Source organism: Maylandia zebra, linkage group LG7 (assembly GCF_041146795.1).
Source record: "Maylandia zebra isolate NMK-2024a linkage group LG7, Mzebra_GT3a, whole genome shotgun sequence".
NCBI classification, from domain to species: domain Eukaryota; kingdom Metazoa; phylum Chordata; class Actinopteri; order Cichliformes; family Cichlidae; genus Maylandia; species Maylandia zebra.
In genome coordinates this window covers 32,513,448-32,585,536 of record NC_135173.1, presented here as the reverse complement: position 1 = coordinate 32,585,536, position 72,089 = coordinate 32,513,448, and the positions used below count along the sequence as shown (strand labels likewise).

Genomic DNA, 72,089 nt, shown 5'->3' with positions numbered 1-72,089 from the left:
TATAAGCTCTGGCGGATTTGGTTCTATGGTAGGTCTTAAAGGGTTAACTAAACAATGGTTATTTTTTATATCAGGACCATATGTTACAAAACTGGCACCATCTGGTCATCAGAAACATCTTAAATTATCAGCCATAAGAAAGGCGTAGGTTTAAGGAACTTGAGCACTCTTTTCACTTTTTAGATCATATACAGTCATCTTCTACATAGAGTCAATAGTGTAAAACAGTGTGACTGCAAAGTTCTTGTAATAAATGAAGACAATGAATGAAAATAAGGATCCAAATCAGATCTATAAATCCCCAATCAACTATTTTAAGAAAGGTGGTCTGAGACTTTTAAAAAGCTCATCAGAATCTTCTGATTGTAATAGCAGTTAAAATTAAACGGCCTGACAACATTTTATAAATTAAAGAGATCTGCAGGAAGAGTGGCTGGAAATCAATCAATCGAAAATAACACTCTTTTCACACACGTACTTCAGCCCTGAACTTTTCTAGAACGTATCCAACAGAGGTGCATGTGATATTATGAAGTCTTTAACTGATAAAGTGCAAGTGAAGTCAGATTTTGGAGAGGTGTGAAAAGAAAAAAAATAAAATGTTGCTGCATTTGTTCTTTGTTAGTAGGTGCCAAGTCTGCTGTGTATTCATTTGAAGAAAACTATCTCTAATGTTTTGACCTTATTGTATTATAATTGTTCAAAGTATATGTATAAAAAACAAAACCTGCCTCAGTTTTACAAGTTAGCCCAAAGTAATGCATTTAAAACAGTCAGAAATTTTTTACTTTTCAAAATATGATTCAAACACATAAACATGACAATAAAAGACTCATGAATCATTCATTCGTATACTGTGCTATATGATGAATGTAAAAATGTGTTGTTGAGTGTTTTTTTTGTTGTACTACACAAGAAAAAATTCCAGAGGAAAACAGCATGTTGGGATTCCACAGGGACAGAAGATGAACAAAGTCCCATCTGCAGAAACTCTGCAGGTGGTTCCCTGCTGTCAGTATGAGCAGAATAGCTTCTCCAGATGGGGCGAGGACTTCCTGTTTTATATCAACACATACCTTCTGAAAAAAGACGCAAACACAGAGTTGGATATGAATAAAACACAAACTGGAGATGGTGACTGTAAATAAATAGGTTGCCTTTGTTGTCACTGTGATGTCTGTAACACAGTAAAACAAACTCAGATCATGTGAGGCCATTGATAATAGAAACTCATGGGTCAGGTTTCCTACAGCTGTATCTCTTTCATATGAGATTATATCTGACATTATATAGAAAGGCAACACCTACAGAAACCATATAAAGAAGAGAGTGATATTATACCCCTTATGTCAAACTGAGTGATTTATGGCCCCCCTAATTGATTTATGACCCCTAATAAATTATTCATGAGCTCCGGAAGTAGGAAGTAATTAAGTAATAAAAATATGATACTCATAAAATTATGATATTCATAAAAATATGATATTCATAAAAATATGATATTCATAAAAATATAATTGATTATTTAGAAAGTTTCTTATATATCAAAATAGCATTCTTTTATTTCTTTAAGCAATTAAATTATTTTTTTTTTTTTTATGCTCAAAAAACGCCATCTCGTGGCGGGGCAGTGTGTGTGTGTGCGCGCGCCCGCGCGCGCCCGAGGCTGTGTGTCTGGGCGCGCGGGGGCGCGCCCGTGTCTCCGGACCGTGCTCTCTCGGGCTCCGTGCTCATGTGTTTAAAAATGTATTAAACCATATTAAAATTGTTTAGTTAAACTTGTGCTTTTGTAACGTTCAGTATGGCCACAAACACATGCTGCATGCCTTGGGGGAAAACTTTATTTCGATTTATATGCATTTGTAGATTTAGAATAAAACTCATACTCAGAAAAAACTCGCGATCCCCTAACCCTAACCCTCCTTAGATACATAAGCAGGGAAAACTCCTTAAAAAACCCTCCGCGTTTTCTCCAAAACCCTACAATAACTTGTTAGGGTGCCCCCTCTATTCCCAAAACCTTATATTCGATAACAGGGGAAATCCTGAAAAAATCCTTAGTCTTTTTTCTCAAATTCAGCGCCCCGCGGCTCCCTTCATGCTCAGCCAAACAAAGCCAAAACTCCTTTTAAAAAATTCTCCGCGATTTCTCCAAAACCCTAGAATAACTTGTTAGCTACCCCTCTATTCCCAAAAAAAAAGCGCTATAATCCAAAAACATTGGGAAAGCTCCTCTTACTAGCAAGCTCTAAAATTCAACCCACACTCTAAGTTCTACCTCGCTCTTAATCTCCGATCCACAACTTCTTGCAGAGCACAATTTTTTCCTGCTTGTTCACTCCCCGCTCTGCTCCCGAATGCGCTGCTTACCTCGTTTGAAAATTCCCCCCTTAGACCAACTCCGCCTCACTGCGCCCCCGCTGCCAATCACATAACCCTTGCACCGCTCCCTTTGCACCCCGGTTAGCCAATCGGCTCCAGGTCTGATTTTACGATCTCCCGCTGAGGTTAAGACTATCGTCGAACCCCCAGAAGACATCTGACTTCAGACGTATCAACAACTGGCGCCGCTTGCGAGTTCGCATAGGGAGCGGCCGATTTCAACAGCAACTTGCGTCTCTTTCCTTATCCGCATATCATTCGGTAAGTGTTAATCTTCCTCTCTAACTACATTTTTGCATTTTCCTTTTTACCATTCTGTCAATCCTTTCATTTAAAAAAATAAATAAATATCACAATGGTTTGTAACAGGTACAATACACCATCCATCCATCCATTCGCCTCCACTTATCCTTTTCTCAGGCTCGCGCGGTGCGCTGGAGCCTATCCCACGTACAATACACTTTAAAATATATATAAGCTCCACTTTTAACTCCCGTAAAAGTTTATACATTACATGTCTACATCACCTATCATGGCCTCATCGGGTATCTCATATCATCTTGTTATTGTTATGTTATGCTCCTTTGATATTTTGCTAGTTTGCGTGTTTTAAAACTCTTTTTATTTTTCTTTATATTTTTAGACCCAGATGTGTTAACCTGATCCCTGCGAAACACCAGCTCTGCGTGGATTTTGACCGCCTCCAAGGCATGCCTACCTTTAGCTGCCACCAGTGAGATATCAGAGCCGGGCTCCACATATCCAATCAGGAGCACGAGCAAGACAGCTTTTGCAGACTCTCCAGAAATATACAAGTCCTTACCAACTGCTCTGCAACCCAGTGTTTCTGGTCCCCTCACTAACATCGCTTTTTGAGATATTTTTTATGAACCACCAAAAAAGCAATTTTACCCCACAGACTGGGTTTGAGGGCAGCAGCGGGGACAAATGATTGTAATGAAGCGACGGACATTTCATGGCTGGTCTTGCATAATCGTGAGTTATTATGTCATATGGTGATAAGTACATAGTTTTGCAAGAGGCATACAAGCACTGTGGAAAAAGTAATCATAAAACTGTTTTTGTGAACACCCTACGTTATGCTTTAAAAAATGTGATACATGTAATGTGATCATCAAAGAACATGATTTTTAAAAAAAAAAAAACTTTTATTCTTATGCTTTTAAAGTATGTCAGATTATCTTAAAACACTTATTTGTATGTTATAATGTTTTTCTTACACCATGTGTAATTTTTATAGACACCTTATTCATTGTATCAATGTGTAATTATGTATCTTTGATAAATAAATAAAATATTTAATCTTGTATTTGTGTACTTTCTGGTGATTCAATAAAAAATTAGTCACATATCGCTCTGATAAACACAGATGGCTGAAAGAAATGTTTGATGGAACAAAGGAAACAAGTGTCTTGCTGCTAAACTTTTAAGTCACCATGGTTTAAATGAGAAAGTCTGTATGTAAAACATGAAAAACTCCATATCAGTGATATCTACAAAGGTGTACTCATTTCTTTGTAATGGTACTTTACTGTTCCAATGAAACAAAAAGAAAATCTCATTTTTAAAGTACATTTTTCGGCCATCCTGACCTATTTTCAGGGGCAAGAATGTTGATGTTAGACTGTGTTTTAAATCAGGTTGTGATCTTAAACTAACTATCACAGCACTGATTTCAGTTGTAATGTCAATTAGAATCCCAATTTGGCTTTTCTCCAGTCAGTGTTATGGTGAAATTTAACTTGTTCTTTTGTGTAATTGCACATGGCCCAGCAAAGGACCCCTTAGTAAACTGTACAGCATAAGTTTTCAATTCACTTTTGTCAGAAAACTTCACAGTATGAGAAGTTACAGCACAGTTTCTCCAAACGTGTGGTTCTTTTTCAGCCAGCGTGCTTTTAGAGCATCTACATTAGCTCATGTAGTAAAAGTACAATCAGTAAGTGTACTTTAACATTTGAGATTCCGAGTCACTCTTGCTTAGATCATGTGAACTATATCATGAACCTTTTTTTGTATAATGCATCAAACGTGTTCAAATCAGTTTATTTTCAATTTATTTTAACTAATCTAGAGACAAGCAACTCCTTTTTAGCTTCTGTTATGTATTTACCTCTCACACCTTAATCTAGATGTTAGTGTTCTCAGAGTTAACATGTCTCATGTTGCCATGTTGTATTTCTAATACCCAGCCTCAGTGTTCACCCTGTTGACCCTCAAATCCAAACACCAATGATCTAGATATTCACAACATTCATAAGGAGATTCTTAAGGTCTTAAGTTTTGTTGTTTTTATGTTTTACAAAAAAAACCTTCACATTTTTTATATTTTTAAACGAAAGTGACATGCAAGGATATTTTTCTTTAGTGATGTTGCTTCAGCAATCTCAAATACTAATTATTCTGGGAATTTTTATGGTCAAACTATGTGATTTTCCAAATGTGTGTGTGTGGAGTAAAATGACCTTGTTCTTATGATGTTGTCACCGTGAATCATTTAGGATTAACAACACAAATTGTATCGATAGCAGAAACAGTCTTATAACTTATAATTCTCACACGTTACCGCTAGTTTTACAAACGCAGTCTTCTTCAGCTCTGTTTATGTAGCTTTTATGAAACTGATTTTCCATAGTACAAGTAGAATTTAATTTTTCTTTGCTCTCCAGTATAAATGCAATAATTTGCAGGCTTTTTACTGAAACTCTCACAATGCAACACTCAATGCTCAGAGCTTCATATATCAACAGCTCTGAAAATATCTTCTTTTTTAAAGTAATGTAGGACAGGATCTCTCACTCTCTGTGTCTCAAAAAAAAAACCAACTAAACTGGCAATCACCACTAAACAAATGAAAGTAGTTTATGGCTTTTTTATCAGCTGCATTTCTTTCATTTATGTATTGATCCCATTGTTTATTGGTAATGCTTTTAGGTCACTGTTTTAGCATGTCTGCCTCACACTCCATTTAAACAGTTTAACAGATAGTGGGGTCTGGTAAGGAAGTTGGGGGGAAGCAGACAACTCCACAGGAAGAGTCTTTTTGTCTTTTCTCCACTGTAAAAGATAGCAGGGCAGTGTGAAACTTTCTTTGCAGGAAAGACAAAACTGAGAGCCATGCTAGGCTCAGTGAGAGACTCTGCTCACCCTCTGCCCCAGCGATGGCAGTCCCTCACCAAGCTTGATTTCTGTTCTTTGTCTTGATTAAAGAATGGTAGCTACCGCTCATCGCTTGTCTGCAGGCTTTATTAAACGGAAAACTTCCACAACAACCTCTAAACAGTGGTTTATGGCTTTTTGTCACCTGCAACACCATGTAACACTTGGATGTTAGATTCTTTTACCAGTCAGTGTTGTTAGCCCCAACCCCCAGGCTCCAGGTGTCTGAGCTCTAACCCTGGCTGCCAAATGTCCCCCTGAGGCCTTTGTGCCTTTTACCACCAGACTAAGTTTGTAGTCCTATCTACTAATATTATTTTATTTTTTTATTATAGCACAAGGTTCAGTTAGGTTACTACTTTGACTTCCTCAATTTGCGCACATTTCTGACCCGATACTTTATCAAGCTTTTACTCGAGTGTTTTTGACACTAGCAGCTGTACTTCTACTTAAGTGAAAATTGCCTGCAATTTTGCCACCTCAGTTGCCACTTTTCTGGAGTTTGTACACTTTTTATATTGAAACGTTCAACGTTTTACGTGTTATCCTTGATCACAGTTCTAAACAAGTTAACTTTCTTCACTTCAAAGTAACCCAAAAAAGAAACTATATGTCCAGTTCTCTTTACTCCAAACCTGGTTTAAGGCTATGCTGTTGTTGTGATATGGCCATACAAATAATATTAAGTTTAATTAATCTTTTAAAAAAATGGCTGCTTCATGGCTACCTGTTCAGAGAATTTGCAGACTTTTATGGAAACTGTCACAATGTAACACTCTCACTGTCAAAACAGGGTTGATCCATGTTTCTATGAACACTGATTAATATATCAACAGCTCTGAAAATCCTTTTTTTTTTTAAGTAAAGCAGAACAGGATCTCTGTATCTCTAAAAATCCCAACAAAACTGGCAATCACCTCTAAACAAATGGAAGTAGTTTATGGATCTTTATCACCTGCAACACCATGTAACACCTAGATGTTAGACTCTTTTACCATCACATTTGCAAGGGTTTATGTGTTATCCTTGATCACAGTTCTAAATAAGTTAACTTTCTTGACATAAAAGTAGCCCAAAGAAGACAAATATATGTCCAGTTCTTTTTTACTCCAAACCTACTGATCGGAAAACATTATGTGATGCTGGAAGTTTTCATCCTATCCATCTGCAAAACAAGTTTACCTGTAAGCCAACACATTAGACGTAAGCAAATTTGTGAAATTCCTGAACAATGTGCTTTGTGGAGTAGCAGTAGTACTAGAACTAGTACTAGTAGTCCTAGTATTCTGCAGCAACCAGGCTTCAAGAGTGATCACTCTTCTGGCTTTCAAATGGTGAAAACATGTCACAGTCTTAACCGCAAATCAGAAATGTTGGTAAATTTAAAAAGGAATTTAAACGTCAGCTTTGACATAGACACAGACTTTATTAATGCCACACTCAGGTAATTCACATGTTACACATGATTTAGCTCACCTGCTAAATCCCCAGAGCAATAACCACATCAGCATCATTAGCCTGAGTGTTGATCCTCCAGGTGAGTGAGTGGAGTTGAGTGTGTGTGTGTGTGTGTGTGTGTGTGTGTGTGTGTGTGTGTGTGTGTGTGATCAGAGGTGAAGCTGCTTTCTGCAAAGTCTCATCAACAACCAGGAAGAGTCTAAAAGCACTAAATATGAAACAGACCATTTACCATACCCAACACTGAGCTCCTGCACAGTCAGATGGAGTGAAACATAATGTCCCAGTGGTGTTCTGTTGGATTTAGCAGGTGAGCGTTGTTGCCAGTCAAAACCTTTTTGGAAACTCTTTACAAGAATCAATGTAATTATTTGTTTTACTTGAATCAAATGTATTGGTTTATATACCTGAAATAAAACTTTTTTTTGGAAACCCGTTACATCAAATAAAACTTTCTTGGAAAAGCATTGCAAGAATCAATCGAGTTATTTGTTTTACCCCATTCAAATCTATTGGTTTCATTACATCAAATTAAATAATTTTGGAAACCCGTTACATCAAATAAAACTTTCTTGGAAAAGCTTTACAAGAATCAATGTAATTATTTGTTTTACTTGAATCAAATGTAATGGTTTATATACCTGAAATAAAACTTTTTTGGAAACCCTGTACATGAAGTAAAAGGTTTTTGATCTTGTAAGTTCTGGCTTTAATATTTTCAGCTGATAAAGTGAACTTCATACAAACTCTGTGTTAGAAAAAGGGGATAGTTTACTACATGCTATAAAAACACAATCCTTAATCTTTTATTTTGCAACTTTATCTTTCTGTTCTGGTTTTTAGAGTGATTGTTTTATTGACTCGTACTTTGGGAATCACCCTGTTGTGAGAAAAGGATAAGCTGGGAGAGAATACAGCATTATACAAGCAGAGTGTTTTAGCTGTATCCGTAGATCTAAGACATAAACCTGTTGTTAAAAAAGAATAGTTAACTGAAGTGCAGATTTAATTTTAAATTATTTCACGAACTGTCCAGGAATTACAGAGAGCTTTATACTGATATGGTAAAATTCTCTGAGTGTATTGGTTGTATATGACAAGTATTTGTAATCTGTAATTCCTGGACAGTTCTTGAAGCCTGGTTGCTGCAGAATACTAGGACTACTAGTACTAGTTCTAGTACTACTGCTACTCCACAAAGCACATTGTTCAGGAATTTCACAAATTTGCTTACGTCTAATGTGTTGGCTTACAGGTAAACTTGTTTTGCAGATGGATAGGATGAAAACTTCCAGCATCACATAATGTTTTCCGATCAGTAGGTTTGGAGTAAAAAAGAACTGGACATATATTTGTCTTCTTTGGGCTACTTTTATGTCAAGAAAGTTAACTTATTTAGAACTGTGATCAAGGATAACACATAAACCCTTGCAAATGTGATGGTAAAAGAGTCTAACATCTAGGTGTTACATGGTGTTGCAGGTGATAAAGATCCATAAACTACTTCCATTTGTTTAGAGGTGATTGCCAGTTTTGTTGGGATTTTTAGAGATACAGAGATCCTGTTCTGCTTTACTTAAAAAAAAAAAAGGATTTTCAGAGCTGTTGATATATTAATCAGTGTTCATAGAAACATGGATCAACCCTGTTTTGACAGTGAGAGTGTTACATTGTGACAGTTTCCATAAAAGTCTGCAAATTCTCTGAACAGGTAGCCATGAAGCAGCCATTTTTTTAAAAGATTAATTAAACTTAATATTATTTGTATGGCCATATCACAACAACAGCATAGCCTTAAACCAGGTTTGGAGTAAAGAGAACTGGACATATAGTTTCTTTTTTGGGTTACTTTGAAGTGAAGAAAGTTAACTTGTTTAGAACTGTGATCAAGGATAACACGTAAAACGTTGAACGTTTCAATATAAAAAGTGTACAAACTCCAGAAAAGTGGCAACTGAGGTGGCAAAATTGCAGGCAATTTTCACTTAAGTAGAAGTACAGCTGCTAGTGTCAAAAACACTCGAGTAAAAGCTTGATAAAGTATCGGGTCAGAAATGTGCGCAAATTGAGGAAGTCAAAGTAGTAACCTAACTGAACCTTGTGCTATAATAAAAAAATAAAATAATATTAGTAGATAGGACTACAAACTTGACAAAAAGCCATAAACCACTGTTTAGAGGTTGTTGTGGAAGTTTTCCGTTTAATAAAGCCTGCAGACAAGCGATGAGCGGTAGCTACCATTCTTTAATCAAGACAAAGAACAGAAATCAAGCTTGGTGAGGGACTGCCATCGCTGGGGCAGAGGGTGAGCAGAGTCTCTCACTGAGCCTAGCATGGCTCTCAGTTTTGTCTTTCCTGCAAAGAAAGTTTCACACTGCCTTGCTATCTTTTACAGTGGAGAAAAGACAAAAAGACTCTTCCTGTGGAGTTGTCTGCTTCCCCCCAACTTCCTTACCAGACCCCACTATCTGTTAAACTGTTTAAATGGAGTGTGAGGCAGACATGCTAAAACAGTGACCTAAAAGCATTACCAATAAACAATGGGATCAATACATAAATGAAAGAAATGCAGCTGATAAAAAAGCCATAAACTACTTTCATTTGTTTAGTGGTGATTGCCAGTTTAGTTGGTTTTTTTTTGAGACACAGAGAGTGAGAGATCCTGTCCTACATTACTTTAAAAAAGAAGATATTTTCAGAGCTGTTGATATATGAAGCTCTGAGCATTGAGTGTTGCATTGTGAGAGTTTCAGTAAAAAGCCTGCAAATTATTGCATTTATACTGGAGAGCAAAGAAAAATTAAATTCTACTTGTACTATGGAAAATCAGTTTCATAAAAGCTACATAAACAGAGCTGAAGAAGACTGCGTTTGTAAAACTAGCGGTAACGTGTGAGAATTATAAGTTATAAGACTGTTTCTGCTATCGATACAATTTGTGTTGTTAATCCTAAATGATTCACGGTGACAACATCATAAGAACAAGGTCATTTTACTCCACACACACACATTTGGAAAATCACATAGTTTGACCATAAAAATTCCCAGAATAATTAGTATTTGAGATTGCTGAAGCAACATCACTAAAGAAAAATATCCTTGCATGTCACTTTCGTTTAAAAATATAAAAAATGTGAAGGTTTTTTTTGTAAAACATAAAAACAACAAAACTTAAGACCTTAAGAATCTCCTTATGAATGTTGTGAATATCTAGATCATTGGTGTTTGGATTTGAGGGTCAACAGGGCGAACACTGAGGCTGGGTATTAGAAATACAACATGGCAACATGAGACATGTTAACTCTGAGAACACTAACATCTAGATTAAGGTGTGAGAGGTAAATACATAACAGAAGCTAAAAAGGAGTTGCTTGTCTCTAGATTAGTTAAAATAAATTGAAAATAAACTGATTTGAACACGTTTGATGCATTATACAAAAAAAAGGTTCATGATATAGTTCACATGATCTAAGCAAGAGTGACTCGGAATCTCAAATGTTAAAGTACACTTACTGATTGTACTTTTACTACATGAGCTAATGTAGATGCTCTAAAAGCACGCTGGCTGAAAAAGAACCACACGTTTGGAGAAACTGTGCTGTAACTTCTCATACTGTGAAGTTTTCTGACAAAAGTGAATTGAAAACTTATGCTGTACAGTTTACTAAGGGGTCCTTTGCTGGGCCATGTGCAATTACACAAAAGAACAAGTTAAATTTCACCATAACACTGACTGGAGAAAAGCCACATTGGGATTCTAATTGACATTACAACTGAAATCAGTGCTGTGATAGTTAGTTTAAGATCACAACCTGATTTAAAACACAGTCTAACATCAACATTCTTGCCCCTGAAAATAGGTCAGGATGGCCGAAAAATGTACTTTAAAAATGAGATTTTCTTTTTGTTTCATTGGAACAGTAAAGTACCATTACAAAGAAATGAGTACACCTTTGTAGATATCACTGATATGGAGTTTTTCATGTTTTACATACAGACTTTCTCATTTAAACCATGGTGACTTAAAAGTTTAGCAGCAAGACACTTGTTTCCTTTGTTCCATCAAACATTTCTTTCAGCCATCTGTGTTTATCAGAGCGATATGTGACTAATTTTTTATTGAATCACCAGAAAGTACACAAATACAAGATTAAATATTTTATTTATTTATCAAAGATACATAATTACACATTGATACAATGAATAAGGTGTCTATAAAAATTACACATGGTGTAAGAAAAACATTATAACATACAAATAAGTGTTTTAAGATAATCTGACATACTTTAAAAGCATAAGAATAAAAGTTTTTTTTTTTTTAAAAATCATGTTCTTTGATGATCACATTACATGTATCACATTTTTTAAAGCATAACGTAGGGTGTTCACAAAAACAGTTTTATGATTACTTTTTCCACAGTGCTTGTATGCCTCTTGCAAAACTATGTACTTATCACCATATGACATAATAACTCACGATTATGCAAGACCAGCCATGAAATTTGTCCCCGCTGCTGCCCTCAGACCCAGTCTGTGGGGTAAAATTGCTTTTTTGGTGGTTCATAAAAAATATCTCAAAAAGCGATGTTAGTGAGGGGACCAGAAACACTGGGTTGCAGAGCAGTTGGTAAGGACTTGTATATTTCTGGAGAGTCTGCAAAAGCTGTCTTGCTCGTGCTCCTGATTGGATATGTGGAGCCCGGCTCTGATATCTCACTGGTGGCAGCTAAAGGTAGGCATGCCTTGGAGGCGGAGTTGGTCTCGGGCGCAATCTTTCAAACGAGCCTCACGGCATTTCAGGCAACCTCAGGCCGGAAACAACATCCGGTCACTCGCGGTCAAAATCCACGCAGAGCTGGTGTTTCGCAGGGATCAGGTTAACACATCTGGGTCTAAAAATATAAAGAAAAACAAAAAGAGTTTTAAAACACGCAAACTAGCAAAATATCAAAGGAGCATAACATAACAATAACAAGATGATATGAGATACCCGATGAGGCCATGATAGGTGATGTAGACATGTAATGTATAAACTTTTACGGGAGTTAAAAGTGGAGCTTATATATATTTTAAAGTGTATTGTACGTGGGATAGGCTCCAGCGCACCGCGCGAGCCTGAGAAAAGGATAAGTGGAGGCGAATGGATGGATGGATGGTGTATTGTACCTGTTACAAACCATTGTGATATTTATTTATTTTTTAAATGAAAGGATTGACAGAATGGTAAAAAGGAAAATGCAAAAATGTAGTTAGAGAGGAAGATTAACACTTACCGAATGATATGCGGATAAGGAAAGAGACGCAAGTTGCTGTTGAAATCGGCCGCTCCCTATGCGAACTCGCAAGCAGTCTGAGCGGCGCCAGTTGTTGATACGTCTGAAGTCAGATGTCTTCTGGGGGTTCGACGATAGTCTTAACCTCAGCGGGAGATCGTAAAATCAGACCTGGAGCCGATTGGCTAACCGGGGTGCAAAGGGAGCGGTGCAAGGGTTATGTGATTGGCAGCGGGGCGCAGTGAGGCGGAGTTGGTCTAAGGGGGGAATTTTCAAACGAGGTAAGCAGCGCATTCGGGAGCAGAGCGGGGAGCGAACAAGCAGGAAAAAATTGTGCTCTGCAAGAAGTTGTGGATCGGAGATTAAGAGCGAGGTAGAACTTAGAGTGTGGGTTGAATTTTAGAGCTTGCTAGTAAGAGGAGCTTTCCCAATGTTTTTGGATTATAGCGCTTTTTTTTTGGGAATAGAGGGGTAGCTAACAAGTTATTCTAGGGTTTTGGAGAAATCGGGGAGAATTTTTTAAAAGGAGTTTTGGCTTTGTTTGGCTGAGCATGAAGGGAGCCGCGGGGCGCTGAATTTGAGAAAAAAGACTAAGGATTTTTTCAGGATTTCCCCTGTTATCGAATATAAGGTTTTGGGAATAGAGGGGGCACCCTAACAAGTTATTGTAGGGTTTTGGAGAAAACGCGGAGGGTTTTTTAAGGAGTTTTCCCTGCTTATGTATCTAAGGAGGGTTAGGGTTAGGGGATCGCGAGTTTTTTCTGAGTATGAGTTTTATTCTAAATCTACAAATGCATATAAATCGAAATAAAGTTTTCCCCCAAGGCATGCAGCATGTGTTTGTGGCCATACTGAACGTTACAAAAGCACAAGTTTAACTAAACAATTTTAATATGGTTTAATACATTTTTAAACACATGAGCACGGAGCCCGAGAGAGCACGGTCCGGAGACACGGGCGCGCCCCCGCGCGCCCAGACACACAGCCTCGGGCGCGCGCGGGCGCGCGCACACACACTGGCCCGCCACCAGATGGCGTTTTTTGAGCATAAAAAAAAAAAAAAAAAAATTTAATTGCTTAAAGAAATAAAAGAATGCTATTTTGATATATAAGAAACTTTCTAAATAATCAATTATATTTTTATGAATATCATATTTTTATGAATATCATATTTTTATGAATATCATAATTTTATGAGTATCATATTTTTATTACTTAATTACTTCCTACTTCCGGAGCTCATGAATAATTTATTAGGGGTCATAAATCAATTAGGGGGGCCATAAATCACTCAGTTTGACATAAGGGGTATAATATCACTCTCTTAAAGAGAAACAAGTGCTCACACATACTGAGTCCAAGCCCTGCCTCCACCTTCTCCACCTCCTCTGTATTCTGGCAGCAGCAGCAGCGGGGAGCGCTGCCAGCACCTATCGATCAGACATTTAGCTGAATGTTCTCATCGAACAGCCGGCTGCGCCGGACGAGATGCACGTGTAAAGACTGGAAAACAGCCTCACACACGCAAACACACACAAAAACATAAAAAGAAGAAGTGGAGAGAGAAAATGAGACTCATGCATGAAATAAGGAAAGTGCCTGATAATTATGTACAAATTAAATTGCTGTAGATTTCTAAGCATTAGCAATCGTTTTTGTAATTCCAAAACTAGTGGCACTAACATACTGTTATCACAGCCTCTGATTGTGTCATGGTCTCGGAGTTTGTCACTTCTAAGTTCAGTTTATTGTTGATTAGTTTCTGTTTGAGTTTGGTTTGTTTACTATAGAGAGCTTCTTCCATCACTGAAACCTTCCACTCAACTTAATATCAATGTACCCACTCTGGCAGAAGGCAGGGAAGTAGTTAGAGTGGCTTGGGGCAGCACTGCTCCAAGGCAAAGTGGAGTGCCATACAAAGTCTACAAACATTGCCCGAGACTCCTGCAGAGGCTGTGGAGAATCACTAGGGTAGTGCAGCAGAGGGTGAAGGTAGCTAAACAGTGGCACCATGCAGAAGCTGTTTGGATTCCAAAGGAGGGACATGCGAAGGACATCATGCAGTTCTGTACCATCTCCTTGTTGAGTATGAAAGGTAAGATCTTTTTCAACATGGTTGCCAACTGCCTCAGTGTGGAGTACCCCAACCAATTCCATTAGAAAAAGAGAACCAAGGAAATATGTCACTCTTTTTGCTTGACCTTGCCATAGCTTACGGATCTGTTCCTCCTAAGCGACCTTTGTGGCACATCATGTTCCAGAGAATGTGATGTGAGCTTATTTGGAACTATTATGGAAGCTTCAGACAGATCCTTGTGTGAATGTTTAATAGAGGACACGTTAGCATAGAAATAAGTGCTATTAGACATGTTATGTATATTTATTAATGTGTAAAGTCTATCTTGTATTTTATTTTGGAACTCTCCTTTTTCACATACAGCACTTTGGTAAACTTTGTTGTTTTTAATGTACTTTATAAGTAATTGGATTGGATGATTTAGAGCTTAGAAGGATTAAAACAGATTTTCACTATGTTTATTCCTAGATAAGAACTTTAAGTATGTCGTCTTGCAAGTTACTTTATACAGCCTGATGTGCACGACTGGCAAGGTTAAGCTTTGTGGAGTAGTGAACTGAGATAAAAAGAAAAGCTGGTGGAAAATTAAACAGTTGTGTGGCAGCCATGATAGATTGCCCTTTGATCAAAATGTCCAACCTTACTCTAAAAGGAAATAATGGTATTTTGTACAGTTTTAGAAACATTCAAAGTTTCCTTTTAGTAAAACTAATAACATTCTATAAAATTTGAAAGCTCTAGGCAGAATTTCAACCACTAGATTAGTTTCAGAGGTTTTATCCCAAACTTGCAACAGCCAGGAGATATTAATTTTTCCCTTGCAAAGGGTGGTTACCAGATCCTTATTGCCTTTTTAGCTGGCATTAAAACCTAGATGGATCTTTGGAGAACAGGTCATTTATTCTCTTGGCCTCAGTTTCTCTGGCATATCTCTTCAGCCTAATGGCCAGAGCTGTGAGGTGCTTCTACTTTTTTTTTTTTTTTGACATTTAAGTTTTTTATTGATTTTGCAACATATACTTAAACCTGTATAAGAGGGGGGAAAGCAAAACAAAACAAATTAAAAAAAAAACCACCCACAAAATGGCCTGCCTGCATTTGTATAGCGCTTTACTCAGTCCCTAAGGACCCCAAAGCGCTTCACACTACATTCAGTCATTCACACACACATTCACACTGGCAAGCTACATTGTAGTTTGAAGCTACATTGTGGCTTGCCAGTGTGGATATTTGGCCAGGAGGCAGCCTGGGATCGAACCACCGACCTTCTGATTAGTGGCTGACCTGCTCTGCCACCTGAGCTACAACTACAGAAAGCACAAGACAACTGCTGGTGTGCACCCCTGCCCTTACAAGTCCAAAACTAACTAACAGTGGGTTCCAAGAGAAGAAACACAGAAATGGGCAAATAAAATTGACGGCAAAGTAACATTTGGACCAGTGGCCACAGTTAATAGTCCTTCAGATTACGATAATATGGTCATGATTTCCTGTTTGCTTCAGATAGCTCCAAAAGTAGTCCCAATGTTCATCTTTGTCTTCTGTATAATTTTTAAGTTTATTCAGCATGGACTCATAGGAAGCAGTCTCTGCCATTGCTCTGATCCAGTCTTTCAGTTCAGGACGTACTGTAGTCTTCCAGTGCCTAAGGATAATCCTCGATGCAGTTACCAACCAACCATAACAACCGTAAAAATATTATTATGAATTCTTGGAATATGAGAACAGTCTCCTAACAAGCACAATTCAGGAGTTAAGGGCACTTCTAATCCTGACCAACCTTTTAAAAGTGTGACGACTGCAGTGGTTATGATTATAGGGAACATTCCCAAAAACAATATAGGAAAGTCCCCGCCTCAATTTTACATTTCCAACAGAGATAGTCAGCCATAAGCTTCATACGGTGTAATCTTGTTGGAGTATGATAATATCTATGTAGAATTTTACATTGTATGCATTTGCTCCTCGCCTCCTTAACATAAATCCCATTTTCCGCCAAAATGCCCATCCATTTTTTGTTTGGAATTGGTGCATTTAAATCTTTCTGCCACAAAGTTTTACTATTCGAACATTCCCCACTTCTATTATCATTTACCAACCTATAAAAACATGATGCTGTGTGGTGCTCCTGAGGCATATTTATAAAATTTAGAACTAGATTTTCATGTCCCCTTCTGAACTTCAATGTCATACAATGTCTAATTTGCAAATATCTCCAGAAATTTTCCCTTTCAATTTGTATGTTTGAACAAGGTCTCTATAGGTCATAAATTCCCCATCTTTAAATAAGTCGCTAATAACATTTATGCCATGAGACTGCCACAATTTCCAAAACACAACATAGGTTACGATTAGATTAGCATGACCAATTATGCAAATTAGGCGATGACGTCATTTAGCGACTTCTAGCGACTTTTAGGACAGCCAATAGCGATTTTCCTTACTGAGGAGTTGGCAACACTGAGTAGAAGGTGTATTCCCTTTTAGTTGGATTACTTAACCGCCATACATCCGTCAGCCCCATGTCGTCTTTTAACATGTGGACTGCCTCTCTGGTTTTATTACCAACAGAACTCCCGAAACTACTCCTGTCGAGGGCACCATCCATGACTTCATTAAAATCTCCAGCTAAAAGTATTTGTCCTTCCATCTCCCCCACGATTTTGTTAACGTTGTGATAAAAAAGTGGGTCTCCCATATTTGGAGCATAGATATTGCAAAGAATCATCATCACACCTTCAATCCGTGCCTGAACACATATTATTCTTCCCTCTGCATCTTTAAATTCCTTTACCAGTACAAATATTAATATTTCTTTTGATGAGGATGATAACCCCATTGCGAGCACTGGAGAAGGAGCTGTAGAAAATGTGACCTGACCACCCCGTTTTAAATTTTGACTCTTCACCTTGGTTTAAATGTGTCTCCTGTAGAAATACTACGTCCACTTGTGTTGTTTTTAAATAAGACCATATTTTACGTCTTTTAGCAAGACTACCACATCCATTTATATTCCATGTCATTATTCTAATAAATTTTCCTGTCATTTTGCGAGAAAATTAGCAATAATTTGGAACCAGTGCTCCTGCATTTTGGAGTGATCATTCTCCCTTCCCAACTGATTAACCCCAGAAATTGCCACCAGCCAAAACCCCTGAACAGAGAAAACATTTTTATCAACTTGAAATGGGAAAAAACTACAGCGGCCCCTAGCACGTACAAACTCCAAAACACTTGCAAAATCCAAAACACTTGCAAAATCCAAAACACTTGCAAACTAAAAAACACATGCAAATTCCAAAACACAACGGAAGTGCTCCAGGACGCTAGGGGCGGTGTTGAGCTCGATTTGCAAAATAAACGGCAAGTTTGTCTGTATGGGACAGTCTAGTCTCCGTCACGCTTCCCAGGTTGCCTAGCAACCATGATACTAACCGCTGGAAACGTGTCATACAACTTGGTTTGACAGAAATGAGGGAGAACATATTTTGTTCATTTGTTTGTTTGTTTCTACAAGAGCTCTGTGTGATTTGATAAGTATCTGAGGTAAAACATGATTTTTGGGCTTAATTTCTGTACTGAACAGTCATTTAAGATTAGTTAGTAAATAACAATTAGCTAATGTTGTTCATGAGACTAAAGTCATCTCACTTTGGTAATGTAAATATAATATGGCCAATATTATAGTTATTATATTAGTCATTATTAGCTATTACAGCAGTGAACATGAAATACTGAGCCTCAGTACAGATTCAAGTTGCAGCTATTTATATGTCTTATCATCTTAAATCTTCACTCAAAGACAAGTATCTTTGACAGTGCATATATAGGTGTATCATATATAAGAGACAAATCTTTTTCCTTCATTATGTTGGCATTACTAAATTTGGCTCATTGCTTACATATATTTATAAAAAGAAAATGTACAAGCTGTGATAACTGTTTCTGATAGAATGAAGAGTAGACTGATATATGAAATATTCCTTTATTGGGTGAGAAAATCAGACCATGTCATAACTGCTTTAAGTCATACAGAATAGATATCAGAGCCTTAAACAGGCTGACTTCTGCTAAATGGGTCAAACTGGGCAGAAAGTATACAAACACATAACATCCTTATAGAATATGATGTAACACTATAGATCAACTTACCTCAGAATATATAAAGCACATAAACAATTACAGCAATATGATGCAACAAACACAGCAGTGCTACTAATCCAAAATACTCAAAGCTTCATAGAACTGAAACAAACATTTATTTTTAGGTCCATTCTGCTGCTGATACATACTTTAGGTTTCTGAACATTAAACTTGTTGCTGCCTTTCATAGTGTGTAACTTGAAGGCCCTGAGTACTTTCTCCCACACTGAAAACACTGGGAGGATACAATTATTTGAAAATTACCTAATAAAACTGATTCAGGACAGACAATTACTTATAACTTTCCTAGCAGTCCTTCACAACCAGGGAACAGTCTGTCTATTCTCTCCATCTGTCAGCTGCTGCTGGCTCTTCCTCCTCCTCTTCCTCACACACTGCTGAGTTTGTCCTGGTGGATCATCAGGGGTGCAAAGCCTCACAGATGATGTGCAGCAGTGGGTCCCTCAGTCTGTCCTCACTCTGGACACTTGCAGTTGTCACACATGGAAATCAAATGTGTGATAAGCTGCAGGATTCAAACACAAGTGTAACTTATTAATACATGTTCATACTTTTATTACACAATCAGAGAGAAAGAAACAGAGAGAGAGTGCAGGACAGACAGGTGACAGTCTCAGGTGTATACACTGCTACAATACAGCACAAAAGAAGGAGGATTTAGTGTTTGTGTTATTACGAAACAAGAAGAGTTCCCAGATGGTACAGTGGACACATGTGTGACTGCTGTGATTAAAGCATCTTTCTTTCAGCTTAACGAGTGAACCGTCAGCTCGTTCAAACACACGTTAAAGTCCGTTTGGCTCGACACCACCGAACAATACAACATAGCTAACATTAACAGTGCAGTGAATCCTGCTTGTGCCGTGATATTCAGGACTGCAAACCGAGCAGCATCACTGACTTTCGTTTTTGTGGATATATGACTGACTTTAATTATCCATAAAATCATCACATTCTCTGTAAGATTAAAGTCAACTATTGAACGGCGTATATTTTGAAGTAAAGGCTTTAAAACCAAGTTAGTACAGACATCGCTAATGTCACATAACTTTCCGACATGTGGCCAACAGTACTGTTTTAATGTTCATCATTATAAAAACATTTGCGCATAAATAAGTGACATAATATTCAGTACTTACTTCTGAAAGTTTACTCATCGGCGGCTCTGCTTCCGCCGTTTATTTTGGCAAAATTATCCACACCACCGCCGCGCTATGAAGTCTGGGATATGTTGGGCCATGAAGGCTACACCGACTCATCCTTAAAATTCAGGGAAATTAAGGACACATTTGAGGGCCACATTTCGAGCAGCCTTTGAATTGGGACAGCCTTCGTCGTGTCGCTGTGACGTAATCGGCCTTAAAATGTGGCCTTTAAGGCTGCAGACCCTGAATTGGGATACAGCCCAAATCCGGTCATTGGTACTTCCTGGCTTGTGTAGTTACTAGGTAACAAAAGCTCAACACTGCCCCTAGCGTCCTGGAGCACTTCCGTTGTGTTTTGGAATTTGCATGTGTTTTGGAGTTTGCAAGTGTTTTGGAGTTTGCAAGTGTTTTGGATTTTGCATGTGTTTTGGAGTTTGCAAGTGTTTTGGAGTTTGCAAGTGTTTTGGAGTTTGCAAGTGTTTTGGATTTTGCATGTGTTTTGGAGTTTGCAAGTGTTTTGGAGTTTGCAAGTGTTTTGGATTTTGCATGTGTTTTGGAGTATGCAAGTGTTTTGGAGTATGCAAGTGTTTTGGAGTTTGCAAGTGTTTTGGAGTTTGCAAGTGTTTTGGAGTTTGCAAGTGTTTTGGATTTTGCATGTGTTTTGGAGTATGCAAGTGTTTTGGAGTTTGCAAGTGTTTTGGAGTTTGTACGTGCTGCACCTAGACCCAGGAGATGTAACCCTTTTCTCTGGGGTGGAGGCAAGCGGACCACCTTCTTATCTGCAGTAGCAGGGAGGCCTCGCATCCCAGACCCCAATCTGACGGCCAGCACCTCCTCCCAGCCCTAGCCCTGATGGCTAACACAACCGGGGTGAAGACCCCAAACCTCCCTCCGCCCGCTCATATGTAGTGTTGCTGTTCTAAAGTGCATTTAAAACACAGGAGAGCATGGTTCCTGCTTCCTGTCAGAGAGCAGCACGGCTCCTCCCGAAAACCCTTAGTGTCTAAATGCATTTAAAATTGAGGGTAGGGCACCAGCGCCATCCTCTGGATGCTGTAAAACGTGCCCACCCCCAAGGCCCTATATGTATGTGTTATGTGAGAGTGTGAGTAATGTGGATGTCTAGGTTGCAGAATAAAATTGAGGCACAGGCAGAAGGGGACAGAGGGGGAGTGGCTCCCCTGCACCCTGGTGACATACCTGCACCCCAAACCCTGTGTGTGTGGGTGGGTGTGGTAGAGCAGGAATAGGGAGGTTTAGTCTTAATCGAAGTAATATCAGCCGCGACAGTCTGCAGCGTACTTCCAATTTTTAATACTTCAGTCAGCACATTGTCTGCATATGGAGATTCCTGGCCTCGCTGTTCCGCTTGGCCTTGTTGTTCACTACCATCTTGCAAGCCACTGCGGGTGCCGGGTTTCTCCCTATTTTGCTTCGGAGCCATAGCTGTCTCGAGCTACTTCTCTTTATAAAGATGACAGCAGCACCTTGTACGGCTTGCGTTGAAAGAAAAAAGATCCAAGTACAAGGTCAGGTTACACCAATTAATCTAGAAATGCCTAAAAACACACAAGGATGTCGCTCATCTCTTAAAATGTGAAGGTTAGTGCACTAAATGCAACACAGGGTATATGTGTCAGTCATGTGATCAGGTCTTACCAGGTTGTGAGGCCAGAGTGCAGTGTAGGTTTTCACATATATAGTCATACTTGTTTGCAGGTTTTTAATGACAAACGCAGAGCCCATCAGCAGGACAAATTGAAGGCTCACAGTGATGAGTCACACTAGGTGGCCAACGGCTAGGGTGGAGTCCTGCTAATGGTTGGTGCCAGAAGGCCAGCAACAGCGTCAAAGGAAAAATAGGAGGATAAAGTAAGACATCTGGTAGTCTGGCAGGAGCTGAGGACAGCAACCCTCAAATGACTTGGCAGGAGGCTACCAAGAAGAGGGGAAGATCCATGGGCTCAGGCAACACATAACTTTGGCTTGGACACTTCAAAGTCTTCATTTTGCTTTCCTTAAGCCATTCAATGGTGGACTTGCTGTTGTTTTTTGGATCATTGTCCTGCTGCAGAACCAAATGCGCTTCAGCTGGAGATCACAAGCAGATGGTGAGACATTCTCCTTCAGGAAGTTTTAGCAGACGGCAGAATTCATGGTTCCATTTACCACAGCAAGTGTTCCAAGTCCTGAGGAGGCAGAACACCCCCAGACCATCACACTACCATCAACGTATTTTACTGCAAGTATGATGTTCCTTTTCTGAAATTCTACGTTACTTTTAAGTCAGATATAATGGGACACACACCTTCTAAAAAATTAAACTTTTAACTTGTCAGTTGAGTATTTTTTTTTCAAGATAGTTTCTGGCAAAAGTGTTCCTTTTGCTCAGCAGTGGTTTTTGTCTTGGAAATCTATCATGCAGGCCATTTTTTTGACCAGTCTTTTTCTTATGATAGAGTCAAGAACACTGACCTTAACTGAGGCAAGTGAGGCCTGCAGGTTTTTGGATGTTGTTCTGGGGCATTTTGTGACCTCTTAGATCAGGGGTGCCCAATCCCAGTCCTCGAGAGCTACTGTCCTGCAGTTTTTAGATGCATCCCTACTCCCAACACAGCTGAATCAAATAGTTAGATTACCTCTTCGGCATGCCATCAAGTCTGGCAAAGGCCTGATAACGAAGCATTCATTTGATTCAGGTGTGCTGGAACAAGGACGCATCTAAAAGCTGCAGAGCAGTAGCTCTCGAGGACTGGGATTGGGCACCCCTGTCTTAGATGAAGTGTCTCTGCACTAGGGCTGGGCGATATGACCCAAAATTCATATCTCGATATTTTTTAGCTGGATGGTGATATAAGATATATATCTCGATATTTTTTTTAAAGCCATAAGTTAAGAACAAAAAGAGAGTTCTTAGTCACACTGTGTCCCAGATGTCACATGGGCACTTTTATTTACATACAGCATAGATGTACATGAAGAAATTACTCAAAAATAAATTATCAGCATTTATTAAATAATCATGGTCCATAAATAAAAGAAAACAATGTTGTTTTTGTGCATAACAAAAAGCTCACAATTGTGCAGTCAAAATGTAAACTAATAGACGCTGAGCATAATAACAAAGAGACAGATTTCACAGCTGCACCACGTCTCTGAACAGGTGCCATTTGTGGTCCTTATACACACACAGTACGGTAATATTACGTTGAAGCACAGTACATATCACTCCGCGAGGCTCCTCCTCAGTAGCCACAATCCTCCAACAATCCATCAAGCCGTGCAGCTCCGTAGCTTAGCAAAGTCATATTAAAACATTTTTTGACAGATTGCTGAGCGCTGTGTACCACATAAAATCGGTTCGCGGTCAGTAAGCACAACCAGAATTCATACATAAGGCGCACTGTCGATTTTTGAGAAAATGAAAGGATTTTAGGCCGTGCACCCCTTCCGGGCTGCATGTCGTTAGCGCGGTTAGCTCGTTAACACGTTGACACCGTCCAGCCCCACGCATGGGGCGATCCGCGGTAACTCGCTTTCATCTTGTCATTGCCTGCAGGTGAAGCTATGGGGGAGGGGTGGGGGGTTGTGTTCAGTGAAGGAGAGGCGAGGCCGAGTAACGTTGCGTAGAGACAAAAGTGGACGAAAGAGAGGCAAACCTGCGGCTCCACAAGTATAATTATAACGTAACATAGACTACATCGATATAAACGATATTGTCACATCTTATATCTCGTATGAAAATATATCGATATTTTTAAAAAACTCGATATATCGCCCAGCCCTACTCTGCACTCTTGGGATAATCACTTTTTTCACACTGAATTTTTTTCTTGTTAAGCATAAACACCTTTATATACAGAATATACAGTCTCTGGAAGGATTAGCACAGCAGTCTCTGAATAAGATGACCGAGTAAGAACAAACAGATATTGAAACAGACAATTCAGTAACATCGTGAATTTTCATGAATGTCTTTGAAGGCAATATGAATACATATAGGGATATGAATCCATGTCAGTGCTGACCAATGTTCCCTCTAAGCTGCGCACATGCGCAATTGCACACTGCTGGCACGGTCTCTGCGCACAGAAAATCTGCGTTGCGCACAAAAACAAAATCTAACCTGAATCGAAATTAACATTAATACTTTAACAATTCTGTTTTGCAGTGTTAGTCAGTAAGTGACTGGCTGCTCCTGTATGGGATTAGAATGATGCCACCTTATCCCATAGTCCAGCCAATCATGCGATTCACATTCGTATATACGCAGCTAATCAACGTCGTTGACAGGCTGTGACAGCGTCCTTATGTGCCGACGCCGGTGTTTTAGCTAGCAAAGCGGCTGATGTGGAGTGAAGCCACGTTAATGACAACGTGTACAACCATTGGAGATGTGAGCAGGACAGACGGAACAATTGACGGAAAAAGTGTGGACTTTATACCAGTTTTTAAATTGTGTTGATAGGCCACGTAAAACCAGAGCTATGATAAAAATATCTGCAATGTTTGGTTTTCTTCCTGAATACTGTCGTTGTTTATATTTACTGCAGGAAGAAACGGTAAAAACGGGGTTTTATAAGGAAAACGCTCAAAAGCCTGTGAGCAAAAACAAAACCAAAATACCCCCCACCCTTTCCTATTGGTGGAAAAATGCACCATGTCGACCAATCAAAAAATGAGATGGCAACATGGCATTTAGTTATTTAGGAAGGGGGGAAGTTTTAGGAGTGACAGTGGTGTTTTGAGATGTGAGAGATTTTGCGCAAATCCTGTGTAGTTAGTGTGTAGTGTAGTCAATAGTTTTGTTGTGTGTGTCAGAACAATGAGGCGACTGCTGAATGTTACAGGTGTTACAGGAGTGATACATCTCCTGTTGTCAGGCCTGCAGGTATCAGGCTGTTGTTCTACTTTATCTCATAGTGGACAGAAATTATTTTTTTATTTTTTAGAGTGGCACAAATAAATTGTGTGGCATCAAATTTGATGCAGAACAGCTGAATGTCTTGAAAATAGTTTGAAATGTTTATTTAAAAAAACGCCTTGGCTGCATTTTTAGGTAAACAGTAGCTAAAAACTTTGTAGTTTGCAAAACTCAGTTAGATCCAATTAGAGGGAACATTGGTGCTGACCACCATATTTATCATTAAACACACGAGGGGAGAAAAGCGTGATTTAAATCAGCTTAGGTCTAGCTTTTAATAAATAATTATCTGACACCCAAAGTTTTAATTTGATGTAAAATGAATAGAAGTCAATTACTGTATATAGTAACTATTAAGTCTAATATATATACCCTAGTAAGCTATAGTACTTTTTCCTTTGGGAAGGTACCATCTGTGCAGTCTGCAATTTTGTTGAAGAAAGATGTTGAATCTATTTAATATTTCTTGAAAAATAATTGATTTCTGTGCATTTTTTTTCACACTGCATCAAATTAAGGTTGATTACGTCGATTAAGCATCATGAGGTGGAGCGTGAGGGGTGGTTCCCTATTTTTTATTTATTTATTTTTGTTGTTGCTGGGAGTTGGAACCCTATTAGTTAGGTTGCTTAATATTTACGCTAAGTACTCTTTAAAATACCAGAATAGGGAGGATGGTGTAGGTTTAAGTTTATTAGATTGATCAGTATTGCTGAACTATGAAATTTTTTTTTTTGCATACAGGTATAACAGAATAGCTTTAGTGTAGTTGTTGTTTTAAACTTGAGTATGAACTTATACAAAATGCAGCAAGATATTTAAAAAACAGTTTTGTTGATTAAAAAACACTATATCGGATTCATATCGGTATCGGCAGATATCCAAATTTAGGATATCGGTATCGGTATCGGACATAAAAAAGTGGTATCGTGCCATCTCTAGTGGACATAGCCAAAAAATATGTGTGAAACTCTGCACACAAGTTTCAAGTTAGAAGTACGAATTTTGACCACAATTTGAGCCCATAGAGATCTGTGTGTTTACAGTGTGTGTGTGTGTGTGTGTGTGTGTGTAATGTGGATAGCAGCATGCATGCTGAGTTTTTTCAAATGTCACCTTAAATTGATTTTTAAAACCAGATGTCACAAATGTCAAGTGGATTGACTGTGAATCAGAGGAATGCCACACACTCATATGATTGCAATTTGTCAATCACCACATAGGCCTGACCTGGAGCCTGTTCTCTGGAGTGTTGATGTAACCCATCATTTTGAAGCCTCGTGTTTTTGTATTTCTGGATTACGGTATCTAGCTTTTGGTTTTGGAGCGGATATCCCATATGGAAAAGAAATAGGAAAAACTTATAAAAGACTTGCATCAGCTTTAGCTTGCTTCGTATAGTGAATCATATAAGGCTTATATGATTTACACATGAAAGTGGCAATTTTCTCATTACTTTCGTATATTTTTTTTAGTAAGTATCCAAAACATCCAAGTTTCATTTATATAATTTTTCAAGGGATCTTATATCTCACTCTTGTATGCTTTTCATACAAGTTTCACACAAGACAGATACAAACTTTATAAGATTTATATATACCGTATTTCCCGGACTACAAAGCGCACCTGAATATTAGCCGCACAAGCTAAAATCAGGGGAAAATCCTGTTTTGTACATACATTAGCCGCACCTGACCAAAAGCCGCAGGTGTTTCAATGTTGACTTATCATATGTAAGAGAATGTGCACAAAGGGAATTGTCAGGAAAGAGATGGCTGTTTGGAGACACACCCCTTTTATTAATATTTTGAAAAACAAGTTATGGGTACATATTTGCATAACTTTTTAGGTATATGTACAAGTAGCGGTAATTACAAGTACGAAACATGTACTGTGCTTCATAAATGAGTAACAAATGTAGTACATAACAATAACCTACAGCACACCAGAAAAATAGATTCGGCCTACCTTTTAGGCTCAGGTGCAGTGACACAGCTTTAACAAGAAGAAAGGTCAGTCATTCACCACCATCTTTCTCTTCTTCCTGCACACTGAAACCACCAAAGTCCTCTTCTCCAGTGTCGGATACGAACAGGCTCAGGATGGCTACGTCATCCACTCTCAGCTTCTTTCCTTTGTTGTCACTTTTAAAACCAAAGAAATCCTCGTTGTCAGTGTCAGAGTCGAACACCCTCAGAAGGGCCGTGGCGGTGTCCTCCTCTCCATCATGCAGCAGTCCAGCCCTTCGAAATCCGTTGGTGATCATGGATGTTTTCACACTTTTCCACGCTGTCAGATTCCACCGGTGGAGTTGAGCATAACTTGCTTTTTGCAAGTTATGCTCATCATCCACGCCGCTCATCATCCACGCCTCCTGCTGAACGCATAGCGCTACTTTGAAGTTTGTTTTTCGCGCTACTTGTACGGCACTATGTTGCCTGGCGGATGGACATGTGACCAACATACCACTCTTTAACCCCGATACTGTGTGTCTGATCACATGCCCTTCCACCAGGCAACGTAGTGCCGTACAACAGCGGAACAAACAAAACAAATCGTCTTACGATATGTCAAAAATCATGGACAATCCATAGAAAAGCCGCACCTGACTAAAAGCCGCAGGGTTCAAAGCTTGTGCAAAAAGTAGCGGCTTATAGCCCGACAATTACGGTATATCTTTTCCATATGGGATGACCATAACTAAACATATCTACTGATAAAACTAAGCTGCTAACTCTTCAGTGTTGATTAGTACCAAAAGCTGAAGATCATTTTCTGAATCTAAAATGATTCTGTAATGAAACACACTGAAATTAGTCATGGTTTTTTGGGTACATGTCATCATTTATCTTCTAAATGGGACTATAATTTACAAAATGAATGTCACACTGTTTAATAATTGCTGGGATATCTTCCAGACCACAGGTTCTCTCACCTTGACCGTGAGTTGGATAAGTGGATAAGGATAAGTATCAGGCTGGATCAGGCACGTGCAGAGGGGGGGGGGGCTAGAGGGGCTTGAGCACCCGCCCCTTTCCTGATGGGTGCCCAAGGTGCCCTTTTGTTGAGGCAACTTTTTAAAAAAAGATTTTTAAAAAAAAAAATTTTTAATGTGTGTGTGCGTGCAGAGTCTTGTCTGTGCCCCTCAACAATAATATTGAACTATTAATCACAGTTTTGCTAAATAAAAGGATCTGGCTTGCATCAGTCACATGATCAGATTTAACCAATGATCGCCCTTGACGGCAGAACGCGCTGGTTACGAGCCGGGAACGAGCTCACAAAGAGCACGCGCATTTTTTGCGGTCCGGAGCTGTAGGAGAAACACAAGTTAACTCAGAGACGCAGACTGATGCGACAAAACCAGTAAGTAGGTGTACAGCGTACACTGTAGTGTATAGCACCCAGGAGTATCAGCTTATTACGTACACGTTGGTAAGCTGTCTTGTTGCAACTGACGAACTGAAACAAACGAGCGTGCTGTGTGTGCAACAGCGTGACAAACATTACCTGTCCTTTTATTAACTGCACAAGTAGTGCTGGTCACAGCTGCTGGCTACCTGTGTAAGGCTGTCATGGGTCTGTAGCTCTGTCACCGTTTTAGGGAACATATTTAGTTTTAAAGTATTTAGAAACATATTTAGTTTTAAAGCAAGTTACAGGGCTTTTCCTGCCTTTCTGGAGGGATTATATTTCACTAAAAAACGATTTAATATGCATGTCCACATAATTATGCATTATTATAATTATAATATATTAAAACACACTGTATTTTAAAGAACATACATTAAGAAGCAGATTATATTTTAAATAAGACAAAATTTGGATTTTACAGCAGTAAAATGATTGTATCTCTACAGTTTAAAAATGTAATAAGCTTTGCCCCTGCACAGAGTGGATAGTGAAACAAATGGAATCATCATAATGACATTATTTCATATTTATTACTTCCCCCTCCTCATTGCTTTATTATTGTAGCTCTAGTAATAAATAATAATAAAAAAAAGATTCTGGATCAGCACCATGATGCCCATAGTATATACAGTATTCTGAAGAAGGTCTAAAATGTCACTGTGTGTGCATGTGTGTGTTTTATTTAGCTGGATTTAAAAAAATATTACTCATGATATAACATTGCCCAGACATGCCTGGTAAGGACATGAGGAGGAAACAGTAGGAGCTGTGTGAGGCTAATGAAGGCAGGGCTATAACATTTTTCTGTCATCATTTAGATTAAGTGCAAGAGTTGTTAGGTGTGGATAATTAGATTATAGTTTATTGCAATAGCAAGTTGTGCCTTGTTCTCAGATAGACAGCAAGTGGAGAGTGATATATGAAATGATGGGATGGAAGGAAGAAGAGAAGCAAAGAGTGAATCACAGGCAGAGCCTAAATTATTTCTCACAGTTTTTTGTTGCCTTATGGTTCCAAGTGCTGTCACCAATCTTTGCATTTTGTTATTATCTCATGACACTTGTTTAATCAGCTACCATCTCTCCTATGGACTTTTTAATGTTTACAGTCTCAGATCAACACAGCCCTGCCCTCCAGCACTATCCACAGCAACCCCTCAACAGCAACATTGTACCCATCAGGTAAAGCATCAGCTACGTTTGCTTTGCCTTGTTGCCCATATTAGATTCTTGATGAATGTGTGTTGTTGTTATTCAGCCTGGTTCAATGTGCCCCTTTTTAACTTTGAGCACCCGCCCCTTTAAACCTCTCTGCACAGCCCTGAGCTGGATTAAGAAAATGTATGGATCTGTGCGGCGGGGCATGGTTCATGGTCTGGCTGTGGGGAAGGCTGATACACCTGAGCTCATTCAGCTCATAAGTTGGTGCTGGCTCCAGTTGTAGTTGTTGTATTGTGTATTCAGCTGGGAGCTGAAAAGCTGCAAGCCTGTAGAAAGAACAACAACTGGAAGTAAAGTCTGTGTAGAGTGCAAATATGTGGTCGGGTCCATCTTTGATGCCACAATCTTTAATGAAGACTTAAAACTAGCCCCTGACATATTCTACACGCGGCTGTGGTCACTTAAAATCAACATCAGACAACTTAAGATGTTTTTTTGATAACAAAACTAAAAGTAGGATGAAATCACACTGTTAAATTGGATTTGTGTGTCGATACTTCCATATTATTAAGTTTCAGGTCAGGTGCTTTTATATTGTGATTTTCTTTAGAAAGGTAAGCATCACTCACAGCAAGAGAGCAATGAAAGGTCGCTGGATAAAAAGGAACAAAGTATTAAAAATCCTTCAAAAATGTATTTATGTGAATGCAGAAAAGATTAGACCTCAGAGATGAAAAGATTTTTGGTGAGAAAAACTGGATATGAGTTTTTTATTTAAAAGTGTCAAACTAAGCGAGAAAGCAGAGGTAGAAACACAGGCAAGCAGGATATCAGCAAGTAACTTGATCTTTATACCAATTTAATTTCTTATGAATCAGTAAGTGATATATTATTTATTAAACAGACCAAAAAGCTCTGAATTCAAATTGGGAGATATGTGACTTCAGATTCAACAGTTTAAATGATGCTTCAGTTATTCAGCACACCGATAATAATGCGCTGAAACAATTTCTTAACAACTTTCCTCTTCTGCAAGTAATAACATGATCCTTAAAGTCTTTCTATTTGTATTTACATCAGACTTGCATGCAGACTAGGTCTACTTTTGAATTATTTTTTATATTTCACCATTATTAGTCAACAGGTGAAAGAATGAAAAGTTTAAAACGTTTATCAGAATCTAATAAAACACTCGATTATAATCCTTCAGATTCTGCTGAGTCTTAATTAATGACGTATGGTGGTCCTGAAAGGCCAACCAACAGCAGCTCAAGAAACGCCAACAAAAAGAAAAATGTTGAAAAAGCACAACGACACAACAGAGTTTTGTGTCGTTGTTTCCTATTGTTTCCCCAGAAATCTTCCGTTTTGTTTCATATTTTTTTCTCTTTTTTTTTTTTGCTGTTTTTTCCATTTTTACTGTGTTTTGTCTGATTTTGCAACATGTTTCTGTTTGCTTTTGTTTTTGTTAAGCCGCAGCACATTTGAAAAGAAAGATAAAGTATGTAGGCTGGAAAAAAAATTAGCTCCAAAAAGGCACAAACCAACTCTCCATCTTTGTATCTCACTTATTTAAACCTCAGTGTTGCCAAGTTAGCTTTAATAACATTAAGACAACGTTTAAATTCATTTCAAACCAAAAACACACTCCAAACCAGAGTGATGTGACATCAAGTCCTTGAAACAGGTCAGTCAAGAAGAATTGTTTTCTCAGAGTTCATTCATATGAGCATGGTTTGAATATACCCATATGGAAAAGAAATAGGAAAAACGTATAAAAGACTTGCATCAGCTTTAGCTTGCTTCATGTAGTGAATCATATAAGGCTTATATGATTTACTCATGAAAGTGGCCACTTTCTCATTACTTTCATATATTGTTTTAGGAAGTATCCAAAACATCCAAGTTTCATTTATATAATTTTTCAATGGCCTGCGTTTGTATAGCGCTTTTACTCAGTCCCTAAGGACCTCAAAACGCTTTACACTACATTCAGTCATTCACCCACACATTAGCAATGGCAAGCTACATTGTAGCCACAGCTGCCCTGGGGCGCACTGACAGAGGCGAGGCTGCCGGACACTGGCGCCACCGGGCTCTCTGACCACCACCAGTAGGCAACATGGGGTTAGTATCTTGCCCAAGGATATTTGGCACACAGCCAGGAGGCAGCCTGGGATCGAACCACCAACCTTCTGATTAGTGGCTGACCTGCTCTGCCACCTGAGCTACAGCCACCAAGGGATCTTATATCTGCTTTCACTCTTGTATGCTTTTCATACAAGTTTCACACAAGACAGATACAAACTTTATAAGATTTATATATATATATACACACATATATATATACATATATATATATATCTTTTCCATATGGGATACTGCTGGATTTGTTACCACCATCAGGCCATGTGCATAGAACCCAATGATGGTGACGGTACGTGAAACAATAAAAGGAAAGACTCTTACAAACTGCTGAAGGCAACAAACACAACTTTAGCTCCTGTGAGTTGTTCATGATGCCTAGATAAGATTGTAATGAGACTCATTAATAATCACTTACAGATCGGAGGTTGGGGTTGGAGGAATGTGAACCTTCATCAGTTTAAGCATGTAAACTTTCACGCTCTCTGTGATGTTCGTGGGCCACTTTTGGTGGAGAAAACGTGATGTTTCGACTTGTCTTGTGTTCATTTGTTTGGACACATCATGTCATGAACGCAGTCAGGGTTTATTCTGCACTGCTGTCATCTTAGGACTGACAAATCAGGGGGTGCAGTACGTTTATTATTGTAATTAAAAGGCTGATTTGTTGACTGTGTTGCTGCTCCAACCACGATTGATGACAATGTAAAAAACTTTTTATCTTTGTCCACAAAGATGGCTGATTGAAGCAAACTCATGTCTAAAACATCACAGTATAATGCAACAACTTTACCCAACTGCAGCTCGGCAAACAAGGGTCACTTTTGTCCACATATGTATGCTTAAAAGCCCTTCAAACTCATTCTGCTGGGAAACTTTCCCCCTAGAGGCTGTTAGTTTAAAGCCCTAAATGTAAAATATGAAAAAGTTGAGCACAAAAAAAAAATTCCACATTTTTCCAGCTTATGTATAAGTTACACTGCTGTCATACGCTCTCGTCAGTCTTTTTTTCCGCTCTTTGAGGTCCTTCAAACTCATTCTGCTGGGGAAACTTTCCCCCTAGATTCTGTTAGTTTAAAGCCCTAAATGTCAAATATGAAAAAGTTGAGCACTAAAATAAATTCCACATTTTTCCAGCTTCCAGTGGGGCGATCGTGGCTCAAGAGTTGGGAGTTCGCCTTGTAATCGGAAGGTTGCCGGTTCGAGCCCCGGCTTGGACAGTCTCGGTCGTTGTGTCCTTGGGCAAGACACTTCACCCGTTGCCTACTGGTGGTGGTCAGAGGGCCCGGTGGCGCCAGTGTCCGGCAGCCTCACCTCTGTCAGTGCGCCCCAGGGTGGCTGTGGCTACAATGTAGCTTGCCATCACCAGTGTGTGTGTGTGTGTGTGTGTGTGTGTGTGTGTGTGTGTGTGTGAATGGGTGGATGACTGGATATGTAAAGCGCTTTGGGGTCCTTAGGGACTAGTAAAGCGCTATATAAATACAGGCCATTTACCATTTATGTATAAGTTACACTGCTGTCATACGCTCTCGTCAGTCTTTTTTTCCTCTCTTTGAGGCCCCGATCATCAGTGACAGCAGTAATTCTTGGCTGCTTGACAGATGATGCAGCTCCTGTTCCATTTCTGTAGTTAAGACGTCAAAAGACAACTTTGATTATACGTTAACAAAAAAAAAAAAAACACGAATCACAAGCTGTCAGAAACTTGTGAAGCTTACATTTGGCTGAGTCTAAGAGAAATTCTAGAAAGTGACCAATAAATGCAAGCAACCTATAATGCTATTCTCAGGACCAGATACCTCTATTCTTAAAACAATAATAAATATAGAAGATCAAACATATTCCTAAACATACTTGGAAAAAGTAAGTGTTTATCAGCTGCTTCTTCTTCTTCTTCTTACTGTTTAATAATAAGTTCTGACAATAAGATGTTTTTCACATTCAGCAACAGCAGGTTCCACAGGGCTTTAAATGAGGGCCACTGTTAAAATCTTGGATATATTAATATATGAGCAAACTGCACTACAAAGTAAAATATTAACTCCAAATATTTAGTCCAAATTGAAATATTAAGACCAAAATCTGACTTTTACATTTCTTTCATCCATCCATTTTCTAGTGTTTATTTGGGTCTGGGTTGCAGGGGCTGCAGTCTAAACTGGGATGCCCAGACCTCCTTCTCCTCAGGTGTTCCTGCGCCAGGTGACATATTTAATCTTTCCAGTGTCTCCTGGATCTGCCCGAGAGCCTCCTCATGGTAGGACATCCCAAAACTCCTCACTTAGGTGGCACCCAGGAGGCACCCTAGTATTGCCAGATCACCTCAACTGGCTCCTTTTGATGTGGAAGAGTAACACCTCCTCAAGCACATAGTGATCTAAAAACTGATCAACTGAATAAATGCTTGGTTTTCTGTTTGTTGATGGTTACATATATATGAAGAAGCAGCAGTAATCCGGTTGTTCAGTCTGACGTCACTAGCCGTGTCTGGACCTAAACTCCGCTGCAGGTTCATATATCAAACGATCACTATGGCATTACTGAGAGTTGAAAAACTGTCTAAAGTCTTTCATCTTTAATAAAATGATCAGCGTTCTGCTCTACCAGGTGTAACAATTGAGTTTAACATCCAGGCATCCATGAAAACGGAATTTATGACATTTAACAGAGTTAGAAGTTAGCAGGGAGTTAGCTCGTTAGCTTCTATCTAAATACAATATAGCATGTCCTGACTGCGGGGTTTTGGAAACAAATTAAAACGTACAGCTCTGTTATCACTTCCAGCATAAATAAAGACAGAAAACGAAACAGCAGTGACGTTTGTAGGGTTACTGAAGTTGGGCTAGCTGGTATATAATGATGTGCTACGTGACCGCTAGCGACACAGCTATGTTAGCATAATATAAACAGCTAACTTTTTTTCCACTCGATAAAAGTTAACGTGTTCTCGGTGGTTAGGAACAAATGTAATCGCATGGCAGGATGCTGTAAAAGGACCAAACTTCAGCCAGGAGAACAACTGAGATAATTCGTCCACATATGAGGTTAGTCATTCATATACTGCTGCATGGGCTGGGCTGTAGTTACATCCTAAGGTTTTAAAAACTGAGCTTAAATAAATAGTTAGCGGTAATAAAAGCCGAGGGAGGTCAACAGTGATCACTGACTGCTTTAGGAGCTTTTTGAGATTAAATAGAAGAAAATACAAAACATTAAACATGTTAATAACACAAAAGCCATATTAAACGCAGACTACTTTAGGCCCGGAAGTAGGATTCCTCACGTCATCACTTAACAATCGGATTGTGTTGGTTTTCAAACGTAAAATTGAGCTAAATCCTCTTCTTCTCAGTTTCACTGTTGGTGTAGTTACTGCTTAGTAGACAGTGAAAGGGATTCATTTATCTGAGAATATTGACTGAAACCTCCCATTTAAGCTTGTCAGAGAGACTGATGTTGGTGTAACCCCAGCTAAATGAGACATGGGCGTGGGCACCACCACGAGCTCCTCCAACCATGTCCTCAGAGAGATCATAACGAACTAAGGAGGAGACTCACCTTGTTTAGTGTTGCTTCGGGGATCCTCAGAGAGGATTATCAACTGCATGACACCAGCAAAAGGTAACTTCAACAAGATCAGCATCGGCACAGGAGAAGGTCAGCTGCCAGTCGAGATGATCACGAGACTCAAAACAGCATCATAGAGGAGCAAATGGCTGATTTCAGAGGGAAGATTTGCTCTGCGGTGGAAGACAAACAGACACACGAGCAGACAGTCAATAAGAGGAAATAAATCAGAGCGAGACAGTTGCAGTCAGCAGGTGGAGTGATGGGGAGGAAACTAATGGTCAACTTCTCTCAGCTCAGTGTGTGTGTGTGTGTGTGTGTGCGTGTGTGTGTGTGTGTGTGTGCGTGTGTGTGTGTGTGTGTGTGTGTGTGTGTGTGTGTGTGTGTGTGTGTGTGTGTGTGTGACCCCTCAGGTCAGATCTATAATGGAAGATCCTCTCCTCCATCTCACTGCTCTGCCCTTTGCATTCCTACTGACACACATAAATACACCCCCACCTATTTTTTAACTGCACAGACACAGCCTGAGATTACAGCTACAGAGAAACACACAAATCTCTCATTTTATGTATAAAATCACATTAAATCCACATTGTGCATAGATATGCTTTTGAACATGGACAGTTCTACTTTATCCTTAATAGATATTTCTTAATGACATCTTTCCTGTCAGTGTAATTTATACAGCATGAAAGGAAAATATGGCATTCACACATCAATGTGAGCCACAGGCAGCCATGTTGTTTGTGCATAACTACATAGCCACACATTGAATGTATAAAATATAGCTACTGCAACAGGTTTAAGACACCAAATTTTAAAGCCTCAACATCACCATGATGGTCTTTGGATCTCAAAATGGTGCAGCATGCTAAATTATAAACCACAGCTTTAGTTAGCAAGTTGGACATAAGAGTGTACAACTGCAATGCACAAACACAGATATTAGCTATAATCTGTGTACTTGTTATGAATTGGAAAACTATGCACGGAGACCTGTTTTGAAGTGGTCTGTAGATATGTTTATTTCTGCTGTAAATGGGATATTTTAATATGGGAGTCGATGTGAATCGAGTCACTTTGGGAGACACCATCTGGTGGCCACTAGAGGAACTGCAGTCGCTGGCTTCATTTTTCGGCCTCAGGGATTGCCACCTCTATAGGCCACGAGCACAGGAGGTGTCATGGAAGGCAAAACTGAGAAAAATCTGTACATATTTATCAGAAAGTGTTGCTTTCAAATAAATAATAACAAATATTTAAAGTAACCAATGAAACAATCCAGAATTCTAAGGTAATGTAATGTCTGTCTGTTTTCATTTCCAAGGTGTAAAATAATGCAATTTGATCAAAGTTGTTTCTGTGTCTCCGGTCTTTACAAGATGTCTTGTGCTGACAGTGTGTTAGGCACCGGGTTATGAAATGAGTGAGACTTAGTATCTATTTATATTTATTTATTTCAGCGACCATGTATAAAATGCATTAATCGCATAAAGGCAAGGCAAGGCAAGTTTATTTACATAGCACAATTCAACAACAAGGTGATTCAAAGTGCTTTACAGACAGTGTTGGGAAGGTTACTTTTAAAATGTATTCCGTTACAGAATACAGAATACATGCCCCAAAATGTATTCTGTAACGTATTCCGTTACGTTACTCAATGAGAGTAACGTATTCTGAATACTTTGGATTACTTAATATATTATCGTGCTTTTTACAACAACGTGAATGTACTATTGCTGTGTGATTTATTACTATTACTGAAGGTCCGCGACTCCGAACTGTAGTAAAGGGACCTCTGACTAATACGGCGGGGTCCCTGTCGGCTCATAGCCGAAAAATAGCTTTACTTTGTTGTGTGGGTCAATTTTTCTTGCGAGAGACAGAGAGAGGCGTTGAAAGACTGCTCCAACGGAACTTATTGTTTTCGGAGGAAAACACGAACACGGTGTACAGTCGAGTCTTAATAGCTTACTTACAGCTGGGCTCGTCAGGCACTCTTCTTGGCTGCAGTGGTTAATATTATATTTACATGCTTCCAGCTCCCGTTTTTCCTCGACGACAACTCGTACCTTTCCACTCGCCTTTTTCTCCCTCCTCGCGCTCACAGACACATAACGTGTATGGCAGTGCATTCTCCCTGCAGCACGGACTATACTGCCCATGATGCTACATTCTTTAGAGCTATGCTTGTAGCATTCTGCCTGTTAGCTTAGCACAACAACAACAACGAAAAGGCGCTCTCTCACCCAGGAAACACACAGTCGCAGAGAGAGAGAGAGAGCGTCGCCCTGTAACCATGGCAACCGTAACGCTGCCGCCTGGAACGAAAGAACGTAGCTGTCAAACAAAACCCAAACAGTCCTGACCCGCGACAAAATGAAACAGGAAAGTACCGCAGTGTAATCCATTTATTTCAACAAAGTAACTGTATTCTGAATACCACCTTTTTAAACGGTAACTGTAACGGAATACAGTTACTCATATTTTGTATTCTAAATACGTAACGGCGGTACATGTATTCCGTTACTCCCCAACACTGTTTACAGAGACATTAAAAACAAAAACAAATAAAAAGCATGATTTAAAATTGATTAAAAAACAAAACAAAAAAACAGTAGGTAAAATCAGAACAGTAGATAAAATCAGTAGTTAAAATTTAAGTTTTGAAATTTAAGCTTAAAAGTGTCTGAGGCTTTCTGGGAGTTTGTTCCAGATATATGGAGCATAAAAACTGAATGCAGCTTCTCCGTGTCTGGTTCTGACTCTGGGAACTGATAAAAAACCGGATCCAGATGACCTGAGGGATCTGGAAGGTTCATACTGGGTCAGGAGGTCACTGATGTATTTTGATCCTAAACCATTCAGAGCTTCATAGACCAGCATCAGAACTTTAAAGTCTATCCTCTGACGGACAGGCAGCCAGTGTAAGGACCTCAGAGCTGGACTGATGTGGTCCACTTTTTTGGTCTTAGTGAGGACTCGAGCAGCAGAGTTCTGAATGAGCTGTAGTTGTCTGACTGATTTTTTAGGTAGACCTGTAAAGATGCTGTTACAGTAATCAAGCCTGCTAAAGATGAATGCATGGACTAGTTCTTTTATCCTTGAAATATTCTTGAGGTGATAGTAAGCAGATTTTGTTATTGTCTTAATTTGCTTTTCTAAGTTTAGGTCTGCATCCATCACTACACCCAAATTTCTCGCCTGGTTTGTGGTTTTTAGGTGTATAGATTGAAGTTCTCTGGTGACCTGTAATCGTTTGTCTTTGGCACCAAAGACTATTACCTCAGTTTTGTTTTTGTTTAGCTGGAGAAAATTGTGGCACAACCAGTCATTAATTTCCTCAATGCATTTACCAAGAGCCTGTACAGGGCCTTGATCTCCTGGTGACATTGTGATATATATTTGTGTGTCATCTGCATAGCTATGATAGTTTATTTTGTTGTTCTTTATAATCTGTGCCAGTGGGAGCATGTAAATGTTAAACAGAGGGGGTCCCAAGATGGAACCTTGGGGAACTCCACATGTGATGCTTGTCTGCTCAGATGTGAAGTTACCTATTGATACAAAGTATTTCCTGTTTACTAAGTATGTTTTGAACCAGTTTAGTACAGTTCCTGAAAGACCTGCCCAATTCTCCAGTCGTTTGAGTAATATGTTGTGGTCAACTGTATCAAATGCTGCACTGAGATCCAGTAAAACTAAGACTGACATTTTTCCACTGTATGTATTTAGACATATGCCATTAAACACTTTGGTCAGAGTGGTTTCAGTGTGTGGTTCTGTCTAAAACCTGACTGGAAGGCATCATAGCAGTTATTCTGTTTTAAGAAGTAATTGAGCTGTTGAGAAACTGCTTTTTCAATGATCTTACTTAGAAATGGGAGATTTGAGATCGGCCTGTAGTTGTTCATTTGTGTCTTGTCAAGATTGTCCTTTTTCAGTATAGGTTTAATTACAGCAGTTTTTAGTGGTTCTGGAAACACACCTGACATTAAAGAAAAGTTGAAGATCTGTAACAGGTCTGACTCCAAAGTCTTTGAGACCTTTTTGAAAAAACTTGTTGGCAGGACATCTAAACAGCAAGAGGAGGAGTTCAGTTGACCTAAGATGTCCTCCAGGTCTTTGCTGTTAATAGTGTGAAATTGATGGTGTTTAAACAGTTTTTCGGTACATATCCTGAATCTGCTATTGATGTACCAATTGCTTGTCTAATCTTTTGGATTTTTTCTGTGAAGAATTTGGTAAAGTCATTGCAGGCCATGGTCGAATAAAGTTCAGCTGACACAGGAGGGTTTGTTAGCCTGTCAACTGTAGAAAATAAGACCCGAGCATCATGACTGTTTTTGGTGATGATGTCAGAGAAGCAGGACTTCCTTGCACTCCTCAGTTGTAAATTATAATTGTGAAGTTTCTCTTTATAGATGTCATAATGAACCTGGAGGTTTGTTTTTCTCCATCTGCGCTCAGCTTTCCTACACTCTCTTTTTTCATTTTTCACCAGTGTGGAGTTTCTCCATGCTCAGTGGCTAGTGGATCTGAGGGCAGACCACAGCGACCTCCCCGAACATGGTCCAGTAACCATCACCGTGGCAGATATCCAAGAAAGGGTCTCCAGTATGAAGAGTTGGACAGCACAAGGCTCTGACATGGTTCACGCCTACTGGCTGAAGAAGCTGACTGCACTCCACAAGCGCCTGGCAGCACAAATGAACCAGCTGCTAGTTGATGAGAGACACCCGGAATGGCTAACCGAAGGCCGGACGGTCCTGATCCTCAAGGACCCCCCAGAAGGGACCGGTCCCCTCCAACTACTGCCTCAGCACCACATGGAAGCTCCTGTCAGGCATCATAGTGGCTAAGATAAACAGGCACATGGGTCAATACATGAGTGGGGCACAGAAAGGGATAGGCAAGAATACCAGAGGCGCAAAACACCAGCTACTGGTAGACAGAACAGTCAGCCGAAACTGCAAGACCAGGCTGACCAACCTGTGCACTGCCTGGATTGATTACAAGAAGGCCTATGACTCAATGCCCCACAGCTGGATACTGGAATGCCTAGAATTGTACAAGATCAACAGGACCCTAAGAGCCTTCATCAGGAACTCAATGGGGATGTGGCGTACAGCACTAGAGGCCAACTCCAAGCCCATAGCACAAGTCACCATCAAGTGCGGGATCTACCAAGGAGATGCTCTGTCCCCACTGCTGTTCTGCATAGGCCTTAACCCCCTCAGTGAGATAATTGACAAGACTGGCTACAGATACCAACTACGGAATGGAGCAGTTGTCAGCCACCTCCTGTACATGGATGACATCAAGCTGTATGCCAAGAGTGAACAAGACATCGATTCACTGATCCACACCACCAGGATATACAGCAATGACATCGGAATGTCATTCGGGCTGGAGAAGTGTAGTCAGATAGTAACAAAGAGAGGGAAGGTAGTCAGAACGGAGGGGATCAAACTACCAGAAGGCAACATTGCAGACATAGAGGACAGTTACAAGTACCTGGGGACCCCGCAGGAGAATGGGAATCATGAAGAGGGCGCTAGGAAAGCTGCAACCACCAAGTACCTGCAGAGGGTCAGGCAAGTCCTGAGGAGTCAGCTGAACGGTAAGAACAAGATCCGGGCTATCAACACCTACGCCCTGCCCGTGATCATGTACCCTGCTGGGGTAATAGGCTGGCCAAAGGAGGAGATAGAAGCCACTGACATCAAGACAAGAAAGCTCCTTACCATGCATGGAGGGTTTCACCCGAAGTCCAGCACCCTGAGGCTATACGCTAAGCGGAAGGAAGGGAGCCGGGGACTGGTGAGTGTCAGCACCACAGTCCAGGATGAGACAACGAACATCCAAGAATACATTGGGAAGATGGCCCCAACTGACCGAGTGCTCAGTGAATACCTCAGGCAGCAGAAACCCAAGAAAGAGGAGGGAGACGAGGAACCATCATGGAAGGACAGGGCCCTGCACGGTATGTACCACCGGCAGATAGAGGAGGTGTCTGATATCCAGAAATCCTACCAGTGGCTGGACAAAACTGGACTGAATGACAGCACAGAGACACTAATCATGGCAGCACAAGAACAAGCTCTGAGTACAAGATCGATAGAGGCTGGGGTCTATCACACCAGGCAAGACCCCAGGAGCAGGCTGTGTAAAGATGCCCCTGAGACAATCCAGCACATAACAGCAGGGTGCAAGATGCTAGCAGGCAAGGCATACATGGAACGCCATAACCAAGTGCCCGGCATAGTATACAGTAGTGATGGCCCGCTTGAAGCTGAAGCTCCGGTGCGTGTGTCAAAAACATCAACACACTGCTTCAGAAGCACTGTGTCGAAGCTTGATTCGTTTGGCCAGAGTCACGTGATCAGTGACGTCCGAAGCTTCATTTAGAACCTAACTGCTTCGGTATCTGATTCAATGGTTTATAATGAAGCGAATCATTCGTGGGATTTGTGGATTGTTTTGATGGTGACAGATAGCGAACCACTGATCATTCCACTGAGAGATTTGGAGCCAGCGAGGAATAGAGGAGGTTCTGTTGTGTGGGAGAATTTTGAGTTGATTTTTGTCAATCGGGTGGGTTTCCAGCTTTGTGTTCTGGCTGTTTGCTTTTGTTTTGTGCGTGTTTATTATATCTGAAAACGGGAAAAAGGTAAAATGTCAAAAATCTGCTTCCATAATATAAATATCATTAAATAACTTAACTTTGTTGCTTAACTTAAAAAACTTCCACTTGACTCTTTACATGTAATGTTGTAAAAATATATATTTTATTGTTTAATTAATCTGAAAATGTTAGTCTGCCAAATGTGCAGCAATTTAATTTATTTATTCTCTTTAGCTGATAGTTGGTGGGGCCCAGGTAGAATGTATAACTGCATCTCTACCAGTTTCTCTGCACTCCAGCCTCCTCTGTGCCATGTGAAGGGATTTTCCTTAAGACAGGAGAAATGATATCCACGAAAAGGAACAGGTTCGGCCATCGCACACTAGAACAAATTCTCTTTTTAAAGAAAAATAAAAAGGGGTTACCTTAAATGCATCATGATTTTAATTTGCAAGTTCATAAGCATTTTCCTTTTCCATTTCACAATCAATTCTACCCCCAGGTCAAAAATATGTCTGGGAAAATTTCCCTAATATAATATTATTTATAAATACACCCGTCTAGCGATTAATTGCATAAGTGCATGGAGGCAAGACCTCAGAGCAGAAGCATACTCCATAATGTGTTGTACATTATTATATGTATATTTTATATGTAACGTGGTATTTTTCAATTATTGTATTTACCAACATCAAGAAGTCACAAGCAAAGAAAGACCACACCATGGTGCATATTTAAACAAGGAGAGTTTACTGGTCAAAACTATTTATTAAACAAATAAAATACATTTTTTTAACCACCAAAAAATACACGTTCAAAGCAACACAACAGCGACCCAATATCAGACAGAATTCCACTCAGTTGAATGGGCAATCATAATGAAGCAGTTGGTTTTATTTTGTGGATTCAAGCTGCTCTTCATATTTTTGGCCACCAGATGTCACCAGAGAGGACTGTGTTGAAAAGCTTCGAGTAATGAACCGTTTTTCAATATAAGCTTCAGTGCTTCAGAAAGCTTCATTTGGCCATCACTAGTATACAGAAACATCTGTGCCGAATATGGCCTGGAAGTTCCGAGGTCAAAATGGGAGAAGCCCCCAAGGGTGGTGGAGAATGACCGAGCTAAGATCCTGTGGGACTTCCAGATACAGACGAACAAAATGGTGGTGGCTAACCAGCCATACATAGTGGTGGTAGACAAACAGAAGAAGACGGCCGTAGTGATTGATGTAGCGGTTCCGAATGAATACAATATATATTCTTTCTTACATCAGAACGAAGGAACACGAGAAGCTGGAGAAATACCAAGGGCTCAGAGAAGAGCTCGAGAGGATGTGGAGGGTGAAGGTAACGGTGGTCCACGTGGTAATCAGAGCACTAGGTGCGGTGGCTCCCAAGCTTGGCGAGTGGCTCCAGCAGATCCCGGGAACAACATCGGAGATCTCTGTCCAGAAGAGCGCAGTCCTGGGAACAGCTAAGATACTGCGCAGGACCCTCAAGCTCCCAGGCCTCTGGTAGAGGACCCGAGCTTGAAGGATAAAACTGCCCGCAGGGGCGAGCTGGGTGTGTGTGTGTGGGTTTTTTTTATCCATATTTATACACACACATATAAAGTTGTTTAAGCATTTGAATCAGCTTATAAAGTTAATGCTTTATAAAGTTATAAAGTTGATTAATCAGGAGCTGTAGCGTACTCAGAATCTTCACTGCCCATCAACTAAATGTCAGAGTTTACTTCTTATTTTTAGTCATGTAATGCTACAAATTATCCTTAATATATGGTATGTTTTTTGTTTTGTTTTGTTTTATTTCCAGTTGTGGTTGACAAAGTGAGTACGCCACCTGCAGCTGCACACACACACACAGCGGTGCTCAGCATGCCTGTTGTGTTGACACAGAGAGCATCTGATGTTTGTTTTATTATTGAAGTGAAGAGCAGCAGGATGTCTGTTGCCTCATTCACGCAGAATATGCCATTCATTATTGAACGGCTCAAACTGAATCACAGCAGCTTGAAAAGGGAAACGGATGCTTTTCTCACCTCTTATCTTTGCACAAAAACTCTCAGTAAAGCCACTAAAACAGTGACACAGAAGAAAAAGACCAACCCTTGATTCCACTACAACTGAAAACAGCATTTCCAGTTTCCCTGACCTTTGACCTTTGTTTCCTGTATTTTGTAACAATGGTGTGTTTTTATTATTATGTCCAGTGGCGGATGCTCCTGTTGCTGAAGCTCATGCAGCGAGACATGATTCATATACATCTTCAGAGCTTCAGAGCTGCATGCGACGCAGGAAGCATGGTGGCTGTTTGGTGAGCAAGCCTTATCTAATCTCCTCTGATCTGGGTTCATCTGTAGATCAATGTGGATTAAGCCTTAACATACAGGCAGATTAGCTCCCACAGCCACAGCTTTTACTTTTCAAATGACCCCCCCCCCCTCCCCGGCTGCATCGCAGATATGGGAAAGCCACAGATAGGCGGTAATAAATCCTGCGAGGAACATATGGAGGGGAAAATGAGAGATGTAAAGCGTGGAGAATCGACCTGAAAGCAAATGAAGATCCCACAGTCATTACAGTGACGGCAGCACGACATCTCTCTAATATGAAGATTTAATGGAGAGCCTGAGGCTGCACGTGGTCGTTGCATAGAGAGCACAGCGGAGAGTGGAAGAGAGCGAGAGACAAAGGCAGTGATTGAATGTAGGAGGGAGACACCAAATCAGAAAGACAGAAATAACCAGGAGACACCTACAGATTCCTTCAGCAGCAAAAATCAGATGGTGTGAATGTAAAGGGATGATCCCCGAGGTTTCCATTGCATCATTTCTGTGTTTATGGCCAGCCCTTCCTCAGCCAGAGCATGTAAGTGCTATAACACGGTGCTATTATCTCTCCGGATATAATGGCTTTGAATGTTGACTGGATTCAGATTGGATTCACAGTGAGGAAAACAAAGGATTTACAGACAATGATGCACACTTTTTGAAGAGAACTGAAATTTGAAAACTGCTCTCATCAGTACCGAGATATTAACAATGGATCATGTGATAAAATTAATAACAGGTAGTGATGAACCACAGACTGAATATAAAAGATTTACACAGCTTGTGGGGTTTATAAAGCCAACATGCAAAGAAATGTCTTAAATCTCAATTTTTTTGAATGCCCAGCAGGGGGTAGCTTCTCTGGTTGGTAAAAAAAAACTTCTACTTGTACAGAAATCAATGGGAAATGGCTCTTTTGAACTATAGCAACCACTTTCCTAATGAGTTTATGTTTATGTTTATGTTTAGTAAATGAGGATCCTCCTCAGAGTCAAAAAGGAGGATGCTTATTGGCTACTGACTAATGAGAACCTTAACAGCACATCCTGGATTTCTAACACTGGCAAGCTTGGTCAGGCTGCAAACGAACAGACACACATAATAATTCAATTCAATTCAATTTTATTTATATAGCGCCAAATCACAACAAAACTCACAGATTTTAGACTGTTAGTACAGTTATACACATATCAAATCATTTGATATGTGTAATTTTATGCTATGTCTAGCATTTTTAATAATTCAAAGAGTATAAACAACATTAACACAGTTATAAGGTTCGGTTTTTGTGAAGCACGAATTAAAGGTTTTTTTGTCAGAGCTGCTGGGATTGGTCTTTTGAGGTGTGCTCTGCTGGTCTCTGCTGCTCTACAGCATTATTGGGATATTACCCTAAATTTGACCAGGGCTACCAAGTAGTTTTTATAGCTTAAACCTAACCAGCATGAAAAAGCAAATTATAAAAAACAAAACCAGCCAAAGAAGCAAAACAAAGTGCTACCAAAAATTGTGGACTTCTGGCTGGTAGCCAGCAGATTATGCCATCTCTCCAACCTCAACACTGGACCATTATTTCACAGCAGTCGGTGAGTCAAGTTGCTGATTGCCTTGCTTTAGAGACAGTTTTTGGCCTTGTTTGATTTTTTCTTGAGATAAAGTATAAATGAAACAACATCAACATGTTTTGTGTCCTGAAGTTGAATTATTTGGGAAGAAGAAAGAACAATCTATAACAAAAAATTGCTCCAAAACTGATGCTTGGCTGAGGCACCATAATGATTTTAACCTGCTTTTCTGCTACTTAGGAACTACTAAACAACCAGATGAAACTAAAATGATTAAAAATGTTTGCTTTTAAAATATTTTCCAGTGTCATCTTAGTTTTTGCTGTAAACATGTACATTTTGAACTAGGAGTATATTTTCTGATGACTACACCATGTGGTCATTAGAGGAACTGCACTTTTTGGCACTTCTGGAAGTTGCTATTTTAATAAAAACCAACTATTCAGTTTCCCAATGTGTTTATCTTCCAGCTGTTGTTTTCCTCTCATCACATGACACTATTTTCAACACCGGCAACCAAAAATGTCTGATATATACACACCAAACAAACTAAACAGCACAGAGATAAAGTTAACAGAGTAAAGCCATTGTAATTCTCATGGTAAACATCCAACAGGGACTCTGGGGTAAACGCAAAAAGTAGAAACTGTAATATTATTTAAGGAGACACAAAAGACTATACGACACAGCATAAAAGAGTTGGAATAATAACCGTAGACCATGTGAAATTGAACCATAGCTCACCTGAAATCTTTTTTAACCAGCAAACTGAAATGTGTGCAAACACTGAAGATACCAGTACAAAAAACAAAAAGCATCAAACAAACAGGTTTATTGACTTTTGCTTACAGCAAAGCGGTTTAAAGACTCATCAAAATAAACTGTCTCTACTTTTGAGAGCTCACGAAGGAGAGCCCTCAGGATTACAACACAGTTTATTCCAACATCAAAATGGGCTACAGGGCCAGACCTTTGCCACATCTGGGTCAGTCTGACCACTTGTCACTGTTTCTAATCCCTGCATATGCCCCCCTCAAGAAAACTGCTCTTACCATCACAAAGAATATTACCATATGGCCAGAGGGTGCCTCTCAGCAGCTGCAGGACTGTTTTGACAGGACTAACTGGGATATCTTTGAACATCAGGACTTGGAAATGTTCACAGACGGTGTCCTCTGCTATATAAAACACTGCATAGACACTGTTACAGCAGTCAAACGGATCCGGGCTTATCCCAACCAAAAGCCCTGGATGACCCGGGAGGTCAGGCAGCTGCTGAAGGAGAGGAACATTGCGTTCAGGTCTGGCAACAGGGATTACTACACCACAGCCCGATCCAACCTGAAGAGAGGCATCAGAGAGGCAAAGGGGGACTATAGGAGGAGGATCGAGGACCATTTGAAGAGTAATACCAGCCGGCAGGTGTGGCAAGGCATCCAGCACCTAACCAACTATAAGATCAATCTCGGAGCTGCGGACGGTGACCTGGAGCTGGCAGAGGAGCTGAATATCTTCTTTGCCCGCTTTGAGACCAGGGTACCGGAGGTATTGGAGCCACAGCAGCAACACGCCACCCATAGCAGCACCACCCTCACCCTGGAAGAGCACGAGGTGAGGCGCATGCTGCAGGCTGTTAACCCGAGGAAGGCGGCGGGTCCTGATGGTGTGCCAGGTCGAATATTGAGGGATTGTGCAGGACAGCTGGCTGGGATCTTCACCAGGATTTTCAACAAATCCCTCGCACAGGCGACTGTCCCACTCTGCCTGAAGTCCTCCACCATAGTCCCCTTGCCTAAGAAGCCCCACATCACCGGCCTGAATGACTACAGACCGGTGGCACTCACCCCAGTGGTAATGAAATGCTTTGAGAAGCTGGTCCGCAGACACATCACAGCAGCCCTGCCCCGCAGCCTGGATCCACACCAGTTTGCCTACAGAGCAAACCGATCCACGGAAGACGCTGTAGCCACAGCACTCCATGCTGCATTAACTCACCTGGAAGAGCATGGTAGCTATGTGCGGATGCTCTTCGTGGATTACTGCTCAGCTTTTAACACCATCCTTCCACACAAACTGGTGGCCAAGCTACAAGACCTGGGGCTTCCATACAGCACCTGCATGTGGATCAATAGCTTCCTCTCGGGCCGTAGACAGAGAGTCAGAGTTGGCCATCACACATCCTCAGCCCTGAGTCTCAGCACTGGCTCACCCCAGGGCTGTGTGCTCAGTCCACTGCTCTACTCTCTCTACACACACGACTGCACTCCTCGCCACCACAGCAACATCTTTGTGAAATTTGCAGATGACACCACAGTGGTGGGGCTCATTTCCAAGGGAGACGAGTCTACGTACAGAGACGAGGTGGAGCAGCTGACGTCATGGTGTAAGGCCAATAACCTCCTCCTCAACACTTCAAAAACCAAAGAACTCATAATAGACTTCAGAAGGAAAAAGGCAGAGATCCAACCACTATTCATAAATGGGGACTGTGTAGAAAGGGTGGCAAGCTTCCGCTTCCTGGGAGTCAATATAGAGGAGAACCTTTCCTGGAGTGTGAACACCTCCGAGCTGCTGAAAAAGGCCCAACAGAGACTGTACTTCCTGAGAATTCTCAGGAGGAATAACATCACACAGAGACTGCTGGTGTCCTTCTACAGAGCCACCATTGAGAGTGTTCTAACTTACTGCATATGCATCTGGTACACTAGCTGCACAGGGGCTCAGAGGAAAGCACTCCAAGGGATCATTAACACCGCCCAAAAGATCACTGGCTGCCCTCTCCCCACACTGGAAGTTCTACACAACGCCCACTGTTTTAAAAAGGCCCAAAACATCATAAAAGACACCTCACATCCTGGCCACTCCCTGTTCGAACTGTTGCCCTCAGGCAGACGGTACAGGGCAATCAGAGCAAGGACTAATAGACTCAAACACAGCTGTTATCCAACTGCAATAACACATCTGAATACTACAAAAAAATGTCCATCACGCCACTCTTGTGTTAATCTATGCACGGTCTGAAGCATGTGTGTGGGAATGTATGTGAATGTTTTACTGTTATATCTTATTAGTATTTTAAGTATTCTATCTATTTTATTTATTGAATTTTATTGTTTTATTTATATTTTGATATTGCTAGGGATGATGCAATGATCGGGGACCATTCTTAATTTCGTTGTTCTCATGACAATGACAATAAAGTTTCTGATTCTGATTCTGATTCTGATTAGATACATGACACTAAATGTCTTTCATTTGATCATTACGATTAGAGCCACAGGAACGATGTCATTATTGGTAATTATTGGTAATTGGTAACTTAATTCTTGATACCAAAATTGATTAAAAGAAAAGCAAATATATTTCAATATAAAATCCTGTGCGATTTTATATTGAAATATATTTTAAATCACACAGGATTTTATATCCTGGCACATCCCACAGGCAGCATGGTGGCATGGTGGTTAGCACTGTTGCCTCACAGCAAGAAGGTCCTGAGTTTTATACCACTTTCTTTGTGGAGTTCTCCCCATGTTTGCGTGGGTTCTCTCTGGGTACTCCAGCTTACTCCCACATTCCAAAGATATGCAGTTAGTGGGGATAGGTTAATTGGTAACTCTGGATTGCCTATACTGAAGGTGTGAACATGAGTGTGAATGGTTGTCTGTCTCTATGTGTTAGTCCTGCAACAGACTGGGGATCTGTCCAGGGTGTAAACTCCCTCTTGCCCTGAGACAGATGGGATAGACTCCAGGCCCCCTCTGACCCTGACAAGGATAAGTGGAAGAGAATGGATCAATAAAATCCCACATTCTTTTAAAAATTTGGCTTGAGTCAGTTTTTGACCTTTTAGCCTAAAACTGAAAGTCTTCAAATAATGCATTGTGAAATATTCCCTAATATTGACCTAAACACTCTGTGACACTATTTGCATACCTTCTTTCAAACGCTTATAAGTTTCTCCCCGATCATCCAGTAGAATGTATCAGTCTTGCTATGACCCTTAATTCCTGATGGAGTCAGAGTGACACTACCCATATAAACTGGACAACAATAGAACAGAAGTAACAGAAGACATTTCATTTTCTGAAGTTTTGTCCTGTCTACTCCTCACTGTTGTTGGACCATTATTTTTTATTTTCTTCTGCTTTCCACTTTCATTGGACTGTTCCTTGAAGAATGCTTTTGTCCTGTACTTCAGGTCTTATGTCGTGGTCATACCAGTTGAGTTTTCTTCTCATGAAGCTTAAGGATCTGTATGCATGTCTGCCTACATTGCTGGGCATTTGAGCTCTAGTCTATTTGTTATTACTTCTTCTTCCCAGGCTGTCAAACTCAGTTTTGTCATCATTGCTCTGAACCGATCATTTTCTTGCTCGCCTTCTGCGGGCCGTATGGTTTAGATCTCAGTACCTCTCACCGTTCTGCCTTTGAGACTCTCATTTGTGCAATGTGTGTAATCTCCATCTCCAGCACATCCTGACTGATCACTGAGAGTCTCATTCTCTATTTACTTCATCGCTGCCACCACCAGCGTCTAGACTCTAGAGGTCTAATTCTACTTGCTAACATTGTCAGGAATCTGCTCTGCTATCTTGCCGTCATCTGAATCTAATCACTGTATCGTTTATACTTCAGCCTCTGCACTACAATAATTCTTGACAATTCTTTCAAATGATCTCTTTTATTGAATTTACTGTAAACAGAACTCCACATGGAACTGTGTGCTGTTCAGTGATCCTGCAAATGACACTGATTGTGATGAATTCAGTACAGTACCGTGATGGGTTATTGAAAAAATATAGTGATGTAATTACATAATGCATTACATTATGCATTATGCCCAACACTGTCGATGACTGCAAGGTTCCATTTTTTGTTCTGGATGTCTACTATGAGTTTAACAAATCAGTATGCTGTGAGTTTTTTCCAGTTCTCAACAGGTTTTCAGGCCTGCATAGAAAGATCCATCCTGAAACAGGTTCTATTTTCTCCTCTGAAAAATACCCGAAGGAGCTCCTACGGGGTCAGTTGGCGGGGTCAGATTTGTATTCCTCCAAAGAATTGGATAAAACTGCATCAGATTCCCAGGGGGACACCCCGTGCTACTCCCCGTGGGCAAAAACATCCTGAGACATGTCCAGTAAAATCAGATCCTTACTGGCATGAGTTTGATCTGATGTTGGTTCCCTAGAAAACGTGCACAGCCCTGTAGGATCTCTACATGTGACTGCTGATGCTTGTTGACCAGTGTGATTCATTTTTAGTTATGTCACAGTGGTCCCAGAGCTTTTCTGGTGAATACAAAACTATTATCACTGCAGGAAAGGACACCGAGTTGTAACAAAGTGAATTACCCTTACAAAGAGGGTGCGAGTGGGAGTTATTTCTACACTGAGCCATTTGGAGGAAACATGAATGTCCTCATTAATGTGACGGACTGCCATAAAGTGCTAAGAGCTCCAGTTTAACGTCAGTGAGTATTTGTTTTGTGTTAGATAAGAATGGGAACTTCTGACCTGACAACGGCTGATTATGGCTGAAACACTGATGTTTTTATGTGAAAGCTGCAGAGGTTTGGAGTGTTTCCAAAGATACTGTCCCTGTCTTTGTGTTATTTTTTTGTGTATCTGCACACCACTTCTGCTACGTTCTTTGCTGTAAACTGTCGATAAAGAAATGAATTTTATGAAAACAAAACTTGTTTCCAGTCAGATAAAAATTAATGGAAAACAGCGCCAGCGTCACACTGTGTTGCCACCGGGCCCACAGTCAGATAACTAATGTACCCATTGAATTTCAATGAGTCCCTCTGAGGAGAAATATCCTGAATAACTCAGCCACACTGACAGCTGGAATCCATTTTATTGCACAGATTCACTTCGTTCCAATCACATATGATCTATCCTGTGATGTTCATGGCCTTGTTAAAAAGAAACATTTATCCACAAAGGAGCAGCCCTTCAAGAACAAGGAAAAAAAAAAAACACGTTTTATTATGTCTGGAACCTTTAAAGAGCCAATATGAGACAAAATGAAACGAAATCACCAGGCAGTTAAAACGGTAACTCTGACCCCATTTCCACCTGCTATTAACATGTGATCTGTATCATTATTGTTCAGTCTTGACAGGGAAACTACCTGTTGCAATCAGAATATGATCAATCCATTGGTCTATTTTCTGCTGTCAAAGCTCCTTGACAAAACTCTGTACATTAAAATACTAGCGTGATGGGCCTCACACTATCAGCTCATCATATTATGACTAAGAAAGCTGCATCCACGAAATTTACAGATCCAATGTAGAAACAGATACTGGATGAGGTTAAGATCTTGCTGTCCAATTACTGGTGGCAGAGGCCTATAGAAACTATGGTTGTGCAGGTAAGGAACTGACGTTTTATTTACAGCTTCTCATACACAAAGCACAACATATTATTGAGAACAGTCCAAATCAGGTGAATGGTTTCACAGATATTAAATCTTGAATATGGAAACAAAACTACATTTCCATGCAACTTCAGTGTGATATTCCCCGGGTATTTTTATATACAATACTATTAGGACCTTGATTTTTCTAAGGTTCATCTGGATTTTGTGCGTGGTGTCATACCTGGGGAATATCACAATGAAGTTGGATGAAAATGTGTTTTTGTTTCCATATTCAAGCTTTAATATCTGTGAAACTATTCACCTGATTTGGACTGTCATAACATAACAGTAAGCTGTAAATACAATATCAGTCCCCAACCTGCAAAACTGTGGCCTCCACATCTGCTGTCTGAGCTCAGGTATCCAAATATTAAGGCATTTCAAGTTAACCTGAGAGTTTGTATCCATAAAGTCATAGAGCCAAATATTTGAAAGACCAAGCTCAAGTAGTTTTGTAGAAAATGTCCTTCGCATAGTAGGCTCCTGAAAGTTTGGGTAAAGTTAATTTCATTTTTATTGATATAGAACCAAATCAAAACCAATCACTTCAAGATGTTTTAAAGACCCTAAAATATTACAGAGAAAACCTCAACATTCTAAAGACCCTCTATGAGCAAGTACTTGGGAAGGAAAAATTCCCTTTTAACATCAAGAACCCTCAAAACAGGCTCAGGGAGGAGCGGCTATCTGCCACGACCAGTTGGGGGTGAGGGGTATCTAGACTCTGTGATGGTCAGGTGGGAAGTTAACCCATCTACAGTTAGACGGGTTAACAGTGACCTGGTAGATAATGAATGACAGTGATGGCTTAAAGATCATGTTAGATCAAATTCATTCAGAAAGGGAAGAGTTAAAAAAATCTGCAAAACTTCCAAAACCAGAAACGTGATTGAGATATCCAGTTCAGTGACTCAATTTAGCTATAAATAATTTACCCTATAAATAATTAACAACTGTAAGTGGAGTGGTTGTTTTTCATCCATTTGGATGCTTTTTAGACTTCAAGATGGGAGTGACCTATGAAACCATATATTCACTGACTAATCATTGGTGACTGTTAAGTCATTAACCAATGAGCATGTAGTTAAGTTTCACAGGTAATCCTCCAATTTGAAATATGGTATGACCAATTTGCAACATAGATTAACTTTTTTTTTTTTAGCTCCATACGACCTGAAATGAGTGACAGAGTCCACAACTCTATCTGAAAGTGTTTGCAGAGGTCAGGACATTTTAATAACTACTGGTGGCCTTCAGATTGCATGAAAGTTTAAGGCACTTTTGTATTGGCTTAATTTTCTTGTCCTAAATGCATTGATGCTATACTCGATACCTTTTCTTAAAAGTCTGAATGTGCTAAGTTAGCACTTTAGCTTCTTGTCCAAATTTCTGGCTCCAACAATCTGACATTGGGAACGTTGAACGTTAAGCTCAGAAACCCAGTGGGTTGCTACATGAATCTCTTTAAAATACAGGCTGTTCACGAGTTGTCTTTGTGCAGCTAAAGTTTTGCTTTAGAGTTGCTGTTGCTGCTGCAAACTCAGTGCTGCAGCACTGGGAACACCACAGTTGTATAGTTTATCTACAAACACATGGGGAACATTTTAGTGTCATTGTCAGAGATTTAATAAGAAGAACAAGACATACTTTGTAAACAGTTCATGGTGAATTTATCTGGTCTGGTTTTGACTTTCTAATCCACTGAATTGGCTGATTAAATTGGAAATCATCCACTCTCTTCACCTGACTTCTGTAATGCTTCATCATTTTTTGGCATTTTATCCATATGTTGCTATTCAAATAGAGAACCAAGCAGCATGCATTTTCCTCTGCAGTGAAACCTTCCCAGCCTTTGAACCTCGGTCTGTTAATTGTTTCTCAGGGTAATTATAATATGGGCTGTCTTGATTTACAGTTTTTCTCTTTGTGGGTCCAGCTGTATGTTCCATGTCTACTTTGATTTTTACCTCTGTCTGTTTCTTACTTTGTACTTGTATGAAGCAGCTGGTATTAAACACTCACACTTAAATTAAGTTTTTATATTGCTTGCCATACTTCAGTGGGTCTTCAGGCCGGGCAGTATCAATCTGTCCTCCACACATGGTTGGTCACCCCTAAGAAGAAAAATTACGTGAGTCTGTGCTGAACCTTTACCTCTGGTTTTCTGCATAAACAGCTGATGAACAGTCCCTCTGACAGACAGTAGAGACAGTGGCTGCAACAACACATGACAGCTCCCACGAGGATTTGACAGAGTGTCAATGTTTAATTGGGAAATGTGCTCGCTGAATGCTAATGTTATCGACATTAGACTTTTGTTAAAGTGATGGATGGAATGCTCACACATATTTCATTGTCTGACTATTTTAAACATGCATTAACACACAAATACAAAATAATAATTACAAATAGGATTTTTGTTTTTCTAACATTTTATCTCTTGACTTACAGTATTACTGATTCTCAGGCCTTAGTCACACAGGCCTAGAGACCAATCAGTGATCGATGTGCAACCTCCACTCACTAGAAAAACATTTTCTAACACTGGAAAATAACTCAAAATGTTAGAAATATTCCAGTGTTAGAAAATCAGCACTGCTCAGTGTTAGCCATTGTTAATCTTCAAAACTGACTAGGTTACTTTTAATTTAACACTGGTTGTTAATTTAACACTGGAGATTTTGCTGTGTACTTTTTGCACTTTTATTAACTCAGTTAATAACGTACAGGAACGTACAGCATAGTACGTGATATTGTGTGAAATGGATACCACCCGTCCTCAGTGGCAAGGAGAAAACTGAGTGTAAAAAATGAAGCTGTAAATTGACTATAAATGTAACTATATTTCCAGATAGACTCCTAGTTACGATCTTTTGGTAGTGATTGGAAGAGTAAGACTGAGGATACAAGTAATATAAATGTGCTTCATTCAAGTGTGGCTGGGCTTAGAGAGAGGAGATTGTACATTCAGGAGCAGCTCAGAGTAATGCTGCTGCTCTTCCACATCACCAGTCAAGGTTGTTCAGGCATTTGACCAGGATGACACTTGGATGTCTCAGATTAGATGTTTTGGGTAGTAGAGGAGTCAAGATGGAGAGATGATAACGCTCAGCTGGCTTGGGAACATCTCTTCATCCTCATGATCGAAGGCGGTAGGTCAAAAAAGAAGGATCTAATCAAGCATGATCCTGGATTGGAAAATGTCTGTTTCATGTGCAGATGTATGGATACAGAGTTTGTATCAGTGAGCTCTCACAGATGGTCCACATTTATGTTTGCTGATTCCTCAAACAGTATCTGATTACATTTCTTAAACTCTTGCAACTTTGTTGTAACTATCTCTCTCATTCTATCTGTCTTCTTCTTCTAGCCAAGGCAAATGTAGCATAACATTCAATATTCTGTAATCAAACACACTGCATGTAACACTCTATTCATTCATCTGGGCTATTTTCTAGATAGTGTTTCAATGTATTTTCTCACATTGAGTTGAACCAGTGCTAATAAAGCACTAAAGTGTGTGGTTGCTTGTGTGGGTTTGAAACTCTGATTTACTGTATTGATCTGTAAACAAAATCTTCCTCTGTGGAGTCTGTCCAATGATTACACCTCTCTTTGTCTACGGAACTTGGAAAGAAAAGTGTCTGGACTTTTCTTTCCAAGCTCCCTTCCAAGCAATGCAAGTCAAGACTTTAAAGAAGTCCAGACGCTTTTCTTTCCGAGCTCCTTAGACTACGATGAGTTGGATGACTGAGAACCTTCACAGACATACACCTCTCTTTGTTGCTCTACAGTTTTCTGTTTCACATCGTTCATTGCTCTCGCTGTAGATGAGTGTGTGTAGGCGTCTGTGCGTGTCATCTTACATAATTTTGCTGTCATCACTCTGTTTGTCTTCTCTGTCTCTTTAGTGACTGAGCTCATTTATATTTGTTATTTATAACACGGGGAACCTATTCCTACAGCGCACACTGTGAAGGATTCAGATAATCTGAACACATGAGGATGAGGACACAGTGCCTTAGAACTGTATGTAACATTGTTTCTAACAGCCAGCAGGATGGGTGCAAAAACAAGTCCAGTGTTACAAAGGTGTATGAGAACATGCCCCTCATCTAGCATGCATGCTTTCCTTGGGAGCAATACAAGTTGTCAATGGAAAATTGTACTTAGTAGTCAGTATAATGTTTTAATGATATAAGTTTGCATATGGTAGAATACTGCATGTAATCATTTGTGTTTAGAAGTATATAGTTGGTGGCATATTGAAAGAATGTCTCATCCTAGGAGGTCTGTAACATTCCAGGGTGTTCTGGCGTTCACCCCCACATCCTAGGAGTATGGGAGAGGTCGTACCTTGTCTTATTGTTTTACGCTATATAAATACAGGCCATTTACCATTTTACCATTTACGGTAGGATTAACGTAGCTATGTCAGTTTTAGTCTAAGTGCTTTTTTACATATAGATGAACTGTTGGATTTTCCAGACCAGCAGGAAGTCGTTTATGGGGTCACACTCTGACACACACACACACACACACACACACACACATTCCAATGTAAGGAACAAGCACCCACTGAAGTGTATAAATAAAAGACCAGGGCAGTCCTCAGTGCTTAGTCTCTGAGCCTCACTCTTGGTGTGTGAGCTCAGGAGACTGCCCTTGCTAGCAAGAAAATCTGTGTGTTTCTCTTCTCTGATTCTCTACTGAAGAAGAGTTTTAGAATATATCTCTTAACATTATTTGGTCTTTCGTAGCCGGATCAGAAAATATCAGAACTGTTATCTGTGACTCTGTTCCAGGATCCAGCACTGATTCATGACGCCGTGGGGAGCCAGCACCGAAGCCTATGCACAGCCCTCTTAGACGAGGAGAGAGCCCCAGGGCGTTAATTCGGGTCTGGGCCGGTGGCCTGGTCCACGGCGCTGGGATTCAGTCTGATGATCCGAACCACCAGTGAGACGTTGGAGGGTGAGAAACACTATTTTGGTATATAAAATGGCCGCAAAGGTTTAAAGTAATGTGATAAATTAGGTTGGGTTCACCGAAAGGAGCTGAATTAGACTTAAGTTTTAGAGGTAGCTGAAATTACTTCGTGACAAATTAAAATACGTTTAGGCAAATGAAAACACATTGAGACAGAGAAATTAAAATAGGTTGGGTTCGCCAAAAGGAACTGAATTAGACTTAGGTTTTAGAGGTAGCCGAAATTACTTCGTGACAAATTAGCGCGCAAATGTCTATATGTGTGTGTCTGGAAGTAAGTTGATTTTACAGCACAATACAGTTGTTAATAGTAATCCGCATTAAGCTCAGGGTTGCTCAAATTCAGTACAATGACAGATGAAGTGATATAGGTAAATATTTAAACTAATGACGTGCATAGAGGCACTTGACCTGTTTGAAAGACTGTCATCTTATTATGAGCCATTGAGATATAGAGCACACCTGTGAAAACAACTAATATGCTGAACCCTGTATGAAGCAGCTGAAAAATACATGATTACAGAAGCTGAATTGAATATGAAAGTGCAAGTCTTTGCCACTGTGTGGGTCAAAGCACGCAACCACTGTGTGAGGTTGCGTTGCGGTCTCTTCTGAGCTGATGAGCAAGCTACACATTATCAGATCGAGAGCTGGCTGAGAACTCTTCAAAGAGAGGGAAACAGAACTATGATCACTGTGATAACTGGAGTGTGCAGCGTTTGCGTGAGTTCAGCTTCTTCTTTCAGATGCGCAGCAGTTTTTCTGCATCTTGACTCATGTGTGTAGAGTGTTCATAGCATCAGCATCATGTTTTTGTTTATTTGTTTTGGTGGGTTGAAAAATAGTTAAATAAACTTGTGATCATATTTATGGATCACCATGGCACATGCCATTGGCCAAATGATTTATTTACGCAGATGAAACAAGTGAGTGTTAATGTGTCTGACGTCACAGTGTTTTTGTGCGCTGTGTAAAAGTAATTGCCTCTGATTGTGAGAGTGGTGATTCTGCAGGTCACCATTACATTGTAGATGAAAAATAATCATAGGGAAAAGGTTTTGTGTTGATCAGCCAAGAACAACTACAATCTCATTTTCTGCTTAAAGGACTGTTCACAAAAACAGAGAGAGAGAGAGATGTGTGTTGATTAAGCAGTGATAATAATAATGAAAATGTCTTAGTTTGTCACTTTCAGGTGAATCAATTTTCCACATGCAGCGGTCGGAAGAAAATTATAGTTTAACATCATTGGAAACATTCAGGCCAAGTTTCTGGCTAACTTATTTATAGCACCATGTGTCTCTCAAACTCACAAGCGAGCTCTCACTCCTCCCTGAAGACAAGGAATGCAGCTCCAAAGAGCAATAATATGGCAGATAAAGACACAGCAGCAAAGTCCTGAGCAAAGAGTCCCAGCAAGCAGCAGCAGTGTCGACAAACAACATCAGAGAAGAAAAGCAAACCCATCATCCTGCCTGATTGGATGAATGGCACTGTGTTTCCAACAAACTGCAAATTCACTGTGCATGGGAAAATAATGTTTGAGGAGAACTGAGGAGACTGTTGGAGTTTGACATTTGCCACCTTTGGAGAAAATGGTGTAACACTTCCAGCTCTTCAAAAATCACAGACGCTCAGGAAGGTTGGCTTTTCACAGTTTATTCCTGCAGAAGACATAAAACACACTCAACAGGTGTCTTCTGATGGTACCAGCAATTGTAGCTCCCTCACAGTGCAAACGCGCGCTGTCTTAACAGACTTACAATTAACCTTTTAATAAAGAAAAGGTGGAAAATAATAATTTCTCTCATTTTACACTCTGTCATACTGAGCTTGTATACAAAAGAAATCTTATGACTAATAAAATACATTTCACAATCGTATAAAACAGAATAACAGGATAACATAAGTATCACCAACTAAACATTTCCCTCTAATGGTCAAATTAACAATAGCGCATTACATCTTCACTTGCTTGTGCTTTACAGACAAAATGGCTGTTAACAAGCTCACGTACCTGCAGAAGACATAAAACACACTCAACAGGTGTCTTCTGATGGTACCAGCAATTGTAGCTCCTACAATGTAAAACAACATCACAAAAAGCACAGAAAAACGGTACATCCAAACACATTTCCTGCTATGCGCAGCAACCACTAGGGGGCTGACAAAGACTTACTGCCAAAGAGCATAAATACGGCAGAAACACTATTTAACAGCAACCCGCCTTTGTTTCAGTTACACAGAAACTTTCTAACATCAATATGAACCTATATACATCGACATGTACAACTTATGTAACAACATTCACACCAGAAACCATAAAAATGCCAGAGCCTTTCATTACAGGACTTACCCTCACAGTGCAAACGCGCGCTGTGAGGAGCGGAAGCCTTAGCAGCTTCTAAACGTTAGAGTGAGATCCGGTTTCTGGGTTTTCAAAATAAAATACAATTAAAAAAATGATAAAATTCACACTTAAAATGATAATTAAGAACAGGTAAGTGCATGTTTTTCATATGTATTTTTAACTCCGTTACAATGGCAAGAAGAGACAGTGAAACACAGGACGAAGCTGAAGGAGAACTGCCTGCTATTGGACTGTTGAAGTGGGAGAGGACAACAGTGAAAGTGAGAATGCTGGTGTTTAAAGTGGGAAATCAAAATTTGGTCAAAACTGACTGCTTAAGTGGGAAATTGTGAAGGAGTCTGAAACACTGCAAAAAGAAACATACAAAATCACACACACAAGCAGAACATGCATTAACCCTACTAACACTTCCAAACACAAGAGAGCTCATGAAGATTAGACAACATCTTAAGCATGTGAGTCTGTTTACCATCTTGTCCAAGTCACTTAGTGTGATGAGAAGTGATGCAAAGATCAGTGGACTCATAGCACATCGGTTACAAAATGATTAAATAATACCAGAGAAATGTGTAGGAAAGGCAGCTTTAAGAACATGCTCTGCTGGCTATGCAGCTCCACAGACATGCATTAAACCTGCCTAATAACACAAACATACATGCAATGAAAATTAGCTTGTCATCTCTCATCAGTGTTAAAATAGTGTAAATTTAGCAGACACTTGTTATCAAATACTGAATTTATCCAATGCAAAAAATTGACTCTCTAGGTTGCAGGACAACAGTTTAACTTTCGTGGGAAAAAGATTCTGGTTTGACCAACCAGTGATCAGACAATAAATTTAGTTGTTAATATAGTAAATTGGGAGATGCTGTCACGGCCCTGCGGCACGAGGGAACAAAGATGGACACAGGTGCAGAAACCAACCCGGAAGCGAGACGGTAGGGAACAAAAAATGATTTATTTCCGCCCACAGGTAAACAAAAGCAAAAGCAAAGCGACGCCACCACACTCGTGGCGCGTAAGATTAGCTAAGGAAATGAAGGCGACCTAGACACCTCTAGGAGACTGCTGAACAGCAGAGGCAGCGGGGAGGTAGAAACAGGACTAGGCAGGGGCCGGGGCACTGGAATTAGAGGAGATCACGGTCAGTGGGATCCAGCAGACAATCAACGATCCTCCACAGTTGAATTGAGTTGTCTTACTTGGTTTCAGGTGGAGGGGACAGGTGGAGCGGAAGCCCGGAAGCGGTCGAGGCGTGGGGAGGCAGGCAAGTGAGTGGTGGGCCGGCAGACCACGTCGTGTTAGCAGCAGGCGGCCCAGGTCCAGGAAGGCGGGAGTGAGAGAAACGAGATCTCCACACCAGGTGCTACTTCTGAGGACAAGAAACACAAGTAAGTCATCACATGACGTTGGACAGGGTTATGATGCTCCACTCGACTGACATGGGGATAGCAGATACTCAGGCGATGAATGGTTGAGAGCGCAGGTCTGATCTACTGCTGGCATGATTGCTCACAGGTGGTCAGCCAGGGAGGAGCAACCGAACTCCGCCCAAAGGAGGAGGGGCCGCTGTCGGAGACCTGCAGGTGCCCACCCAGGCCATGACAGATGCTTCCTGCTTGATTGATGCAGCACAAGTATGAGAGAAATTCTATTTTTGTGATAAGATTTTGAACATGCATTTCTGTTGTCCTTTCATCTTAGTGGGTTAATAGCTGATTCAAATTAGTTGATCATTTTTAGATTAATGAAAGGTGACTGAATTCTAGCACGAGTGAATGGGATGTGTTGGAGTTTGTTAGAGTGGAGACTCTAAAACACTGTGTTTCCTGTTTTGATGTGCGAGTGAATCCTGCACCCAGATACACAACTCTGAATACATAAGAACAAACGTCTTTTGTGAAATACCTGATGACATGTCACACGTTTTATGATGACGGGAAAAAAGAAAAACTGGATAAAATAGATCTGTGGCCTAAATGAGTGAAAAGCACAGACCTAGGGATTAAACTCATAGCTAATAAGACATTAGGGTCATGTTGCGTGTTGTGTGGCTGATTGTTGGTTTGGAGTAAATCTAGCTGATGATTTTTCTTTTGTTGTGAAGTTGAGCCTGCCAATTAGTATGATAGTATGATAAATCATGCTAATGGTATGATTTACCCTCCTGAGATGAGGAGCTTGTGTAACGTAACAAGGCCTTTTTATTTTGATACTTTCACAGTGCACTGAAAGTTTTGTTCGATTATCTCTGTTTAAGCAGATCTGCATGTCGGGAATTAAAAGTGCTACACGTCGTCGAGAAAATTGTTACAAGTGAGTTTCTCCACCTCCTCCTTGAATCGCTACCTTATCGTGGTGGAGGGGTTTGTGTGTCCCAGGGATCCCAGGGGCTATGTTGTCTGGGGGCTTTTGCCCCCTGGTAGGGTCTCCCATGGCAAACTGGTCCTGGGTGAGGGACCAGACAAAGAGCGATTCAGAAGACCCCCATGAAAAGAATATCGAGGGAACAGTTTACCCTGCCCGGGATAGGGTTACCGGGGCCCCGCCCTGGAGCCAGGCCCGGGGAGGGTGCCCGAGGGCGAGCGTCTGGTGGCCGGGCCTTAGTCCATGGGGCCCGGCCGGGCACAGCCCGAAGAGGAGACATGGGCCCATCCTCCCGCAGGCCCACCACCCGCAGGAGGCGCCATAGGGGTCGGGTGCATTGTGAGCCGGGTGGCGGCCAGGAGCGGAGGCCCTGGCGGACCGACCCCCGGCTGCCAAGACTGGCAATAGGGACATGGAATGTCACCTCTCTGGTGGGGAAGGAGCCTGAGTTGGTGCGCGAGGTTGAGAGGTACCGGCTAGATATAGTTGGGCTCACCTCTACGCATTGTCTGGGCTCTGGAACCAGTCTCCTGGAGAGGGGCTGGACTCTGTCTCAGTCTGGAGTTGCCCCTGGTGAGAGGCGGCGGGCTGGGGTGGGTATTCTTATATCCCCTCGGCTTGCTGCCGGTACGTTGGGGTTTTTCCCGGTGGACGAGAGGGTTTGTTCCCTGCGCCTTAGGGTCGGGGAACGGGTCCTGACTGTCATCTGCGCTTATGCGCCGAGTGGCAGTTCGGAGTACCCAGCCTTCTTAGAGTCCCTGGGGGGGGTGCTGGAAGGTGCTCCACCTGGAGACTCTGTTGTCCTGCTGGGAGACTTCAATGCTCACGTGGGTAACGACAGCGAGACCTGGAGGGGCGTGATTGGGAGGAACGGCCTCCCTGATCTGAACCCGAGCGGTGCTTTGTTATTGGACTTCTGTGCTAATCACAGTTTGGCCATAACGAACACCCTGTTCGAACATAAGAGTGTCCATAAGTGCACGTGGCACCAGGATGCTCTAGGCCGTAGGTCGATGATCGATTTTGTAATCGTATCACCAGACCTGCGACCATATGTTCTGGACACTCGGGTAAAGAGAGGGGCTGAGCTGTCAACTGATCACCACCTGGTGGTGAGTTGGATCAGGTGGCGGGGGAGGACGCTGGACAGACCTGGTGCACCTAAACGCGTAGTGAGGGTGTGCTGGGAACGTCTAGCAGAGGCCCCAGTCCGCGAGATCTTCAACGCACACCTCCGGCAGAGCTTCAACAGCATCCCGAGGGAGACTGGGGACATTGAGTCCGAATGGACCATGTTCAGCGTCTCCATTGCCGAAGCTGCTGCATTGAGCTGCGGCCGCAAGGTGGTTGGTGCCTGCCGTGGTGGTAATCCCCGAACCAAATGGTGGACACCAGAGGTGAAGGGAGCCACCAGGCTGAAGAAGGAGGCCTATCGGGCTTGGTTAGCCTGTGGGACTCCGGAGGCAGCCGACAGGTATCGACAGGCCAAGCGGAATGCGGCTCGGGCAGTGGCTGAAGCAAAAACTCGGGTGTGAGAGGAGTTCGGAGAGGCCATGGAAAAAGACTTTCGGACTGCCTCGAAGAGATTCTGGCAAACCGTCAGGCGTCTCAGGAGGGGAAAGCGGTGCTCTACCTGCACTGTGTATAGTGCTGGCGGAGCGCTGTTGACGTCGACTGAGAAAATTGTCGGGCGGTGGAAGGAATACTTCGAGGACCTCCTTAATCCCACTGACACGTCTTCCGGGGAGGAAGCAGAGTCTGGGGATGAGGGGTGTGACCCACCGATTTCCGGGGGCGAGGTCACTGAGGCAGTTAAACAACTCCTTGGTGGCAGAGCCCCTGGTGTCGATGAGGTCCGCCCCGAGTTCCTGAAGGCTCTGGACGTTGTAGGGCTGTCTTGGTTGACACGTCTCTGCAATGTTGCGTGGAGATCAGGGGCAGTACCTGTGGACTGGCAGACCGGGGTGGTGGTCCCCATCTTCAAGAAGGGGGACCGGAGGGTGTGTTCCAACTACAGGGGGATCACACTCCTCAGCCTCCCCGGGAAAGTCTATGCCAGGGTGCTGGAGAGGAGGGTTCGTCCGCTAGTCGAACCTCGGATACAGGAGGAACAATGCGGTTTTCGTCCTGGTCGCGGAACACTGGACCAGCTCTTTGTCCTCTCGAGGATACTTGAGGGTGCATGGGAGTTTGCCCAACCAGTCTACATGTGTTTTGTGGACCTGGAGAAGGCATTCGACCGTGTCCCTCGGGGTGTCCTGTGGGAGGTGTTGCGCGAGTATGGGGTGTCTGGCCCATTGCTACGGGCCATTCAATCCCTATACAACCGTTGCAAGAGCTTGGTTCGCATTGCCGGCAATAAGTCGGACTCGTTCCCGGTGGGTGATGGGCTCCGCCAGGGCTGCCCTTTGTCTCCGGTTCTGTTCATAATTTTTATGGACAGGATTTCTAGGCGCAGCCAAGTGGCGGAGGGCTTTCGCTTTGGTGGCCTCAGAATCTCATCTCTGATTTTTGCGGATGATGTGGTTCTGTTGGCTTCATCGGGTGAGGGCCTCCAGCTCGCACTGGAGCGGTTCGCAGCCGAGTGTAACGCAGCGGGAATGAGGATCAGCACCTCCAAATCTGAGGCCATGGTTCTCAGCCGGAAAAGGGTGGAGTGCCCACTCCGGGTCGGGGATGAGTTCCTGCCCCAAGTGGAGGAGTTCAAGTATCTCGGGGTCTTGTTCGCGAGTGATGGGAGAAGGGAGCTGGAGATCGACAGACGGATTGGGGCTGCGGCTGCAGTAATGCGGACGCTGCACCGGTCCGTCGTGGTGAAGAGGGAGCTGAGTGTAAAAGCGAAGCTCTCAATTTACCGGTCGATCTACGTCCCTACCCTCACCTATGGCCACGAGCTGTGGGTAGTGACCGAAAGAACGAGATCGCGGATACAAGCGGCGGAAATGAGCTTCCTCCGAAGGGTGGCTGGCCTCTCCCTTAGAGATAGGGTGAGAAGTTCGGCCATCCGGGAGGGGCTTAGAGTAGAGCAGCTGCTGCTCCACATCGAAAGGAGCCAGCTGAGGTGGTTCGGGCATCTGGCAAGGATGCCCCCTGGGCGCCTCCTGGGCGAGGTGTTCCAGGCATGTCCCACCGGGAGGAGGCCCCGGGGCAGACCCAGGACACGCTGGAGAGATTATATCTCTCGGCTGGCCTGGGAACGCCTTGGTATTCCCCCGGACAAGCTGGAGGAGGTGGCTGGGGAGAGGGAGGTCTGGACCTCTTTGCTTAGGCTGCTACCCCCGCGACCCGACCTCGGATAAGCGGATGAAGATGGATGGATGGAGTTTCTCCACATTAAAATGGGCTCAGGAGAAAGCCACTTATTTGGGACAATTAGAAAATAAGAGTCCCTGCCTAAAAAGGATTCAGCGAGGTAATCCGATCTAAAGTTCTTCTTTTTCTTTTTGAAATGACGTCATTTTGCTGAGGGTGGAGATCAAATGCGACGATAGTTTCCACTATCAGCAAAGAAAGAAAGAATGAATGAATGAATGAATGAATGGAAATAAAAACAAACTGACTGACTGGTAAAAGCTGACAAGACTTGACCACGACTCAAGGTTAACCTCCACCTAGACAGGACAAAAGGGTAGATGAATTTATGTGCTTCTTTTTACAGGAGCAGAAAGCTAACAGCAACATCTGAGGTTGCATGAGCTTTGGCCGTACCGATTTAACTTTTAAATGCCACTTTCTGTGTTTGTGAATCTACCAGGGGTGTGTTATTCATGGGCTTGTGTTGCTCACAGAGATTACTGTGAGAAAGAGTGTATACACCCGCGCAGTGCTAACATTTACATTTCTTTTTACAGCACACTGCAAAAACAGCTATACTTGAAACAAGCCAAATATTCTTAAATCTGACAAAATTTTCTTGTTTTGAGCAAAAAAATCTGCCAATGGGGTAAGCAGAAGTTGCTTAACTAGAATTCTTAAAACTAGCAAATTAATTTAACTGCCATATGCCTTTTAACTAGACAAAATTGTCTAAAATGTATGCTTATTTGAAGAAAATGTGACTTATTATAAGTAAAAGATACTTTGATATTTAGAAAATCTGTACCTAAAATGAGTATTATGCTTTCTTGAACAAGCTGTTTTCAATAATTATTTGCTTACTTTAAGATTCGACACCTTAATTTAGATTTTTCACATAAAAAAAACACCTTACCATAGGACAAATTTTCTTAAAACTGAATTGTTTCTTTCTTGATTGAGCTAACTATAAGAATTATGTTTTGACTCTGAGAACAATAATCAGCAAAAATTCCCGAGAATAAGACACCATCTCTTCAAAAAGCTACTAAAAATAAGGGAATTCATCTTAAATTAAGACAGCAAAAGCACTCTTAGATTTTGCGCTTTTATTGACACAGCAATGGGTCAGTAACTCACTGAGGTCTGTTCCAGGAGAATCATGTCTAAAATTATACATTTCAGCAGGGTACTGTGTAACATGGCCAATATAAGAAGTGCATATTCCAGATACTCTTAACATGAATAATAACAGTATAACACACTCATGGCTGGTATCAAAAATAAATTTTGCTGAAGCTTAAAACAATCACTATTTCAAATCCTATATTACATAACATTTTAGAAGAACAAGTTTAACGACCACACAAACAAACATGTGTTTTACATTTGAACAACTTTTCTAGAGAAAAAAAAAACAACCTCACTGACCAACACTGAGTCTGATAAACAAGGCAGATGGAGTCTGTCATCTGAGAGACTCACTCAATGAATGACTTCCACTCACCAAGCGCCTTCTTGTAAGAGGGGGTTGAATCTCGGTCATGGATGGAGTCTTTGAGTATTTCAGTTTGCAAGACAGACAGCAGCGTGGAAATGCACTTTGGATATGTGGGGTGGAGGGCATAGTAATATGCCATCAGATAGAGCAGTCCCTCATTAAGATCCTTCCGGTCAAAAGTGCTCACCGGTGTGGTTCCAACAGCTATCATGCAGTTGCCTTCAGAGACAAGCAGAAGTGGACAAGCCAGGGGTCGCTGACGCAGGTAGCCTTCAGGGTCTTCTGAAGTCTACATGACAGAAAAAAAAGAGGATTAGAACAAGACCGTAAGAAACACAATTTTTGAGTTGCATTACAGTATAAAATAGATCAACTTTTTTTGTAGGTTTTTATTAACATCAACATGTTATGGGGATCTGAACTTTAAGAATATTTGACTGACTCCACAGTAAAATATATAAAATGAAAACATGAGTAACTGCAAAATTCAACAATATATACACATAGAATATTGCAGCCTTACCTTTAGGACATGGAAAAAAGCCTCACTACAGATGTCCAGCTTCTTAGGTGGTACTGTGCTGGAAGGGAAAAGCACGGGAAGGGCTCTGAACACAGCTGCTGCATGTTAATCATGTGATTTGATCATGTGATTTACAGCAGGACACAACTTAATGATGTTTTTCTACTACAGGATTTCTGGGTTTATGTGTGAAGAAACTGTGTTTACAGGTTATGAGTTGGTGATGCTGTTACACTGTGTTTTTGGGAAAATGTGAAGGTTACTTTGATGATGTGAATAACATTCTTTCCACAGCTATGGATGGCTAACTTTATGGTCTTTTTATAGCACCTCTGGAACCTGTCGACCTGCGCCTGGTCACCAGGATGATTTATGTGTGTTGCTAATGTTTGTTTTTCTAAGAGTGCATGTAGAGGATTCAGCAGAGACGGACATGTAACATGAGAAAAACAAATACGAGATGCAATGTTTATGGAATAGTTTCATATGGGAGTCATTAGCGGGCCACTATTGAGCTCCTAGTGATACATGAGTGGAGTGACTTTGCTTAAGAGAAGTCACCGATTACATTAATGTTGACTGAGTACATGGGATGATCCATGTCTGAGGCAAATTATGGTAATAATTGTAGTTTACTGATTTGAGAAAACCTGCACATGATACTTGTCTTGCTGATGTTGAATACTTATTACCCTTATGATACAATTGTTTATAAGCGTGAAGTTTGATTTCACTTCCAGATCTTGTTTTCCAGGCCATGGTGGAGTGTATGCAGGCTCCTGGCAGAGCCGGGTGTTAAGCAAACTTAATATGCAAAACCGATTGACATCTTTTATTGCAGGATTATAGGTCCAGGGTGGTGCTGCTCCAGAGGAGGAGACGCCCTGATGTTGCCTGGGACGTGATCTAGCTAACTTTTTCTTTAAGACAGGAATCTGATTTTGATGAGTTGACTCATGGGAGTGTCCATGCGTCAAGAGGAGGGGTCCAGGATTAACATGAAACAATGAATTAATTAACATTAAACTAAGTTGATTTTTGCAGCGATTTGTGTGATTAACAGTTCATTTATGGGTATCAAACCTATGCAAGTGGTGCATCCATGTTGAGATGAGGCTTTGATGGCCTATAAGTGAAGTTCACTGAACTAAAGAATGTGGTTTGATGATTGTTGACATGCTCTCCAAATAGAAGTTTTTCCTCCTAGCAAGGAAATACAGGTACAGCAGTAATCTCCTGAGAAATCTTCAGAGGCCCAGTGAGAAACAAGAACCATTCCAGGCATAGCTGACAGCCCAGGCAGTGGTTGAGGTCAAAGGTCGGGCTGGTTGGGGCCCATCATGAGATCAGACTTTGGAGCCACAGCAAGGACCATGAAACTGCGTTGGAATGAGAGCTGTGCCACGGGGGGTTTCCAGAGGCCAACAGAGGAGATTGTGGACAACAGACGGGCACCTGACGGATGAGGGGAGCGTGCCAAGCTCCATCGACAGCGCAGAGGGAGTCTAAGGATGACATCATGATTCTGTGAAAGCATGGGAACCAGAAGCTATGGTGGTGATGACAGCAGTTTCCTATGAACATCACCTAATGCTGTGTCACTATACTGTGCATATGATGGCACACTGAAGACTGCTGGGATCATAACAGCAGTAAGATAACTGGACCCAGCACCCTTTCCACAGAGGGGTTTTTCTGCAGAGGATGGACAGTAGAAGAGCCATAAGTATATCCACGACAGAACAAAGGCAAAATCGGCAAATACAGACTATTATGTCTGTTCCCATATGCCCAGCACATCAACACACCCCACACTATATGTGTTCCTGGACCAACTCCCAGGGAAGAACTACTCCATGATACTAGCAGAGAAAGGGGGACTTTGCGTCCTCTTCAACAACACCTGCTGCACTTACATAAAGACGATGTACATTCATCAAACATGACTGACGCCCTGAATGCTTTGAGACAAATCCAGCAGGCCCAAAATCAGGACTATGTAAGTGATACAAGTGACTGGTTTTGTTGGCTCTACACTGGCTCCTGGTTACAGGTGCTAAAAGGACGACTCATCGGAGTTGGGATATTTTTACTTTTAATTTGTGTCTTTGTAACGTGTATACTGTCATGTCTAAAACTCATGATTAACCGCATAATATTTTACACTGTTGGTGCATATACAGCCGTGACAAATGATGATGATGACCCCGACCTGTTGGAACATGAAGACTTTGTGTGATTAATGACGATGTGACAGAAAATGTACAACAAGATGTTACATACTGATATCTCACTTAAAGTTATACTGACAACAGGAGGGAATGTCAATGGAAAATTGTACTTAGTAGTCAGTATAATGTTTTAATGATATAAGTTTGCATATGGTAGAATACTGCATGTAATCATTTGTGTTTAGAAGTATATAGTTGGTGGCATATTGAAAGAATGTCTCATCCTAGGAGGTCTGTAACATTCCAGGGTGTTCTGGCGTTCACCCGCACATCCTAGGAGTATGGGAGAGGTCGTACCTTGTCTTATTGTTTTACGCTATATAAATACAGGCCATTTACCATTTTACCATTTACGGTAGGATTAACGTAGCTATGTCAGTTTTAGTCTAAGTGCTTTTTTACATATAGATGAACTGTTGGATTTTCCAGACCAGCAGGTTAAGGGAAGTCGTTTATGGGGTCACACTCTGACACACACACACACACACACACACATTCCAATGTAAGGAACAAGCACCCACTGAAGTGTATAAATAAAAGACCAGGGCAGTCCTCAGCAGAGATGGGCAGTAACGCGTTACTTGTAACGTTACTTGTAACGTGTTACTGTAATCTGATTACTTTTTTCGAGTAACGAGTAAAGTAAGGGATTACTATTGCAAAAACGGTAATTAGATTACCGTTACTTTCCCGTAGGAACGCTGCATTACTGCGTTACTAAAACCGTGATTTTTTGCGAGAATGTCTCACGACAGTGACGTAAGCGAGTGCGACGTTTGTGGCAACAGCTGTGTGCAGATCAACAATGGATCACATATCGAGTGCTGGAGAGAGTATGAGTGTGCAGCGTTTAAAGCGTGGAAGTACTGACCTTACTTTGAGTTTAATTCCATAAAAAGTGACAAAAACATTAGCATCCATCGTGCGTGGGAAGAAAACTTATTTTTACAGCGAAAAACCCCTAAACTTCCAAGCAAGCACCGAGTGTGCTATGACGTAATGGGAAACTCACAGAGAAACTCGCGGATTCTTCAACTGACCGCGGCACACCTGCATCAGGGTAAACCTCCGCCTACCGTAGTCCTGCTTTACAGGTGAAAATAGAGCAACAGGACCACTGAGTCTTTGACTTTATTTATGTTCTGCTGTGTTTTACTTGCATCTATTTGAAAGACTGAGTGTAAACACAAAAAATTTTTTATTTTATGTGCTGGAATGTGTAGAAAATAGGTTTAAATGTTAAACTAATTTCTTCCAGTCAGAGGATGTTGCATATAATTAAATTTTTGCTTGATGCATAAAGTTAAAAGATTAAAACTAATAAAACAAGTTTTAAAAAGAGACTTTTCCATTTGATTACATTTTGTATGATGGATTATGTAGAAAAAGTAGAATTGGGCTGAAAGATCTATCGCTTTATCACCTCTTCAGGTTGTAAATCGTGTTTTTAAAAAGTAACTAAGTAACGAAGTAATTAATTACTTTTGAAAAGAAGTAATCAGTAAAGTAACGGGATTACTTTTTTGGGGAAGTAATCAGTAATTAGTTACTGATTACTTTTTTGGGGAAGTAATCAGTAATTAGTTACTGATTACTTTTTTCAAGTAACTTGACCAACACTGGTCCTCAGTGCTTAGTCTCTGAGCCTCACTCTTGGTGTGTGAGCTCAGGAGGCTGCCCTTGCTAGCAAGAAAATCTGTGTGTTTCTGTTCTCTGATTCTCTACTGAAGAAGAGTTTTAGAATATATCTCTTAACATAAGTCAAGTGATAAATGCTAAGTAAACTAGGAAATCATAGAGACACTAGGAATATAACAAATGCTGGATAAACGAAGAAATCACAAAGAACACTTGAAATGTAAGAAATGCTAGAAAACATAGGAAAACGTGAAAAATACTTTAAAAAAAACATAAAACACAAGCTTTACTAGAAACACAAGGAGCATTACTAGAAGCACAAGAAATGGTGAGGGTAAAAAAACAACTAGGAAAGGAACATTGGAAATATGAGAAATGCAATAAAAACTCAAGAAGCAATCAGGAAATTTCAGAAAAACAAGGAAAATTGGAAACTGGAAAGGAAAACACAAAGAGCACAACAAACACAAGAAATTCTGGAAGAACTAGAAATTCTAGGAAAATACAAGAAATGTGAAAAATGACAGGAGTGATTGGATAGCAGAACACAGGTGATATGGACTAGGAAAGGGAAGGTAATCAAAAAACACAGAAAGAAACACAAAAAGAGCAATTCTTTGTATTGACAGGAATTTAAACACAAAACCAGGACAATTAAAGTTTCTCTTGGTATTTCATACGTATAACCCAGGTTATCCCAGAATGACCATGTTCCAAAGTCTCAGAATCTGTGGATTATTACTCTCAGTAATCAGTAATTCAGTGGCATTTAAAGTCAGATTATTGTGGAGGAAAGTCTAGGCTAGTCACCGCTCTTTGGCCTTCAGGAAATTTTTGCAGAGTGTTTGTGTCATCCTGCATCAGGGTAGTCAGTTAACCTGTAGCCCTGGGTCTCTTCACCACAGAGATATGTTTAATGTGGCACCCACCTCTTCATTTGGCCATAAAAACCATAATCAGGCTGACCAACAGCGCACTGCTTCGAATGTGGCACTTTATTTCTATCGCAGAGACTTCAGCATGAGGAGGACGCTATTCCCCTGCTGTTTCAGACTCAGAGCAGCAGAACTGTCTGGTGTCTAAACAGCAGAATGGCAGAGGTGGTATGCCAGAGACATTAACACGAATGCACTCAAATAGATGTTTCAAAGAGGAGCTAAACCGTCAGCGTTTGCTTAAAGCACATACAATAAAATCTGTGCTTTCATATGCAAGAAAGGACTAAAAAGACAGATAGTGATGAACCACAAATAACTGCAAAATTATCTTTTCACTCCGTGATCCCCCTCAGCTGTATACTTTGTGTCTCCATCCACCTCATCATATTAA

At 40.9% G+C, this 72,089-nt stretch overlaps 1 long non-coding RNA gene across 2 annotated transcripts; it reads left to right on the top strand.

Annotated features, from left to right (window-relative positions):
- Nucleotides 1–28,823: 28,823 nt before the first annotated feature.
- LOC143419470 (uncharacterized) lies at nucleotides 28,824–61,530 on the top strand. Of its 2 annotated transcripts, none has more exons than XR_013099452.1 (4): nucleotides 28,824–29,198; nucleotides 56,652–56,820; nucleotides 60,419–60,597; nucleotides 60,725–61,530. It is a non-coding gene; the product is annotated as an uncharacterized LOC143419470 (long non-coding RNA). The 2 variants fall into 2 exon arrangements; XR_013099451.1 differs by lacking the exon at nucleotides 28,824–29,198 and adding an exon at nucleotides 43,997–44,387.
- The last annotated feature ends 10,559 nt before the right edge of the window (nucleotides 61,531–72,089 follow it).